Source organism: Danio rerio, chromosome 16 (genome assembly GCF_049306965.1).
Source record: "Danio rerio strain Tuebingen ecotype United States chromosome 16, GRCz12tu, whole genome shotgun sequence".
NCBI classification, from domain to species: Eukaryota; Metazoa; Chordata; class Actinopteri; order Cypriniformes; family Danionidae; genus Danio; species Danio rerio.
Window position 1 is genome coordinate 8,031,939 of NC_133191.1, and position 72,089 is coordinate 8,104,027.

The 72,089-nt window shown below is 37.2% G+C and overlaps 3 protein-coding genes across 11 annotated transcripts in view; 2 read left to right on the top strand and 1 right to left on the bottom strand.

The window, feature by feature from the left end:
• ccr11.1 (chemokine (C-C motif) receptor 11.1) overlaps window positions 1-1,049 on the top strand; it is a 2,115-nt gene extending 1,066 nt beyond the window's left edge. The window contains 1 exon segment of the mRNA XM_073926782.1: window positions 1-1,049. This exon segment is cut by the window's left edge and continues 103 nt beyond it. Coding sequence (XP_073782883.1) covers window positions 1-922 — 922 coding nt within the window. The 3' untranslated portion in view covers window positions 923-1,049.
• A 4,414-nt stretch (window positions 1,050-5,463) lies between these two features.
• On the top strand, window positions 5,464-32,811 carry cnot10 (CCR4-NOT transcription complex, subunit 10). 9 transcript variants are annotated; one of them, XM_068213947.2, is made up of 19 exons: window positions 5,464-5,593; window positions 7,448-7,542; window positions 7,637-7,798; window positions 8,717-8,867; window positions 9,010-9,152; window positions 11,261-11,347; window positions 13,494-13,577; window positions 13,686-13,803; window positions 15,593-15,742; window positions 17,025-17,230; window positions 18,042-18,163; window positions 20,069-20,248; window positions 20,381-20,461; window positions 25,169-25,282; window positions 27,403-27,533; window positions 27,619-27,654; window positions 30,278-30,405; window positions 32,005-32,080; window positions 32,219-32,811. In XM_068213947.2, exons 2-19 carry the CDS (start codon window positions 7,462-7,464, stop codon window positions 32,383-32,385), a joined length of 2,217 nt encoding a protein of 738 aa, XP_068070048.1. In that variant the 5' UTR covers window positions 5,464-5,593; window positions 7,448-7,461; the 3' UTR covers window positions 32,386-32,811.
• An 11,818-nt stretch (window positions 32,812-44,629) lies between these two features.
• Window positions 44,630-72,089, bottom strand: part of trim71 (tripartite motif containing 71, E3 ubiquitin protein ligase) — a 50,896-nt gene continuing 23,436 nt past the window's right edge. The window contains 3 exon segments of the mRNA NM_001301331.1: window positions 44,630-50,541; window positions 50,651-50,785; window positions 60,183-60,350. Coding sequence (NP_001288260.1) covers window positions 49,090-50,541; window positions 50,651-50,785; window positions 60,183-60,350 — 1,755 coding nt within the window. The 3' untranslated portion in view covers window positions 44,630-49,089.

Genomic DNA, 72,089 nt, shown 5'->3' on the forward strand with positions numbered 1-72,089 from the left:
CAGCATAGTGTTCATCATTGGCATCATTGGGAATGGTCTGGTCGTGTGGGTCTTCATAAGATGTCGTCAAAAATCCAACATGACAGACGTGTGCCTCCTCAACCTAGCCCTATCTGACCTACTCTTCCTTGTGTCACTTCCATTTTGGGCTCACAATGCCATGAATCAGCGGACTTTTGGCAAGTTTATGTGTCACACCATCACAGGTCTCTTCATGATTGGTCTCTACGCCAGCATCTTCTTCATGGTTCTCTTGACGCTTGATCGCTATGCCATTATCATTCATCCCAACTGTATGTTCTTCAGAAACCGCTCTGCAAAATTGGGTTTGGCCTTGTTGGTATGGATGCTCAGCCTGTTGGCGTCCTTACCTAACATCATTTTTGCCAACGAGAAATTTGATTTAAACCACATAAAATCCTGCCAACCTGATTTTCCTGACAATACATCCTGGATGTCCTTCACTTACATTAACATGAACCTTCTGAGCTTGATTTTCCCTCTGATTATCCTGATCTTTTGTTATTCCCGGATTATCTCTACTCTGTTCAGAATGAAATCAGAAAAAAAGCCCAAACTGGTCAAACTGATCCTGGCTGTGGTAACGGTTTATTTTCTCTTCTTTACCCCATACAACATTGTCATATTTCTTCTGTTCCTGCAGAGAATGGAGTACTTCTTTTCTTGCGAGTGGCATATTGATTTGAGTCTTGCCATGCAGTGGGTGGAAACCATCGCCTTGAGTCACTGTTGCCTCAACCCAATCATCTATGCATTTGCCAGTCAGCAGTTCAGAGGAGCAGTCAAAGATCAGTTTCCATTGTGTTTCAGGCGATACGCAACTGTCTCTCAACAGGCATCTGAAAGAAGAAGCTCAATCTTCTAAAGATCTTCTGAATATTTGACCACAAAAATTACATAAAGCAAAAATGTTCCTTTAGAGATTTTTATTTTCCAGATTAAATGACCTTACCTTTTTACCAACACCAAGTTCCCCATAGTAATGAATCTATATCGAGTTCACTTTTAAAGTTGTCAATTTAGTTAAGAATAAGCTTGTAGAAAAAAATACACAACTTGATATTTAGCATGTATAATACTCCTACAATAGATTTGATACAAATATGCAAATTATAAAAATAACTTGTCATAAGAAGTTCATGTAGTTTGGTTTTAAACCAACTGTTCAGAGTCAAATATTATAATTGTTTTTTTTTTCAGTTTTGGCTTTTTGAAGTCTTTCATCAAGTATTACATTTTATTCAATATTTCAACATCACTATTAGTGTTTAACTCTCAGGCTCAAATTAAGTTTTAGAAACAGGGAAAATCTGATATTTGGGGAAAATTATCATATGGGGTAGTACAATAGAATCCTGACTTTATTTTTAGAGAGACCTTCACATGCAAGGCGTTCTGGGATGTTGCAGATTTGCAACATTGGCCCAGTGTGGTAATTAGACACTGACGACTGAATATAATATGAACAATAACTTTTTATATACAACTTTTCAAACAATGTAACACATTGCTTTTCTGTGGCAGAACAACAACAAAAACAATATGGGATCCAAATCCAATATCTCAAATCCTCATTGAGTAGGTCATGTTTCCAAGCAGGCCCGGCCCTAAGCAATTTGGCACCCTAGGCAAGATTTCAGGTGGGGCCCCTGTCACATCGCAGTAAATTCCACTGTATAGTCATAAGAAACTAAATAGCTTTTTGATCGACTACTACAAGCTGGGAAAACGTCAGATAAATATGCCAATGCAATTAACATTAATGCTGAAAAGATTTAATATTTACGCATTTGCTTGAGGAAGGAATGATGGGGGTAGATACATTACTACTATTTTCCATAACATCTATGCCCTTCCATAACATTAGCTGACGTCAAAACTAACAGATAGCACTATAGCTGTTTATTGATTAGCAATCTGTCCAACGTTGGATGTAAAAAATATGGGACAACAAATAGCTTCAAATGATAGAATACATAGCAAACATTAGAAAATATTGACAATAAAATAAAAGGTTTAGCTTATTAAAATCGATGGCCTATACAGAAATTAAATAAAGCTATAAAATCTAATTCACTTTTAATTGTATTTGCATATTGATTAAAGTTCCTATAGTTATTTAGTGAAGAGCAGCTAGTGAATCTCTTATTGTGATTTGTTTGATAACATGGGTGTTAATGTAAGAATGCACAGATCCATAATGAAGCATTCGACTACTTTAGTAACTGTTTGTGCTCATTTAAGAGAAAATTAGTTGTGTTTAAAATAAAACACGCAGGACGGAGCCAAAAAAGAAAAAAAAAGCACTTTTCCGACGGTCCCTTACCAAGGCCTCCGCTCGGCGTGAGCTCTTCCGGCTGAACGCATATTGGCGAGGGCTTAAATGGAGCAGTGGTCGTAATGTTGAGCGAAAAAAAAAGAAAAAGACAGCTGTGAAACATAACCAGCTTTTCCTTTTTGTAGGAAACACACTTTAGATCTTTTTAGGGTAAGAGGTATTTGAGAGTAGTTGCCGTCTATCACTGAACGTGTCAGGAAAACCGAAAACAAAACCAACTTAACCGCTCTCATTTGTGGCGCCCCCCTGGATGTACAGCGCCCTTAGCATTGGCCTATACTGCCTATGCCACGGGCCGGCCCTGTTTCCAAGTCACTTTATGGTGTACTCCAAGAAACAGTTTTTGTCTTTTGTGTCATCTGGTGTGCAAGTGGGAATACTGTTTGTTTCTAATGGACAACCAAGTTCTGCAGTGGTACTTCTGAGTAAAAAAACTCATAAAATATGTATCTGGAGTAATAAGGTAGTTAATTTTTATCTGTTGCAAATCTGCAACGCCTGCCTTAAGAGGGTTAATGGCTTCTAATATTTTTTGTAGATTATTAAAAAAAAAAATCCAAAACTTATTTACCGAAGTTATTATTTACCGACTTATAACCACATTTGTGTAACTGTTTATCTTTCTGTGCTCTCTGCAAAATATATGTTGCCACAATCTGTACGCTTTACATCCTAAATGACTTAATTTTTTTTAATACACCATTTTCAGTCTTCATAAGTTTTAGTAGAAGAATTGTTGTGGTTGATTGTTCATTTCGGGTGACATGTTGGCTCGGTGGTAAACACTGTCGCCTCACAGCATAAAGGTTGCTGATTTAAGCCTCGGCTGGGTCAGTTTGTGTTTCTGTATGGAGTTTCCGTATGTTCTTCCCGAGTTAGCGTGGGTTTCCTTTGAGTGTTCCAGTTTCCCCCACAGTTCAAAGTTGTGCGGTGTAAGTGAATTGAACAAACTAAATTGGCCTTAGTTTTTGTGTGTGAATGAGTGTGTATGGATGTTTTCCAGTACTGGGTTGCAGCTGAAAGGGCATCCGCTGCTTGAAACATATGCTGGATATGTTGGCGGTTCATTTCACTGTGGCGACCCCTGATGAATAAAGGGACTAAGCCGAAGCTAAAAATTTGGTGCATCTTTTTATCAATTGAGCAATGTAATTGTTACATTTTCATAACTCTGACAAATGTTTATTAATAATCCTATAGAAATGACCACATAGTCATTAACTTGTGCATAGTGCTTCATAGCAGCATCACCACTGCCACTTATGTTGATTTACATTTATTGTATTAAATTAATTGCATGATTGTGTTAACTTTTTGCATTTTGTATTAATTTTAATTTGTAATTTACATTTTGTATTATTCTACTACAGTACATTTTAAAAGTTGTTTGGGGTGTGGCTGCATTCACCATCTATCATCTATTCTATAATGGTGTCAATAATAATTTTTTGTGTGTGTGTGTGAAAAACAGTATAAATACAGACATTAATTTCCCTAATCCCTACAAAATAAAAAAATGCTATTCTAAAAACATTTTTGTTGTTTTTATTTAGCTAAAAAATGAAAAAAAAACAGGCATCAAAATAAATATATATATAATATTGTTAGACAGAATGAATTACAATATGGAGTTAAATATGAGTTAAAACGAGTACATCCCCTTTAAAAAGTAACATTTTAAAACATTTTAAAACAATATGCCAATGGAAACAGACAATATTCAAAATGTTGTCAAGACTGTTTAATACATCTGATATTTAAAATATATGTTTTACATGTAACATAAAAGTAAGGTTAACAAAATAACTTAATTACTATTTTTTTGTTTTGTTTTACTCAAATTAGGGTGGAGAAAAAATGAGTATACAAAAAAAAAAAAAAAAAAAAAATATATATATATATATATATATATATATATATATATATATATATATATATATATATATATATATATATATGTGTGTGTGTGTGTGTGTGTGTGTGTGTATATATGTATGTACTGTATGTATAAATAAATTTGGAGAAAGAAGCTTTTTAAAAAGAAGGAAAGTCTTTTTTAATAGACAACACTGAAGAAAATACCATGTACTATTATAATATAATGCTCCAACAAAAAGTACTGCTAATCTGTTATCAACATCCCATATTGAAAGTCATGTTAATTTATTTTAACATGTCAGTAGGTAATATGCCAGTCCGAAAACTATTAAAGTAACTTAAAGTAATTTCACCTAAAAGGGACAGTTTCAAGAAAACAAATATGGTTAATTTATTAAACATTCTGTAAAGTAAACTATTAAAAGTGCTGATAATCACCAGTCTATGATTGTAAGTGTTGTATTGTCGTCTTTCAGGTTGTATTTCAGCTTTGTCGGCTTTTTAAATGAATAAATAAAAAACAAAACAGCTGCTTTTCATGAGGCAGCGGCGCAGTAGGTAGTGCTGTCACCTCACAGCAGGAAGGTCGTTGGGTCGCTGGTTCAAGCCTCGAATCAGTTGGCGTTTCTATGTGGAGTTTGCATGTTCTCCCTGCGTTTCCTCCGGGTGCTCCTGTTTCCCCCACAGTCCAAAGACATGCGGTACAGGTGAATTGGGAAAGCTAAATTTTCTGTAGTGAGTGTGTGTGTGAATGTGTGTGTGGATGTTTCCCAGAGATGGGTTGCAGCTGGAAGGGCATCCGCTGCATAAAAACTTGCTGGATAAGCTGGATGGTGAAATGGGCGCTGCTGTTGCATTGGAATGTTCTATTGAGTGTCGCTGCTTGGTCATTCTAAGCTCCTTGAAGATACACATCAAGCTGCAGACCAGAAGTTCAAAGCATCCTTCTTATGGGATATATGGTAGCTGGATATATGGTAGCTGTTTTAGGATATATGGTAGCTGTTCTTAGGATACATGGTAGCTGTTCACAGTTTATTAGTGTCTATTATTTAATTTATCTTGTACTATATTAGTTAAATGTTTAGTTTATGTCTAGTGTGTGTCATATTTTTGTTTTTAAATTGCACATTGGAGTGTGGGAGAAACGCAGTTTCAGTCTGCTGTGTAATGTACTGTTGCATGGTTTGATTGACATTAAAGTTGACTTGACTTGACTCATGCTTACACGCAAAGCATAATGTGCAATTGTGCATTTTATAAAAAAGGTCTAGCACACCTACTTTTCTAACGTACTAGTTTGTAGTAAAGGGGCGAGGCGAATCTGTCATGGTTACAGGTGTTCAACTGTAGAAAGTAAGTCAAACAGGTTGTTAACGATTGTTAAACGATGACAGAATGTTATCGTATTTTGAGTGAACTATAAAAAAAAATAGTTGTAGTTTTTCCTCCAACCCGATAGATGTCAATCGCGAACATAAATTCCGGTTTGAAAAAAACACTCGCGCGGCGGTTGTGGGTAATATTCATGGCGGAATTCTGAAGCTGCTAAGAAGAGACACACCTTCTCCGTTTTCTCTCCGTCGGTTCAAATTGTGGAATTAATTACACCTTTATCTGTTGAAAAAGTGAATTATCGTCCATATAACTGAAGGAATGGCTGAAACAGGCTCAGGTAGGCGGCGTGTTTGACATACAGCGGGTCTTGCAAAACACTGCAGCTGTTCTCCAGCGCAGCCGGGCATGTAAACAGAGGATTTTACCGCAAACAGATTCTTGTTTTGTTTATAAGTTTTACATTTGTAGCTTTATAAAAGTTTGTAGTTTGGTTTACAGTGCATAGTTTGAATAACAACGTCTAAATAGATAGCTAACTGTTAATGAACTTGCCCAGTAATGCTTGTACGTTAAATGAGTTATGTTGTTTATAGTTAGTTTAGAATATAAATAATGCTTTAATGCATATTATTGTGTAACATTTAGGATTTTGAGTTAGCATTTTATTTAAATAGCTGTTTAAATATATGACAAATGCTTTTGTTTTTATTGTTTAGTGCAGTTTGCAGTCATATAATGGCTGTCAGTGCTGTCCGTGGATATTCATTGAGGTAATAGAGGTAAAGTTGGTTTTATATTTGCACATTCAGACTTTTCCTTAATAATATAATTTCATAAAATTATTATTTGCAAACTCTAAATGGCGAAATCATACTAGCAGCCAGTGACTATCAAAGTCAATTAAACAGTGTTGATGTTGTTTTTAAGTCACACTTGCATGCTAATTCCGATCGAATATTCAAAGTACCATGGTAAACAATATAGAGACTTCCAAATAAACAAATGTGCAAATATAAAACCAACTTTGCCTCTAATAGGGAGTGTGTCACAAGTTGACACCGAATTAATGTGTAAATATAAAACCAACTTTACCTCAGTATTGAGGTAAAGTTAGTTTTATATTCATTCACACATTCTGACTTTTTCCTTAACATAATTAAAAAAAAAATATTCTTTGCAAATTCTAAATATTGAAATCATATTAGACTTTTAAAGTACAACATTGTTCACAGTCAAATAAATAGTGCTGATGTTGTTTTCAAGTTATAATTCGGTGTGATTTCAGACTGAATATATTTTAATTACCATGCTAAACTATGTAGTGAGCATGTCACAAGTAGGCTAAAGAATTCTCACAGGATGATAACCTTGGATAAAAATCTCATGGTTTCACATTATTTTGATAATTGCTCTATTATTATTAAAAAAAAACTATTCCCCATTGAACTCAATATATTTTATTTTGAGAAACATTTATAATATTTTGGAGCTCTAAACATGTCAAACTACATAATTTAAATGAGTCATTGACCTCTGCTGTCTTCATTATTTTCAAAAACACTGATTTCATTACAATTTAAAATGGCATCTTTAAATATATTTTCTGTTGGAGATACTGTTATCCTAAAAAACGTAAAAAAAAAAAAAAACATTCTTACACTTATCTTAGGAATGGTACAGTAGAGCATTTTTGCGGGTTTAAAACCTTGACTTTTTCAAACCTGGTATACCTTGTAAACGGTTATTGCCCAATGCCTAGTCACAAGTTGTTTTCACTGAACGAATGTGCGAAAATAAAACAATCTTTACCTCAATTGAATACTGCATGAGTTGAATATGTCCTGTCATTAACTGCATCTGTTTTCTTTTAAGATCAATCTGGTGACATGAAGCATGACATCGCTTCATCCCCTGGGATGTCGGATTTAGAGAAAGAGGTTGCAACCAATGCTTTCGAGGCGTTTAAGGTAAATAGTTATTATATAGATGTCTGTGAAAGACATATTTTTTGTGATTATTTTTTCCAGATCTCTGTGACATTATATTGCGTTTTTCTTCCAGACTGGAAGCTATGACGAGTCTCTGAAATATCTTGACAACCTTCAGGAGCTGAACAAAGAGGACTACAAGATTACAATGAACAAAGCGGTCACTGAGTTTTATAAAAGTGGGCAGACAACAAGCAGCACCTTGAAGCAGACGCTGATGACCTTGAAGAATCAGGTATGGTATCACTGATGTCTCTATTAAGGGATGCTAAAAGTGAAGGCTTTGAGTTGGAGAGGAAAATTAAGGATGCACCAAAATGATATTTATTTTTTAATCATAGGGTTTAATCTTTTTTTAATAAATTATTCAATATTAACATATATAATATATTTTTTGAGATAAATGGCACATTATGGACACTGTTTTATTCATCTCTTTCTATATATTAAACATTGATTTAGCTTTGACATATGACATCAGTATGATTCAAATATTTTAGAAAAAAGTAATTTTTGATCAATTTATTACATTCTTGTAAATAATAGTCATTTTTATTTACCAACATCTTGTGGAATGATTTATACCATGATGCAAGAAATCTAGTCGAGTCCCGCAGCTCCCATTGTACAGCCGCAGGACTCGACTAGATTTCTTGTATCATGGTATAAATTTCTAAATTAAGTGTGGGAGCGGTCGGTAACTGTTGTTATTTGAATTGGAGGGGGCGGTCTAACAATATCGCTCTCGACTCCCGAGCGAGCACGTGTATGTATGTGTGTGAATGTGAGAGTGTGATGCTGTGTGTCGCTTGCTTGGGGCTGTGCATCTATGTGTGTGTGTGCTTATACAGACAGCTTGTTATAGGCTGTCTGGACCCTGTATCATGTAGCTGGGTGGTTTTTGCCTTTGCTCCTCCGTTCGCGAACACATCAACCCCCGGGAGCGGGATTACAAATTTTAGATCTCTACTGCAGCCCACACATCGAAACACTTTTGGGCCCAAACTGATGTTTCAGAAAAAAAAAATAATAATAAATTAACTGAAGTGTTGGTGCATCAATTTGATTTACCAATTTTGTCTAACAAATGACAATAAAATGACTTTAGACTCTTACTTCTACTACTAATAATAGTTGTTGTTGTTGTTTGCAGATGCATACAGCTGTGGAAGATATTGATGGTTTGGATGATGTCGAGAACAGCATCCTGTACTACAATCAAGCAGTGATCCATTACCACATGCGTCAGTATTCAGAAGCCATATGCATTGGGGAGAAGCTCTACCAGTTTCTCGAGCCATTTGGTATGTTTCAGAATGCAAATGAAATTGTTTTTGTACAGAAAAGCAGTGTTATAAAACAATGTATTGCACTTGGACTTGCTAAAGTCTTTTAGCTGGTCAGGTGCAGTAGTATGGCATGGCTTGATGGCTTTCTCTGTCCTAGAAGAAAAGTTTGCTCAGGCCGTTTGTTTCCTGCTGGTGGATCTGTACCTCCTCACTTTCCAGCCTGAGAAGGCACTGCACCTGCTGGCCGTCCTGGAGAAGCTCACCGTGAAGGACGGGACCAGTAAAAATGGCAAAGGAGAGGTGAGAGATGTTTGACTCTTTATACCTAAATTAAAATTGTGGTAGGCAAGTGAAACCATCACACTGCATTGAGATGTGTTTGGACATTTTCTTTTTCAGCCCCAAACGGAAAACTAAACATTTAATGCATCCCTTCTCTTTAAAATTATTAGTTATTGATTGTTTCTTACTCACTAGATCTTTTATTTTTCTAAGGGTTGTTGGCTTTAAGTGTGCTTTCAGTTGTGACATTCAAAAAAATCATGTAATATTTTAAAAATGATAGTAGACTAAAGCACTTTAGATTTCATAGCACTGGTTGTGCTACAAATAATATATTTTTCTTAAGACCTGTGCACTTTATTCTATTTTTTAATCTGTTATTGTTTTCAACTTTTGAATGATACACTTTAAAAAAATAATCATGTTTGACACTTTTTACAACATAGTTCACCCAAAAATGTGTCAATTTAATCGTCTTTGACTATTTTAGTCTTTCTTTTGAACACAAAAGAAGATATCTTTTGTATAACGATGGAAACGGTTACCGTATTCCAACATTCTTCAAAAAATGTTTATCTGTTACTATTTTCATCTCTAGAATGATACGCTTAATTAAAAAAATAGAAATTGTTTTATGATCTCTGTTAGCATCTTTTAAAGTCATCGTTCACCCAAACCTTTTGTCAATTTACACATCCTTGACTAGTTTTGTCCTTCTGTTAAACACAAAAGTAGATATCTTGAAGAATGTTGGAAACTGGTAACCGCTGACTTACATAGCATTTGCTTTTTTTTTTTTTTTTACTATGGATGTCAATGGTTACTGGTTTCCAACATTCTTCAAAGTTTTTTTTATCTGTTATTGTTTTCATCTTTGCTCATCCTTGACTAGTTTTGTTCTTCTGTTGAACACAAAAGAAGATACCTTGAAGAATGTTGATGTTAAACATGTTAAACATTCTTTAAAGTTTTTTTTTGTTATTGTTTTCATCTCTGGATTGATACAATTAATTAAAATAAAATACATACATGACCCGTTTTATGGTCTTTGTTAGCATTTTTAAAGGCATTTTTCACCCCCAAATTTAGTCAGTTTATTCATCTTTCACTTGTTTCATTCTTCTATTAAACACAAAAGAAGCTATGTTGAAGAATGTATGAAACTGGTAACCATTGACATTCATTGTATTTTTTTTTCTACTCTACCAGTTTCAAACATTCTTCAAAATAAATTTTTATTCGAAATAGTTTTCATCTTTGGAATGATACACGTAATTAAACAAATATTTATTGACGCATTTTATGATCTCTGTTAGCATCTTTCAAAGGCATTGTTCACCCAAACAATTTTTGAATTTGCTCATCTTTGACTAGTTTCATCTTTCTGTTGAACACAAAAGAAGATATGTTGAAACCGGTAACCAATGAAATCCATAGTATTTGCTTTTTCTTCTATGGATATCAGTGGTTACTGGTTTCCAACATTCTTCAAAAAATGTTTTATCTCTCATTTTTTTCATCTCTGTAATGATACACATAATTAAAAAATAATAAATGACCAATTTTATTATCTCCGTTAGCATCTTTTAAAGGCATCGTTCACCCCTGAATTTTGTCAGTTGACTTTCATAGTATTTGTTTTTTCGATGGGAGTCAATGGTTACCTGTTTCCAACATTCTTCAAACTGTCTTCTTTTGTGTTTAACACTTAAACTCAAACCAGTTTGGAACAAGTCAAGGATGAGTAAATGATTACAGATTTTAGTTTTTTGGGTCAACTCTATCTCTTAAGTATAAAAAATGTTGTGTAATAAGCCACAGCGACATTAAGTCTTTTATGATTACCAAAGCTAGTTTTATCAAACCCATAAGGACAATTTTCAGCAGTTTTTACTTCAATTTTCAGTGTAACAGAAATGCTTTTATTTAATGCATCGTAATTGAATAAAAGTGTTGTTAAAAAATCTTTTTAATTGCGTCTCTGTAAAATTTAGAACATTCTTGCTACCAGATGACCAATAAGTTAAATATGTCAGACCGTGGAACGCTGGATTGTAAGTTGTTGTTTCAGAATCAGTTTTCTCTATTTTTCCATTAAACTTCTTCTATCACATGTTATATTTCAGAATGCCAGCAGCACAAATAAGGAATCTGCTGCTCTGAAAGCAGAGTTCACAGCTATGATTGAGGCCGCTAAATCAAAGATGCACCAGGTAATGCACTGAGTTTAAAAAAGATTTTAAAAAGTCAACAGTCTGTTATTAGAAGGGGAAACCCCGCCCATGACTGATCTCTCCCTCATTGGCATAAACAGCCCTGACTGAGAAGCCGCCGTCCATCATTAGTTTTCACACCATACCAGCTGAAGATAATGTCTAAGTGGCATGTTAAATGTTAAGTTTTAAAATGCACAAGTGGAAACTGTAGTCTCCATACACTGCCTTCTTCTGAGCCACTTCTTTTTTAACATTTTTAGTTTTTCACACCTTTTTTAAGCTGCCAATTAGGCATGGGCTGGTATAAGATTCTGACGGTATGATAACCTTGCATATAAGTATTAAGGTTTCACTGTATCACGGTATTGAGATTACTGCTCTAAAATATTGTCTTTTTAAATGTCTGGGTAAAAAAAAAAATATTGTGTTCAAAAGGGAAAATTTTTAGTTTATTTTGAGAAACATTTCAAATATTTTGTAACAGTGAACATGTCTGGCTAAATGAGTAGGGTACATGCCGAAGCATGCTAATGGGACTTTTAATTTGCCAGTAACCTGGGTTAAGCGATTCCGGCGAACTGTATGCCAGTGCAAAAACCAGCACGTTTAAGGTCTGTTTTCTTTAAAAATCTGCGATCTCCACTGGCTGAGTGATATCCGATATAAAGTGGCTTTCAGATTGTACAAGAAGCACTGCATTAAATTACATTTCCCCCCGCCATGTCTTTATAACATGTATTTAGAATATGATCATATTTATTTTACCCCAGTATATTCAATGGAACTTCTGCGCTAGCCTGCCAATTCTGACGGGCATGTGCGAGTAAATGGCTTTTTGTCTAGTTTTATGCTCGAGCAACTAAATGAATGCCGGAGTTTATTTAACTAAATGTATTTTAATGACATTACAACATCAATGCTGTAAAATGAACTGTATAAAATGGAAAAAAAGTTCACAATAACAGGTCACCGGACGTTTATCAGTATGGGAAAAACACTAGCTCGGCATATACCCTATTATTCAATTTTGTTGTCTTCATTTGTTTCAAAAACTGATTTTTTTTACAATTTAAAATGGCATCTTTTCTGCTGGAGATATTGTTGTCCTAAACCCCCCCCTAAAAAAACGAAAAAAAAAAACAAAAAACGTACAGATAACTTAGAAGCGGTATTGCAGAAAATTTTGATGGTTTTAAAAAACCTTGACTTTTCTAAACCCCAGTCTACCTTGACAAAGGTTATCGTCCCATACCTACTGCCAATACTCTGACTCTATTTGTATTCGCCATCTTTTGAAAAAAGCATTCGATCGCATTCGAATTTAAAGTGACCGTCACCTAAACAGCACAATTTGTATCAAAGCATAAAAGAGGCAGTTCAAAGAGTTATTAAAACTCTGTGGAATTTGAGTTTACTGTGGAGTATTTTAAGTTGAAACTCGTCCACACACACAATCTAGGCACATCAGAGATTTATTTATTTTTTTGTCTTGTAAAAATGAACATAATAGGTCCCCTTTAAGTAGGGCCAGACAAAAATGTTTATTTCTGCAAAGAATTTTCTGCGGATTTATGCGGAATGATTTTAAGAGGTATCATAATGAAAAAAAAACAAACATTTATAATACATTAATAATGCATATTATTAATAATTTAACTTTTATTCAATGTTTACAATGCAAATCCAATTAGATCCACTTATTTGGTAAACAAAGCAAGTCTCTTATATAATCTATCTACTGAAAATATGACTTAACCGTATGTATTTTTAAATAAATCATATAAACATTTTAATATAACTATTATTATATCACATTAATATTAGTGAAATTAATTTAGAAACTGAATAAATATAAATTTACATGTTTACACAAGTAAACGAACTCAATGATGGGCTAAAAATCTGCGGAAATCTGCGCCCACAGATTTTGTGCGGGCTTACTTATAAGTGGGTTTTGTTTTGATCCTATGCTATATAAATAAAATAAAATACATTTATTTTAATGGGAGTGACGTTGGGGAGTTGGGGTGAACCTCTATCACAATGGTAGGGGAAACATTGAGTCCTTATTAAAAAGACCTTTATATATTTTCAGCTAACAGTCATAAGCAACAGCTGTAGTTTGTTGTGTTTGTACTTGCAGTATAAAGTGCGAGCCTATATCCAGATGAAGTCCCTGAAGGCCTGCAAAAGGGAAATCAAATCTGTGATGAACACATCTGGAAATGTGAGTAAATTCACATGATGTACATGAACTGTAAATGTCCACATGTAATACAGTATATGTGCCATATACATTTAGTTAATTGACTGTATTTACACATTCCTCCCTCAGTCTGCACCATCGCTCTTCCTGAAGAGTAATTTTGAGTATTTGAGGGGAAATTATCGTAAAGCTGTGAAATTACTCAACAGTTCAAATATTGCAGAGCACCCAGGACCACTGAAAACAGGTACACAACCTTTATAATATGCACCTCATTAAAAACAAAAAAACACCTATGGATGTTATATAAGTGTTTGTTTGTTTGACACCGGGTTCTGCCAAAACATGTTTGCTTAATTGGTGTCTAAGAAGCAAGCCACCAGACTTGACTGATTCCCTAAACCTTTTAACCTTGTGTTTCTTTTGTGTTGTACAATCAACTGAAACTGAATGAGCAGGTCAGAGAGTAACAGAGACAAGAAACAAAGTAATGATAATGAAAATGAACATTTGGATGATCTTATTAGCAGTTTTACAGTGCTTAGACTTGATCTGGTCAGCATAGAGATAGCAAGTGTTATTACAAGCGGTCACAAAATCTTCCAATAAAATGTTCGTTGAAATTATATATATGAAGACCAGCATTCTGTGTAAGATCCTTTAATCATATGGTTTAATGATAATGGCAAACATTGCAACAGCAAAGAAAAGAATAAAAAAGTATACTAAAAATGAAAAGCAGTTAAAGTTGCTGTAGGCACATTTTTGACACTTTTAAAACATGAAAATAACACGTTTGCAGATGTTTAAGAAAAATAGCTAGTAAACATATTTGTTTATCTGAAAAAAGAATGCTAAAATCAGCTGTTCTTATTTGAAGATCTTTGATCTGTGTTGGAATGTCTGTCTTCGTTTTGGTTTATATAACCAGCACACTGCCAGTTTAGCCAATTATACTTCAGCACCTCTGGTTGTCTTTGCAGAAAACACAGTGAATTTAATTTAATTTCTAATTTTAATTTTACACCTCAATTCTGCACCTTAAAAATAAATGTTAAATTCTATAAATCATCTAATACAGAATGCTTAAAGGTGCAATATGTAACGTCGACACCCAGTTGCCGAACTAGGAATTGCATTTCTGGATCAAAACAAATGCAAGCGCAGGTTGCCAGATTGGAGACCAACAGGAGTCTGACTGTCGAGCCTAAAGGCTGATTTCAATCGTGTTCTATATAAAAGCAACGGCAGGAAGGAAGGAATATTTTCCATATTAAAAGGAGTTTTTGTTCTAACCAACACCTCCAATTGATATATTAGAAACCGCTTCTATTTCTTGCATCTGAACAACAGAAAACTTAAAATTATTACCTCAGGTACACATCATGTGCTGTATTCAGTGTTAAATGCTTTTTTACCTGACATTTATTGCTATATACTGAAAGCAGCAGCAGATAGTTCACCTCAGATCTTGGAAATAAAATTAATCATTTGAAAATTAACTTTCGTTGGAGTACATTTTTGACGGAGTGCAGTAAGTGCACAATTCTGTGCTTCTGAATTGCTGTATTTAAATTTCTGTCGTGTTTCGGGTTAAAAGAACCAAAACAAAGACACTGTTCCAGCACGTTACACACATTTTCATAGCAGAATATCTGACTTAAGCAATGTTTTTCAGATAAAAAAGAATGTTCACTTAGGATGTTTCTTAAATATCTGCAAACATATCATGGTATTTTTATGCTTTACAAGATTCAAAGACTTGCATACAGCACCTTTAAAGTTACTGTCAATCTCTTTAAGCTAAACAGAGGGAACAACTAAAACAGATTCTTATTGTCTTTATATATGTAAAAATGTAAATATGTTCCATAACGTGATATCTAGCATACATCTTAATAAATACAATTTACAATAAATACAATTTGCATAAATTCTTAGTAACATAGCTTGCTTATTAAAAAAAAAATTCCAGTTAAAACTTCTCTCTCTCTCTGATGTTTGTGCTTGTGCTTTTTTTTCTCCACTTTCCAAAGGTGAATGTGTGAGGTGTATGTTTTGGAATAACCTGGGCTGTATCCATTTTGCCATGGGGAAGCACAACCTTGGTCTGTTTTACTTTAAAAAAGCACTTCAAGAAAATGACCACACATGCGCCCAGATTGGCGACGGCAGTAATGCGCAGGGTAAGATGATCAGGACTTGAGGACAAATTGTGATTTATGGATATCTTGCAAGTTTGTTAGTTAACATTACAGGCGTAGGATATATTGAAAAAATATCAATACTGTGATAATAGTATATGTAATACATCACTTACAATTAAATATATTTTTGTGCCAAGCATTTGTGTGCTGTATACATGGGTTGTTTATTTCCGCTAAAGTTTTCAGTCATTTTTAAAGTCTTTAAGTTTTAAACCTTGACTGTTAAAGTAAAAAAAATTTTACATTTATTTATTTATTTATTTATTTTTTTATTAATTTCCAAAATGATGATTAACAGCAAGGAAATTTTCACAGTATTTCCTATAATATTTTTTTCTTCTGGAGAAAGTCTTATTTGTTTTATTTCGACTAGAATAAAAGCAGTTTTACTTAAAAAAATAAATAAAAAATAAAACATTTTAAGCCTTTAATTGCCTGCTCCACCAAATGGTTGACCATGTTTTGACTGTTTTCAATAATGACTGTTAAAGTCATTTAAAAATGACCATTTTAAATAGTAGTTTACACTACACAGCGTTGTTGATTCACAAAAATAATAAACAAACATAATCCCATTGCACTACTAAACTTGATTTTGCTTTTATTGTAAAAAAAATAACAAAACAGCAACATGTTAAATGAAAATATGAAATATTTTATGGCATACTTAAAAAAATAAAGATGAAATAGCATTCAAAAATGTTTTGGTTTGGTAATTTATTCAAATAAATTGGTCTTACGCTATATTTTCAGATTTTTCTTAGTCTATGTATTAATTACGGTACTTTTACCATTTTTAACAAAGTGACACACTTTAGAATTTTTATCCTATATTAAAATCTTATTTAATTTATGTGCTCGTTTGTTTTTTGTTTGTTTAAAACCCACTACCGCCCATCCCCCTGGTAGACTTCAAAAGATGAATAAAAAAATTATAATAAATAAAATAAAAATAATAAATAAATCAAATAGTTTTACAAAGAAATTCTACAAAAACTTTAAAAAGAATGCATTTTTTGTTGTTTTTAATTGTACATTTATTATTGAAATGTTCTTGCCATGAAAATGGCCTGGGTTGCTGACATGGCATTAAATAAAATAAATACCTTGTATTATTCAATTAGCTCAGAAAAAAATATTAATTACCTGCTTATTTTAGTATGATCATACCATAAATAATTTTTTTTTCAAGTTAGTATTGTAAGAAATATTGCATATTCTCCCAGCCTCGTATTTAACATTGTTTTTTCCTCCCCCATAGCATCTAAGAAGTTCAGTGGTATCCCCATGTGTGCTCTGTTAGCGAATAAGCGCTATGAGCTGCTGTATAACTGCGGGATTCAGCTACTCCATATTGGCCGACCGCTGGCAGCGTTTGAGTGTCTGATGGAGGCTGTACAGGTGTATCACTCCAACCCTCGACTCTGGCTAAGACTGGCAGAGTGCTGCATCACAGCTAATAAAGGGGTACAGACATTAACCCACATCTGTTTTTTGTTTTTGTTTTTACATGAAAGACTCCCCCAACCTCTAAATAGTACACTTCCATTCAAAAGTTTGGGGGTAATAGTTATACCTAGAAAAGTGTCATTAAAGGGATATTTCACTTAAAAATTAAAATTCAATCATTATTTACTCACTCTTTACTTGTTTCAGTTTCTTTCTTCTGTTAAACACAAATGAAGATCCTTTAAAGAATGAATAAAAACCTGTAACGATTGACTTTCATAGTACTTTTTTTCATTCTATGGAAGTCAATGGTTACAGGTTTTCTGCTTTCTTCAGAATATCTTTTGTTTCAAACTTATAAAAGTTTGTAAACTCTTTAGGGTGAGTAAATAGTGAGTAAATAATAATTTTTAGCTGAACTATTTTTTTTTTAAATCTATAAAATAACAACTTTTTTTAGTGTTTACTAATTTTTATTATTTAAATATTGTTATTTTGAACTTAAAATAAAACTTTGAACTTTGAAACAGAAATATAAACATATCAAATAGAAATTGGTGGTTCATTTCGCTGTGGCAAGCCCTGATTAATAAAGGGATTAAGCAGAAAAGAAATTGAATGAAATAGAAATTGAAACATACTTCTTTTGTCGTATTTAAAGTCTGTTCACGTCAAATGCTTAAAACCATTTGCATGTTTTTAAAATTATTTTGGTATGACCAGATTTGTTAAAGTTGGAAACACCTTTTTGTAGTATATTGATGATTTTGAAATATATTTGACATTCATATTTATTTTAATAACCTTTCCTTCATTTGTTTCCTCTTAGAGTTCGGAGCAGGAAACAAAAGGTTTACCCAGTAAAAAGGGCATCGTGCAGGCGGTTGTTGGGCAGGGCTACCATCGCAAGATTGTTCTAGCATCACAGTCCACACAAAACACCATCTACAGGTATTAATAATTTTGGACTAATGAACCATGATTTTGCTAATTATTAATGGAGTTACAAAATGTAGCTGCTTGAGATTGTGTCTGCCTGATTGGAGGGATGCGATTTCCAATTCATGCACTGTATGATGCACTGTAGTGACAGGGTTTCACCAGAAGATGTCATCCTTTTGCACTTATTCTTTTCTCTCTCAGAACAAATAACATTCAAAGACATTAAAGGGATAGTTGGCCTTTTACTCAGCCTTTATTGTTCCAAAACTTTTATGTAATGGGTTTGTATGGGTACTCTTTGAACAAGGCATACATTGAATATGCTTGAATTTTAATCTAGTGTTGTAAAGGTTTGAAAAGTACTTTGATACTTTAATTTTTGGATAAAGTACTTGAAACAACTTGAAATTGCAATTGTGTAAGTTTCATAATAATTTATTGTACCAAATAGTTTCCTATTTAAGCACAATATTAATACATATTTGCTTTTTCATCAAATGAAAGCTATTATTTATTCATATATTATAATTACTGTAATATATTATTACTATAATATTACTATAATATACCATTGAAATCAGAATTATTAATTATTAAATTATTAAACTAATGATTTTGAAGAAAATGTATATATTTTAATGAATTTAAGAAACCAGTATTCATTGACTTCCATTGAAGGAGAAAAAAACACACTATGAAAGTCGATGGTTACAGGTTTTTATTTGCTTAATTACTTATTCTGTCCTCATTTACTCGCGATTCAAAGCCGCATGACTTTCATTCTCTGTTGAATGCAAGAAAATATATGTGTTTAAGAATGTAAGTAACCAGTATTCGTTGACTTTTTTTGCCATAATGTGGCTCTCCAACATTCTTCAAATATATTATTTTGTATTGAGAAAAAACAAAACTTGTAATGAATTTGAAGAAAATATATATTTTTAAAGACCGCAAGTAACCAGTATCCATTGACTTCCATAGTATATTTTTTGCCATAATGTGCCTATCCAACATTCTTCTAATTATCTTATTTTGTATTGAGAAGAAAATAAAATGTCTAATGGATTTGAAGAAAATAATTTATATATATATATATATATATATATATATATATATATATATATATATATATATATATATATATATATATATATATTTTTTTTTTTTTTTTTTTTAAATTTTTTTCAAGAATGTAAGAAACTAGTATCCATTGACTTCCATTGAAGGAAAAGCACAAATACTATGAAAGTCGATGGTTAGTGGTTTTTATGTATTTAATTACTTATTCTGTCCTCATTTACTCGCTTTTCAAACCCTCATGACTTTCTTTCTTTCTTTGTTGTACACAAGAATTTATTTTTTAAGAATGTTAGAAACCAGTATTCATTGACTCTCATATTTTTATTTTTATTTTACTTGGCTGTCCAAACATTCCTCAAAATATCTTATTTCGTATTGAGAAGAAAAATACAACTAATGACTTTGAAGAAAATATATATTTTTAAATAATGTAAGAAACCAGTATCCATTAACTTCCATGGTATTTTTTTGCCTTACTGTGTGGCTATCCAACATTCTTCAAAATATCTTATTTCTTATTGAGAAAAAACAAAACTTTTAATGATTTTGAAGAAAATGTAAATTTTCAAAGAATGTAAGTAACCAGTATCCATTGACTTCCATAGTATTTTTTTGCCATAATGTGACTGTCCAACATTCTTCAAAATATCTTAATTTGTTTTGAGAAGAAAAGCACAACTTGTAGTGGTTTTGAATTATTTGAGGGTGAGACTTTAATTTTAGGTAAACTTTACTCTTTTAAAGCTTCTTACTTTATCAAAGATCAGTAGAAACAATTCTGATCCATTAACCATCCTGAAACCAATGGACCCATCTGCTTGTGTTTGTGTGCAGCGAGGCGCAGTCGGCAGCTATCCCAGTGGCCAGTATGGAATTTGCAGCAATCTGTTTGCGGAATGCTTTACTCCTGCTGCCAGAGCATCAACAGCACGACAGCAAACCAGACAACGGCTCCAAGAGCTACAGTCAGTCAGGCGGCACAGAAAGCGGCAGCGAGACCAGCGACGCCTGCAGGTACCTGTACATCCATGCAACATAAGCACTGAAAATAACTGATCATGAAGTAACCTGAATTGACTGAACACAATGAAGAACTTGTCAGATACATTCTTTTCACCATCATTTTTTTTTTTATTTGCCTGACAGTGGGAAAACCCAGGAAGGGGACAAGTTCATTCCTGCTGCCCCCTCATCGCCCTTGAGAAAGCAGGAAGTGGAGAATCTCAGGTGAGCTTACAGGAGACTTTATATGGACTTGCTATAAAAAAGGCCTGAGGTAAAATGGTCTCTTTTAAACGCATTTGATTTAGCTCCACCAATTGTTTGATAAATTATGTATGTCACTGCTAAAAGAAATTTGCTTATTTTTCCAGTATAATTTCCCAAAATATTCCATAAAATATGTCATATGAAGGGTTTAAAATATACTTTCCCCTTTGAAAATTATTAAGCCTAATTTAGATATTTTTATTTCTTGTTTTAAGCTTAGTTTCACATAATTTACACACACGCACACACATATATAAATATATCTGTCTACATACATACATACATACATGGCTTGCCACTGTGGCTAGTAGTTTTCCACCGTTACCAGCCACTCGCCATTTTCACTGGCCACAATTTTGTAGTTGGATATATTATGCATATGCATATGCATTATAATATATTTTATATGCATAAATTTGACTTTGGCATGAGTTGCGGCGTGCTAAAATGACTTCATTTAGATTTTGTGTTGTTTCCACTTGCCTCCTCATTCATTTAACTTTTTTTCTTTGTAAGCTTACTCAATGAGCATGAGCAAATGAGTTATGCTTTCATAAAAAAGTGTCGCATTGAAATTAGTTTTCTTTCACAGGACTTTTCAGTGCTCAACACAATACGGATTTACTTTTTTTTTCTCTGGCCACACCAAACTAATTATTTCCTTGCCACAAATTTTAAATAATGTGTCAAAACAAGCAAAACACTGCTGTATACATACACTTTTTATTCAACAAAACAGCTGACATTTAAAAATATATATATTCTCACGCATCTAAAACTATGCACAGTTGTGCATAGGCCTGGGTGTGGCCTACTGGAGAAGGGCCTGCTGGGAGCACATGGTCTTTAGACCTTACCTTCAGTGTTTGATGGCCAAATTCGTTTGATTTTGTTTATTTCATATCAGTTTTTTGTTCAACTACCTCTGCAATAAACAGCAACAAATTAAGACTTGATGTTCTATGTTTTATTTGCAAAGGAAGCGTCTAAACGCCTCAGCAGATCCAAGATGTGACAAATTTGAAACATTGAACAAGGATAGTCACAACAGTCTGTTCTGTTAACTATGCATACAACAACATATTAAAGCAATATTATTGTAAAGGATGATTATTAAACTATATTAACAAAAATAACAGCAAGCAAAAGAAAGCTGGTAAAAACATTCTGTGCGCAATAATGAAAAGATCATGCCGCGCACACGGTTATTGGTTGGCCAATTAATAATCTGTACAAAGAATGGTTAAAGCAAAAGCGACAACAACTGCTGCTTACAAAAAATCTCGAGCTCTTGAAGGACTGTGGGTGCACAAGCATCGGACTAGTTTCATTTTCAGGCATAGTTGCTTCGACTGAGGAAACTGCACAGGAGCTATTAAACAGTGGCGCGCATCAAATCACCTGTGCGCACAACACTAGAGCCCTCGTCAGTGAGTGTGAAAAGCCTGTCTCACCATGTGCGTGATCCTCTCATTCACCTGCTTTCTTTTGCTTGTGTGAAAAGCTGTTTTGTCAGTCGTGCTGCTTCTCGATTCTAAGATCACATTTGTACACAAATAGACAAATGGACATAAACTAACAGTGTATTCTGTAGTGACGACGAGCCAGCACTGGCAATTTAAAAATTAGTTTTAGCCAGCCAAAGTGGCTAGTGGGAGTGGCTGTCCAACCCGCCTCAACCAATATCTACCCGCATTTGGCGGGTGTTAATGTAAAGCCCCGTGTATATATATATATATATATATATATATATATATATATATATATATATATATATATATATATATATATATATATATATATATATATGTAATTTATATTTAGATAATTTATATTTATAACTTTTTTTTAATTAGCTATCCATTTTTCTGTAAATCACAATTATTCAATTCAATTTTATTTCTGTAGCGCTTTTACAATGTATATTGTCAGCAACATAACATAGAAGTTACAATTAACAGAGAAGTTCTAGTAAAATGCGCCAGTCCAGTTTTCAGAGTTGTTTTTTTGCTGAAAGTCCAAACCCTGAAGAGCAAATCTCAGCCAGACATTTTTATCTTTTTCTCACTTAATTTAGGCTCATATTTACAGTGCTTTTGATTCATATTTACATTAACATTGTTAAGTAATGTTTGATATTTATATTGTAAAACCAGGCAAAAATACTGAGCAAGCAAAGCATTTTTGTGTTTTATATAAAAAGCAGTCCTCAAGAGGGCACTTGTCAGCACAGAAAGCTAAATTCTCTTTTTTTAAGAGAATAAAAAGCGCATTTAAAATTTTCAGTGTTTTTTTTTTTCAATTTGGTAACTTCAGTAAAGCAATTAACCTCCATTATTTTTACTCTGTTAGTTTCCTCTGACAACAGGTTTTGTTTCCTTGACTAGCTCACAATGCACCTCTCTTTCTTATTGTACACACACACACTTCACTGTTCACCCTTGCAATCTGCTTTTTTTTTTGCCTTGAGAATTGATTAGACTTTCCACCCCACCTCCATCCTGCTCTCGGTCCCCTTCCCCCTCATCTTTGATACAGGGGGACGGTCTGCTCCAGAGGGCTGGCCGGATGTAGGTCCCTGTGAAGGGAAGGGGTGTGGAGTGTGGATTGTGTTGACCCTGCACTGACACCCTGATACACTGACACTTTTACGAGCCCCTGGCAGCATTTACTCAAAGGGCTCTTCCTGGAAACCTATTGTGTCACAGGCAGCCGCTCAGAGCACTGAGTATTTCTCTGTTTTGCACTCTATTCTTTACCTACTCATACCCTCTTACGGAGCATCAGCAACAAAGTTGAGCATTTAGGAAATTAGCCTATCATGTTCAACTTCACCTTGATGCACACACAAGTTCATGTGCATTTACTACTGTCTGTTAATATATAAAACATCTAAATTCATCTAGATTCACCTGCAGGGACATTGAAAAACCAGATTATTTTGAACAATATTACAGTTGTTAAAATGTAAAATAAATATATATATGAATCCTTTCTGAAATATTAGCTCCTTGTATATTTTTTCTCCAATTTTTACTTAAGTTAAGTTTTTTTTTCAACACATTTCTAAATATGATTATTTTAATTACTCATCTCTAATAACTGATTTATTTTATCTTTGTGAAGATGACTGTAAATAATATTTTACTAGATATATTTAAAGATGCTCGTATTCAGCTTAAAGTGACATTTAAAGGCTTAACTAGGTTAATTAGGCAAGTTATTCTATAGCGATGGTTTGATTTTTTAAAATGTTTTTCAAAAATTAAAAACTGCTTTTATTTTAGACAAAATAAAACAAATAAGCCTTTCTCCAGAAGAAAAAATATTATCAGACTTACTGTGAAATAAATCTTGCTCTGTAAAACTTAATTTGGGTTATGTTTGTAAAAGAAACAAAATTCACAAGAAAGCCAATCATTTTGACTCACCGGCCACTTTATAACGTACACCATACTACTACCGGGTTGGACCCCCTTTTGCCTTCAGAACTGCCTTAATCCTTCGTGGCATAGATTCAACAAGGTACTATTTTGCTCCATATTGACATGAAAGCATCACGCAGTTGCTGCAGATTTGTCGGCTGCATTTCCATGAAGCGAATCTCCTGTTCCACCATGTCCCAAAGGTGCTCTATTGGATTGAGATCTGGTGACTGTGGAGGCCATTTGAGTACAGTGAACTCATTGTCATGTTTAAGAAACCTGTCTGAGATGATTCACGCTTTATGACATGGGAATGGAAATGGGGGCACCCGGAGGAAACCAGGGTGTACATGCAAACTTCACAAAAAAATGCCAACTGGCCTAGCCGGGACTCGAACTAGCGACCTTCGTGCTGTGAGGCAATCACTGAATTTTATGTACATAAACTGATATTAGCTTTTTTGCCTATGTGTATTAATTCCTGTAATTACCATATTGTGGATGTTTTGCAAAAAAAAAAAAATAACCTTCCTTAAATTCGATTTTCGAGGCAGCTGGCAATTCTTGTGGTTGGATTTGTTGAAATTGTCCAACACTGAACTTTGCAGAGTGTATACAGGGTGTCCGCGGGGTCTTAAAAAGTAATAAAAGTTAATAAACCAATGTAGAGAAATTTAAGGCCCTAAAAGTTTTAAAGTCTTAAATGCTATTTTGCAAAGTATTACATTTTATATCATTTTCAATTATGCAATGTATGGTTGTATGCTAAAGTTCGCCTGAATTAAATCTTCGAATATCAGGATGCTGCGTAGTTTATGAAATCCTACTAGATTTGACATCATGCTGCTTTGTTTACTGCAGTAATAAAGTCAACACCATTATTTCTGCAGTTTTATATGCGCCAACCTGCTGTATTAGCTAGATTAATTAGATTTCTTTTCAGTATATGAATAATGTTTAGTTTTGTATTAGTCTCTTACATAATATTTAGTAAATATGAAAGCTAAAATCTCGCCAGTGTTTCCGCTTAAAACCTAAAGTGGTTATAAGGTCTTAAAATGTATGGGAAGAATCTTAAAAGAGGTCGCAAAAGGTATTTTACTCTCTGATTCCTGTATATACTCTGGTTACTCTGGTATAACTCTCTTTACCAGAAAGAACTGTGAAAAGTCACTTTAAATTCTGTGAAATTATTTTGTTGGTTGTAAATGGTTTAATCTGCTTGCTTCTCTCTTCAAAGGTGCTCCATTCTAGCCTGCAGTGCGTATGTGGCACTTGCTCTTGGGGACAACTTAATGGCTCTTAACCACGCAGAAAAGCTCTTGCATCAGGCAAAACTGTCAGGATCGCTCAAGTGAGTCCGTCTCTCCATTTCTGGCTGATTTACCTCTTTTATGGGTCCTGCTCTCACAACATTCAGCAAATATTTGCCCTCCTAAAACAGACAACCCTGAGCGACATGGCGTTTGCTATGTGGTTCAACCAGTCAAACAAAAGGTCCCACCTTGCCTGACCACTTCATTTTCACAATTTTGTGTTTTTTTTTTTGGTGGGGTCAGTGTTTGGGATGAACTAAAATCACTAAACGCTTTTTTTGTGAAAACAAACGTTAAGCTTCACCAGTAGTTAAAACTATTCAGAGAATCAGTTGTATTATTACCTCATCATCTTCAGCTTCTCAAAATAATGAATGAATGATGGTGGGATTTTTTTAACATTTGACTTGCGACAACAGTCCCACTCCTACCTGACGGTAGAAACAAGTACCCGACAGAAAAACTGCATTAAGTGCAATGCATGTAATGTATGTGGTAATTTTAAGTACTTGGATAACAAAATAAATGTTATTCAACCTATTTTTTTTTTTAAGTGCAACATATTCCAAAAGATCAGGGGCTTTTGACAATACATCAGGGGCTCAACCCGAAAATGAGTATTCATTCCATTTCTCAGGGAATATAGGTCATATATTTTGGTGCATTTGAACAAAACGCATTTAGTTAAACAGATATATTTATTCAAATAATATTTTAGTCACCAAACATATTTAGAAATAGACAGAAAATATGTTTAAATGCATGCAAAGTATTGGAAAAAAAGATTACTAAGGACATGCTTGACAACTACACATGCTTAAGAAACAATGAAGTAGGAAATTTATGACACTATATGGTACACGTGAAATATTGTGTCGTTACTTTGAAACATTTAGGGCTCTATTTTAATAGGTACAGAATCTAAAGCTCAGGATGCAAAAGCATTAAGGGAGTGTCTGAATCCACTTTTGCTATTTTAAGGATGGAAAAACCCACTTGGCCCATGGTCTAACAGGGTTGTGCTTATTCTCTAATGAGTTCTGGATGTGTTTTGAGAATAGACCAATCAGAGTCTTATCTCCTTTTCCCTTTTAAGAGTTAGTTGCGTCGAGCCATGGCACATTTGCTATTTACAGTTAGGAAAGTAATGCTTTCATTGTAGATCTGTGCATTTTTAAATTGACACTTCTGTTATTTAATGCAATCAAACGGAAAATCTAAGTGAGATATTTATTCGTGGCTCTTTAATCAGAATGTTTAAATTATACAGTGAATAAAGCACATGTTCAACAACCTTAAAGTACACATGAAATCAAAACTAACCATATTGATTTTGTGAGCTCACATTGCTAGGCTTGTGGTGAACAATTCATCTGTGCATGTCATTAAGAAAAAAAAAATGCCCTTGTAATCCGAAATTGAAGACACTATATGTTTGTTTTTAGATAAAGTCTCAGATTACGTCTGTCTGAGGCATTGGGCGTGGCTAACATACTTAACCACGCCCCTCCAACTGTCAGTTTTGACAACAGAAATGGTGAGCAGGGGGTGTCTGTTAGGTTGTAATGACTTTCCCCAAACCCTTTTCCCAAAGTTTTCTTAATTAAATGCCTACTTTTCTACATCCAATGAGCACGCAGTAGAAAAAACAAGCCACACCCACCGTCTTCTCATTTAATTTAGCAATTTCTTTATCACAGAACAAAAAAAAAAAAAAACTAAAAATAGTCTCAGTTTCCGGTTCATGCTGAGTTTAAGTTTGTCCAAAAATAAGCGAATTCAGCAGAATACATACATGTCTGTCAGAGCACTTAATTATTTTCTTTGCAATCCAATTTAAATACAGAATCGATTCTGAACTTTTAGGATTCGATTCAGAATCGCGATTAATCGATTTAATTTCGACCTTCTTCACATCTTTTTCTTCTTAATCATCTTAATATACTAAAATTAGTGTTGTCCATGTACAAGTATTGTTTGTTTGTATTGGTTCGATTTCCCAGGCACAGATGAAGCTTAAACTAACGCTTGAAGTCAGTGCGCATAAAGCAGTCAGTTTAGCTTTAGTCTTTGTCTTAAGAAATGGCTTTAAACAATGTATTCAGCTGATCTATAATCAATTTTTAATGAGTTGTGGTTGTGTGTCTGTGTGTCTCAGGTTCCTGGGTCACCTATATGCTGCTGAAGCCCTGATCTCGCTGGACAGGATTTCTGATGCTATTGCACATCTCAACCCGGAGAACGTTACTGACGTCTCGTTAGGGGTGTCATCCAGCGAACAGGACCAAGGTATTGATACACACAGGCATTATCAAAATCTATAAATGATCATGTACATGGTGTGTGATTTTTTGACGTGTGCTGTTAATGACAGGTTCTGATAAAGGAGATCTGGAGCCTGTGGAGTCCTGTAAGTCACATTTGATTCTTGTGGTTTTAGTTTATTTAAAATGGAAATTGTAACAATGCAGTCAGGTTTTATTTGTCAACATTAGTTAACTACATAATTTAACGTTTACAAATTATGATTTTAGTAGTGTATTTAGTATTTATTATTATAGTATTTATATATAGTAGGTTTATTAATGTTTTATTAATGTTTATTAATATTTATTAATGTTTATTAATGTTTTTTTCTTATTTTATGTGTTTATTAATGTTTTTGTCTTATTAAGGATTTTTTTACTCTTAAAAAGCAGCTTTATGTTTATTAACCAGCATTACAAATGCTGAAAAATACTGCAAATATATTTAATTCATTACTGTCATTATTAAATATTGATAATATTACCTTCATTATAAAATTCATAAACTAAATACATTTTAGATAGCGTTTTTATTATTTGAATTAACAAAAAAACTGTTTATTTTGTTAAAGTTGCCTAACTTTAACCCTTTGGCCATGGTTTAACTGTTTCAAATAAAGAATGTTTAAGTCATTTAAAGAATGACTGTTTTATCATGAAAAGCATGAAATATCATTCACACAGCAATGTTGGTTTACAAAAAATCAAACAAACATCCTGTTGCACTGCTACACTTGATTTTGGTTTAAACAAGAACACATGTTAAATGAGAATCTGCATCTGTTTTATGGCGTACTTCAAAAAATAAAGGTGATTTAGTGTTTAATTTTGTTTTATTTTGAATTTTTATTTTGAATATTATATAAATAATAAATTGGTCTTACATTTTATTATTTTTACAATTTTCATAGTTTATGTATTAATTCCGATACTTTTAACATAAACGAACATATCTACCATTTGTTAGAGGCTGAAATTATGGGATGTGTTGAAAAAAATTCATTGAGTGTGTTACCTAGCAACATTAGGAGTTAAGAAATGCAATCCAAACATTTTTTGGTGGGGTAGTTAAAAGGTTAAATAGTTTTATTCATAGTTTGAACTTGTTTTATTTACATTTAGTTTTGTGTGTGTGTGTGTGTGTGTGTGTGTGTGTGTGTGTGTGTGTGTGTGTGTGTGTGTGTGTGTGTTTGTATGTTTGTAAATATATTGTCAAGTGCGAAATTATCAATACGCCTGGCAAATAAAAAAAGTGGAGAAATATTTTTTCCACAGTGATACCTCTTATACATCATCATCTCATCTTTTGGAAGAAGCCTGTGTCATTTCTGGTACCTTTAAAAGTGCAGTATGTAAGTTTGACACCCAGTGGTTAAATTAGGTATTTCACTCTTGGTACAAAACACATGCAAGCGCAAGTTGCCAGATTGATGACATCAACAGGAGCATGCCTGCCTATCGAGCCTGAAGGCTGATTTAAGTCATTTTCTAAATACAAGCAACATCACGTGATAGATAGATGATATATTTTCCATATTAAAAGAAGTTTTTGCCCTAACCAACACATACAAAGAGTATTTTAGAAACAGCTTTAATTTCTTGCAGCTAAACAACAGGATAAACTGATGATGATTACCTCAGGTACACCTCGTGCTTTATTCAGTGTTAAATGCTAATAATGTGAGTTTGAATGCCATTTTACATGACATTTATTGAAATTTATTGAAAATAAACCGTTTGAAATTGTATTCGAAACTTCAGGACTGTGACTCCAAACCAACACATATCAGTGATTAAGCATCTACATTTAATAATGTTCAAGAGGGTTAATAAGTATTAATTAGATTGTAAACCTTACCATTTTGTTGGAGCGCAGTAAGTGCACTATTCTGTGCTTTCAAAAGGCTGTATTTAAATTTCTGGTGCAAACAGCCAAATTGATTATCACTGCAAACCTTGTCACGCAGCGTATTGTTAGGACATGGGGTTATAATGTAACCTGCTCAGCTAATGTTTACATTCATAATGTTTATATTATTTGCTAATTAATAACCTCCTCGAGTGGAACTCTGAATCTGTGTCTCATTTCCACCGGAGGTCAAATTTTCTGTCGCAGATGCATACTTTAAGCCTTCCTGACTGAATGAATCAAATAAGCTGTTTTCCACCAAGGCACCCAGGGGTGCTGAAATACAATTGGCTAAACTGGCATTGGACCAAAACAAAGACAGATGTTCCAGCACGTAACACACATATTCAAAGCAGAATATCTGACTTCAGCATTGTTTTTCAGATAAGCAAGAATGTTTACTTAGCATGTTTCTTAAATAGCTGCAAACATAGTGTGGTTTTTCTATGCTTTAGAAGAGTTACCTACCTTCAGAATTTGCCAGGGGTATGAATAATTTTGGTCTTGACTGTGTATATTACATATAATTACACAAAATATGTATACATAAATATGATTGTATGTGTTTTAATTCTTTTTTGTTTGTATTTAAAAAAGAAAAGATTTAGTTAATTGTCAACCATGACATTGATAAACATGAGTATTTACCTAAATATGTCTTAAGACTAAATAATATTGTAATGTATGTGTTTTGAAGTACACTTACAAATAGTTTTCACTTGGGAGTAGTGAACTACAGATTTAAACATTATTCTTTGAACATTTGTTAATAAGAATGTTTATTTTGTATGTATTTATTTGTGGTATGCATTCATCAGCAGGGAAGCAGACGCCTCTATGTTACCCCAGCTCTGTAAGCTCTGCCCGTGCCACAATGCTCTTCAACCTGGGCAGTGCATATTGCTTGAGGAGTGAATACGAGAAAGCCCGCAAGTGCCTTCATCAGGTAAACAAGCAGTCGATGCAGTTGAATCAAAATCACAATAATATAAAGTGAGTCCAATATCACATACACATGCGCTATTCCATGCTATTTTATAGTAAAAATAGAGTAAGAAAGCGCACTCTAACTGAAAACACCATGCACTCGATGATCACAGTTTTGCTGATGTAGTAGAAGAGCAGGAGGTAAGTGAAATGACCAAACTTTAATTTCACGGTGTGAGAAAGTCTATTTCACGGTGAAGATATCTTTCACAACATAGTTTTTTATTAAGGTAGTTATTACATAAAATGTACAAACGGGCTTTATATAATTCATAAGCTTAAATATCCAAGCAATGAAAGGGACTGGATCTTGTGATTATTTTTTTATTTTATTTTTAACCTTTATAAAACAAAATATGACTTTAGATGAACAGCTTTATGTGGACAGTCATTATTATAAATATTTCCCAAGTAACATCTTCTCACAGATATAAAATATTCCCCAAGGTACAGGAAAATAAAACTTAATTTGAATATATAAATATGTATACACTTTAAAGAAATATTAAAAAAATCTTTAAACTTATGAAATATAAATGACTACAGTTGTATAAAATATTAAAACTTAAACTATACTTTCTTGCTGAAAATATAACTGGCAACATTGAGTTGGTCATATATATAGTATTACGATGTAATGTCTCGGCTGTGTATTTAAAAATGGCGGTTCGTTTGTTTTCATTCTCCTGCTTGCGCATGCGCTAGTGATGTTTCTCTGTAAACCAATAGCGTTTAGCTCTGCGTCTACTCTAGCTCCACCTTTTGGTACCCTTTTGTCGTTCTAGGTAGCCTTTGCAAAGGAGACCCAAAAAGTTGTATGGTACGGTTCGCTTTTTGGGACCTTTTAACAGTGGAAACGGCCATAAAAGTGTACCGAACTGTACCGTACCACTCAGCGGAAATGGGACATAATATGCATAATACATAATAATGTAACACCTTTTCTGCTTATTTTTTCTGGAGTTCTAAGTTTCAAATGTTCTGCAGTCTTTGTTACTGTTTTTGAAAAATAAAATATAATAAATTACAATCATTTGACAGAGCAAAATTAAAAGTTACATAAACAGTGCTTCATGGTTTGCTGTGGAGTCTAAGAATATTCAAATACAAAAATGTAACAATCAAACATAAAATAACTTGTTCATCATTGTATAAATAATTTTATAGAATATTATAAAAATAAAATCTTTATTTTAATGTTTAATAGATAATCTAATCCTGTGATGTGACTTTTGAGGATGCACACGTTGCGATATCAATGCTCAAATGATTTATTGTGTGGCCCTAGGATGTACTCATGACAGGTATTATTTGTTGGTATGGTCCTTTATTTAAATATTGTTTGGCAACAGTTAAATGTCAACAGAGAAACGGTTCAAATTTCTGTTTAGTTTACAAAAAAAAAAAAAATTAGTGTTCCAATTGGGACAACACTACATGGTTGATTGTATAGTGTGTTTTTTGGGACGCACTGTAGTTATCCTCACTGGGAATTAGATGCAAACACTTTAACATATGTAAAGTATATCTTCAATCTACTTGATTTCTGTCTACATAGGCTGCTTCAATGGTGAACACTAAAGAGATTCCCCCAGAAGCTATATTACTGGGCGTCTACTTAGAGCTGCAGAACGGTGAGTCACACACCCAGATCTCAATTACACCGTGACTTCTGGGAAATGCTGCTGTTTTTTTTGAGAGGGTGAATCATTTGACACTTAATTATTTTCTCCTTGATCAATCGTTTTAAACCGTGATTATCGCTTCCGCAGGAAACACACAGCTAGCTCTACAGATCATCAAACGCAACCAGCTCCTCCCCTCCGTCAAGCCCGGCTCTTCTCCAGACTTCCGGAAGAAACCGCTTTCTTTCCAGTCGACTCAGCCTGTACAGCCCATCCAGACCCCTTCGTCCTTCACACAAGTACAGCGCAAATGATTCCACTCACACTACAGCCCCAAAACACCAAGCGTATCTTTTTAAATTTTATTTATGAGGCTGCAGCAAAACAGATGAGGGATTGCAGGAATTGGGTGGTGCTTTTGTCGCAGTCTGTTAGAAATATGTATGCGTTTTGGGGTCTATGAAATTATAAATAAATTTTTATTTACACTTATTAGTGGTCTGACATTTATGGGATCAGTGTCAAAGATGAAGTTACAGAATATACGATTGAAAATCTGCATGGATCTGCAAAAAGATCACCTGGTTGTCACAAATCAATGGACCAAAGGTCACTGTTAAGATCTAATTAGCATAAATTCATGGACCGCTTGTAGAAGCTTTTAAAAAGATCTCCCTTGTATGACTTTATTCCTTCTCTACTGGTGCATAAGAACTCAAATAAACGTCCTGATTTCTGAAGGCTCGTCCCTGGCGTGGGTGGACAGATGTCGGCTTTCTTTCATGTGTGGTCTCTTTTTTTTCCCTTAGGGTGGCCCATCACCTTTCTCATGCTGGCTCTTTCTTATGCTAAACCCTCCTACCCCCACACCTCTTCCCTTCCACCCACATCCCTCGCCATTGTTGCCCCGATCTGACGTGCTGTCAATGATGCCTCGGAGAAAAAGAGCTCTTCTTTAAGCCTTTGTTTTTCTCTTTAGCCATCTGATGCTAGTGCCTACATGTGGCTCATTAGATTGCTCCCCAAGAGGCTTGTCATTTTAAAAAGAATGAAAGTCTTTTTATAGAGCATAACGGAGGATCAATGCATAACAAATAAAGGCAAATTTCTGTCGGTTTCTTAAAATAATTACAGCTGAGCAAATATTCTGACTCACAGCCATTGTGTTTTATGTATTATCAAAGATTAATTAGAGACTTTAAATGCGAGCGTATTAATGTTAAGTAATTATTTTGGCTAAATGTTTATGTATAGCAACCCATGGTCCTCAAAAACAAACATTAGCTGTGAATTAAATGTAATTAAATGCACAAAACTGGAATATAATGATGATAAAAAGACTTAAACTACACTGTTAATGCCCGTGCACACTGGGACGCTTTATGCTCGCATTTTCAGTCAACGTTTAACGCCTCGTGACTAAATAAACGGCGCCAACGTGATCGTGCATACCAGCGCGCAAAATGGCAGGTGTAAAAGCGTCATTTTTAAAGAAACGCCTCATGCTCGTTTTTTTTTGTTTTGATGCGCCTCGTCAAAACCTTCGCCTCCAATCACATTGGCACTTTTGTTCACGTGCACAGAGCTGCTGAAGTTACAGTAAACCGCACTTGGAGGCGCTCAAGTGCAAAACTGTCAATGCGAGCACACATTGAAGAAGATGCCCAGAGGCGATATGAATGTGGAGCTGCTTATTGCTCTGTTTATTGCTGAACAGTAATCATTTCTTCATCGCTAGAGCTGGAGCTGCTGCTTGAACCATCCATGCTTGTTCGAGTCACCAGTAACTTTAACAACAAGCGTGTGAACTTCCTCCCTTCCCCTTCTTCTGTGTTATAAGCGGGTGTCAGAAGCTTAAAGTTGTGTAGCGCCATCTAACATCAAGGAGTGATTTTGCATACTCTTCTGTTTGACACCAGTGAAAATGGCTTGAATCCGGAAAAACATGTCGTAAAACGCTGACGAAAAGCGTCTCGGTGTGTACAAGCCTTTACATGTAGCGAAATTGGACTCATCTGACCTTAAATGAACATCACACATTTCAGGGGAAGACCAGTCAGACAAGCAGTAGCTTTAGAAAGAGGAAATATGATACATAATGGCCTGTTTGCACTGACTGGTTCAGTAGAGTACGGTATGGGTCACCTTTATCAGGCTTGCGTTTCCACTGCTTAAAAGGTACCAAGGTTACCCTTTTGGTGGGCGTGGTGTACGACAAAATTTTAGTCGTCGTCATTCTCGCTCGAGGAAATGTCAAAGTAAAGCTGTACGGGTCGTTTACATATCATATAAGAAACACTTCTCACAAAACAGATGCTTTATACACAAATACTTGTGTATAAATGTTCATAACTAACTTTTCTATGAACATGTTTTGTTTATAACTACAGATCAATGATAATGTGAAATGGCCTACTGCAACGTTTGCGGTTATATCAAATAAATAAATTCAACATGTATGAACACATACAGACCCTTACAGTCTCTGATATGTTACCAACTACAGAAAAATTACACACAGCATACATTTAGTCCTTATTTAGGTTCAAAAACAACACACAACATATAGCCCAGTCAATGCAAACCTCTCATCTGTGTCTTTAACCTGCAGCAGCACATGTAATCTCTTGTTAAAGAGTGATTCCGTCATTCCGAGTTCATAATAGTCCAACAGGTGATGATAGACATGGCAGTGTGTTCTTGATTCATGTTACTGAAACCATTTGCTCCTTTGTTTTTTTGCGCTTGACCTCACGTTTGTCCGTTTCTGAAAGGGTCGGGTGTTGGAAACACTTCTATAATCACACGCACGTTATTATCATCAGCTCAAGAAGTTCCTTATTTCAAATATAGATGCAATCACGAGCTCCCTGGAGAAAGCGAAACCGCCAGCTCTTTTAGACGGCCTTGTAAAACAAAAACAGGACACGGCAGATTTTGTTCTTCTTGGCTTTGTGTCTGTTCATTAAGATGACGACAAGGTGTGTTTGAGCTCGGGCCCAACATGGCTCGTTATTATATGCATATAGTATTATGATGTAATGTCTCGGCTGTGTATTTAAATCATGGCGGTTTCTTCGTTTTTATTCTGGCTAGCTCCACGAGCGAGTGACGTTTCTCTGTAAACAAATAGCGTTCAGCTGCGCTTCTAGCTCCACCTTTTGTTTCCCTTTGGTCCTGCTAGGTACCCTTTGCAAAGGGTAACAAAAAAGTGGTACAGTACGGTTCGCTTTTAGGTCAATGTAAAGATGAATATAGACATCCTGAGGCGTGATTTGTGCTCAAGTTCGAAAAATCTGAACTTCAGTGGACATTCGCACCTCATTAACTGATCTGGTGTAGGGGTGTGATTCTGAAGTAGCGCCTGTTGTTGGTGCCCCAGGGGAAAATTCTCCAGCCGACACCGGACAACAGCTTATCAAACTGGGCTCGGCTCAGTCGGAAGCACCGCTGAAAGCCTCCATCATCCAGGTTAAAGGGCCATGAAACCCCCTCGTTTCAGCAGGGTGTTTTCACACCTCTACTTTGAAAAAAGTCAGAAAAGTGGGCGTGTAAAGCTCTGTTTAGGGGGGAGTGTCGGAGGAACTAAAGTGGGAGGGTGTGGGAGTGTCTATTTGGGCACGCGCGAGTTTCAGTCAAAATACACACACATGAGAAAGTGATGTTGTTTAACCTACATGGACATCTGTAGTCGAATTATTTGCCAAATTATTAAATGTTGGACTTTAACAGCAGTTTGGCTCTTTCATTCAGGGAATTCATTCATGCCCCTCGCGACAAACGAGATATTTGATTCGAGGATCTGCTCTAAGCGTGTATTTTTCATGCAATGTTTGATACCGCACAGCGAATGAGAGAAAAAAAACTCTGCATTTCCCGGAAACTTACATGCACACGGCAGGTAGCGTCAGAAAGCCGCGTGTGTTATTCCGGTCACAAAATGCGGTGCTATGTTTGCACTCAGTGCAATAGTTAACTTAATTCGATACGAACAAACTGAATAAACAAAGAGCACTGGTCGCTCACTTACCAAATCTGTAGAGACAGGACAATCACCAGCAACTAGAGCCGCGTCTTTATGAAGAGGAGACTAACGTTACAAGCGAATCCGGATTTCAGCGTTTGCAGATGAGAACAGCTCTCAGGTAAACAATGTTCCTCCTTAGACACGTAAGCTTTTGTTATCGAGCGTCGCGTACACTGTTAATCCACACGTGATCCAGATGAGCTCTCACAGAGAGAAAATGAAAACGAAACTTAATGGCAGCAAACTATAAAAGCAACACTTCACGCTTGTTTTGCCAACACAACGTGGCGTCTCTGTGGCGTAAACACGGTGACGCTAATGAATATTAATGAAGTTGCACAATAGAGCGCGCTGATTGGTTTGAACCAAGCCTTACTCATGCATTAATGCATCACACTGTAAGACGTAATAAGACACAGTCTGGCACAGACGTCCAGTCTGCACGCTGGAATACACGCTATTATGTCATGACCGTGACGCAGCTTCAAAAATTTGTTTCAAACAGGAAGTACGAATTTGCTTGAAATAACGCAAAAACAACCAATTTACACTTTTTAGTGAAATATAGGTGTCCTAATAGTGTTTTAAGCAGTGTGGGACACATATACGACTGTCAACAGCTCAAAAAATGTGTTTTGGTGTTTCGTGACCCTTTAAGTGTCTGGAGGAGTTTAGACCGAAGCCCTGCCCATTACGTGAATCCACATCTATTGTTTAGTGAATTTGATGTGCTAATGAAGCGGGTAAACTCAATGTTCATGCGTCTATTTATATGCGTATATTACGATTTAGCCGCACACTCCCCGTCTAGTGTAACCACGGCATAAGAGAACAAAATCGCCACTTGAGCACAGATGCTCAAGACTGTTCTGATTGTTCTCAAAACTTTATTCCTATAGCGCTTTTACAATGTAGATTGTGTCAAAGCAGCTAAACATAGTAGTAAACTGAAACTGCACCAGTCCAGTTTTCAGAGTTCGGATTTGTTCAGTTCAATGTGGTTTCTTTTTTACTGCTAAAAGTCCAAACACTGAAGAGAAAATCTATCGATGCACAGTTCCACAAGTCCCAATCCAAGTAAGCCAGTGGCGAGGAACAAACTTCATTAATTGACGAAAGTGAAGGAAAAAAAACCTCAAGAGAAACCAGGCTCAGTTTGGGCATGACCATTTCTGCTCTGGCGAAACGTCTTGTGCAGAGCTGCAGTCTAGGCACTGGAGAACGCTGGACATTCATCGTTAAAAAGCTGCAGGTGTGAGAAGGTCACAAGCAGGTGTTCAGGCTGACCCACGGGATCAATTCGAGGACTCGTCTGTCACTGGGGTCTTTCTGGAATCAGTCTCATGCTCTCCACTCCTCCACGACCACTACAGCATCTGCTCAGGATACGACCAGGTCCAGGATTATGGAGACTTTGTGATGATGAAAAACAGACTAACATAAGCGAAGATGCCGCTCAAATAATAATCTCTTTTGGGAAGTGTTACTGGCTACGGTTGACCTAATGAATGCAGCTTAACAATTCTTGGGGACTTTGATAAAAGGTAAACAAATAAAAACAATCCAGTCTACAATTACTTTTTATATTGAAAATACGTCATTTTGTGTGCGTTTTTTTTTTTTTTTTCACAAAATCAGTGACCTCATTTATGAATTTGCCAATTAAAGAGTTCAGATTCTGCAATTTTCTAAACAATTTGGTAGTTTTGATCAGGACTAAGGTTAATTAACAGATTTATGCAAAAAAAGAAAAGAAAAATATGTAGTCACCTTGGAATTATAAGGTTCTATTTGACATTTTTGTCAAAACTGAGTTATTGACATATTTATTAATTGACAACTTATTTACATTATGGGATGTTTTTTATAAGTTGTTTAAATTTTAAGAGTTTTTATTTAAAAACAAATGTAAAACATATACAGTTTAATATCTGCTTGTTAAGTGTGACGTCACGCAAAGTGGCTTCCGGGTCCAAGCGCTCTATTCAACTGAATGGGGAGACTCATGAAATGGTAATAATAAACGTTCACAAAGCGATTTAATACTTTCGAAAATCACGATCGCAATATATATATGTCCATGCCTAATATCCGATGGCCAGAAAGTGATTATTTTTTTATAAACTGTTAAAATTTTGGTATTTGCTAGGCTGCAAGCCCAGAGATTGTTGTTTACACTTTGGTTTTATATAAAATTAACTTTAATGTGTGATAGGAATAAAACGTGATCATAAACTAATGATTTCTCCACTCAAATGAATGGCGACTTGGACCCGGAAACAGTATTACATACGTCACCACTTAACAAGCGGATGGAATGCAAAATCTTTGAAGGTCACTATCTCAAAATCATTCAGAATGCAGATAGAACCTTATAATTCTAAGGTGACGATGTATCTGATGCATTTTTACAGCAGTTTAATTTAGTGGATGTTTTCAAATCTAACGTAACAAAAGGGGTAGTAAATTTGCCCAGAGTGTAGTTGTTGGTTTTTTTCAAAGCATTTGCTCAAAATTTATCACCAAAAATTATTCTGCTAGCTGAAAAACAGAAAAAGGTATGGCGAAATTGAGACTCAAAATCAACCCATAGTGGATGAAAACATCCCCAACAGCACATAAGGGTTAATCTTGTGCTGAAGAAAACACTTCTTGGAATAAATTAAGAAAACAAACAGAAAAAAAATTAAAATAAGTAGCATTTAGTGTAAATTATCCCATTAAAATTTTAAAGGCCGGATGTTATGAATCAAAATAAGAGACTTGATTATAGATACTGGAATTGACTAACAAACAAACTACAAATCCATATTATCTTTTTAAAAATGTGAACATTCCAGTTCTCTTTAACACCCTTTCTTATCATTATATACACCAGAGTCTGTCCCATCTGCTAGACAACAAACATTTTCCTGCAGGCTTAAACTGACCTTCTGGGCTACGCCCCGCCCCACTCTGACCTTTGACCTGCTGGTATGCAGAGACGCCCATTCCTCAAACAGCATTGGTGGCCTTAAGAGGCTTTTGTTAAGTAATTTAGCCAAAACAAAGACTCCTTGTGATAGTACTCTTTAAACAGGACGACAAATATTTCAGTGAGTGATTTAAGGTGCAGTTACCGTAACCTTGTCTTTAAACGCTATCGTAGCGAAGATCGTTTTTCTGCAGCCTCTTTCATTGGGGTGAACAAATAAAAGCTTCTGAGATCTGAGAGACGGGCTCAAATACTCCCCTCCAGTCATCAGATGTCAGTTTACAGCATCCTGAGGTTGCTTCCATCAATCATGAGCAGGAGGCGTCTTCCTTTGCTGTCAGTGAGAAGTTCCACAGTCGTTCACAACAAAGAAAGCTCATCGGATTACACAGATTCTACACTACAGAGCTGAAGGTTTATGTTCGAGTCGTCCTTGTAGATTGCAGTGAAATTACTGTCCTAATTTCAAATATAGAAACTTCCAGAACCTTTTATTTCAATGTTCCTCACTGGTGGAATGATCTTCCCAACAGGGCTGTACAATTAATAATAATAAAAAAAAAGATTTCGATCTCGATTCTACCCTACACACGATCTTATATTCAGCTTTTCTACGATTCAGCCAATTATATTTTTAAGATCAGGAGAGAAGCGTAAATGCGGACGCACAAGTCTTCTCATTGTTTTACATTCGCTGCTCAGCAATATGTACCCCTCCAAATCAGGGGCGCCTCCACCCCTGTGTAAACTCTGGCCACCCCAATATAATTTCGTTGTTTATGTTATTAATTTAAATGTAGTTACGGAGATTTACAATATTTCAATTAATAAATTAATAATTTGCAACCACTAAGTTATTGTGAATTGATTGACGCCACCGACGTAGCTGATTTACTGACCCTCCCCAATCATTGTTGACAGCACGAAAACGCCTTCGACAGACACTTATGGCAATTATTATAGGAAACAACAACGGGTATGTTTGTCATACATCTTCACTTAAGTAATTATTCCGTACTCTCTGTTAACCTTTCTAGTGTTAACGTTACTTAGCACGGCTCAGAATTAGGATTGGAATTTACTTTGAGAACTGGAATTTACAACATTAGAATTAACTTTGATTTTCATTGTTTAATGTTTTCGCTTTTTTACAGAACATTCGCTTTTGCTGATTAGGCTACTACACGTTTAAAAATAAAATTAAGGGTAAAGTTCTTAGACGTTTTTTAGTATTGTTTGTGGGGTTTCTGCACAATTTTGGGTTCATGAGATGGACACTTTTTATAAAAACAAATCTAGCTTATTTAGCACCTCTTATTTAGGCCTAATCCCAATTCTATTTTTGTACCCCTAATCCTTCCCCGAGGGACAAGGGAAAGGGCTTCAAAATTTACCCCTGAAGCCTGGTTTATACTTCTGCGTCAAGTGACCGGCGTAACCCACGGCGCATGCAACGCACGTAGCTGTGCATTTATACCTCTGCGCGCTGTCTCTGTTGGTCTGCATTAACACTTCCAAAACGCTAGTTGGCAGTGAGGTGTAAATGTTCCTCTGTGTCGAGTTTCTTCGCTGATGTTTTGCTTTTCCTGAACACTTCCTGAATGAAGTGGCTCAAACTCGCTCATTTTGAGGCAGGAACCAGCGGACGTGCAACAACTTTAACTATGAGGTAAACACAAAACAAAACTTTCCATTCGGAGCTCCTTCACAGGACTCCACACTTGTAAACAATCGCTGCATCGGGCTTGCGCCATTCGCGCAGCTCTCGGTCCCGCCCAGACTCGTCAGCGCTACCAAGCCAACCAATCACAGAGCTTGCGCTACGCGTTGTTGCGACGTGGTTACATTTTTTGAGAGGTGCACGTCAGTGACGGCGACAGCCACGGCGTAGGGCTATGCGTCAGTGCCGTAGCATACACCGGTGTTTGTCGCAGAAGTATAAATCAGCCTTGAGAAATGGGACAGCACTACAGCACCTGCACACGTCATCATATGTCATCGCGATCTCTTGCTTCATATGAGATCAGACGATGGCGACTGCTGTAGTGATTCCAGTTGTGTTATTTTTTGGTATTTATCTTCAGGAAATTACTGAAGGCATATATCATGTTATCATAACGATCTGATGTGGCAATAAGATCCATACACAGTGGCCATATTCATCTGTGAACACACCAAAAACAACATTAAGATTATAGCAGACACTGTAAAAAGCTCATTCCCAGCCACTAGACTTTTCTGACAGGATATTCGAGTGTCAGAAAGTTATGGGACTGCTGTACAAAAGCTAATATTAGGGATTATAGATCGCGGAATGTAGCGGTTTTTATTTTAGCGTTTTTTTTTAACACGAACGCGGTTATGAATATATTAAAACGTGTTTGTTTGTTGTAAAAATTTGTAATAATGACAAAAAATACTAAATTGTGAATCTCCTTCCGGGTACAGCTGTGGCTGGTGTATTCTGGGAAAGTTTTCTTACCTCTTGGTTTTGAGTGTGGTCCTGAAAAATCTTCATTTGAAGGGTTGTGTATACCCCTTGCCCTTAGCCTTCAAACTAAAGAGAATTGGGACAAGGGGGTAAGGAGAAGGGCTAAGGGGTAGAATTGGGATTGGGCCTAAGCGAGGTCTGGAGAACAGACCCGATAGCACTCACTTCCACAGTTAGTCAAAATGGCTTTCTTGTTCCTCCATGAGTGGGTGTGCTGCTGAATAAAGCTGTTCCGTTAGCATAACAATGGTAAGAGAAACCATGGCTGCTTATGCTGCCGACTTGTTCCAGTGACCCCGGAGGCAGTGTTTCTGCACAATAGACCTTTTTAAATGGATTTCAGAAAGACTTCTGAGACAAATTAACGGATTTAATCAGATAGAGAGTGCTTTGGTGATAATTGAGGGGATATTTGCTAACTACAAAAGTATCTTCTCACTAGAAATCCCATCAGAAGTTGGTCAAAAACTTACATTTACACCTACATTGCGAGCCAAGCAACGCTTTGAGGTTCCATCCTTTATTTTTTAGCTCAACTGTCAGTAATGGAGTGCACAGGCTTGTCGGATATCGAAGGGCTGTGACTAATACATCAATGCTGGCTTAAAAATTTAGATTAAATAACGAACCTCCCAAGACAGGAAGTTACAATTTGGACACGTCTTGAAGTCTTCTTACCTTAGAGAAGTGTTTCTCAACCACGTTCCTGGAGGACTACCAACACGGCATGTTTTGGATGTCTCAGTCTGTTTTTATCATTCTCTGCTAATAGGCCTTTTCACAGGTAAAGTCTATATCGGGTACACGGCCGACTGGAAGTGCGATATGTACTTCAAATATAGTAGCATTTTTTATAACTGTGTATAACAATAATTAATATTTTATGATACTGTGACGGTTGGGGTGGAGGTAGGCATTAAAAATACATTTTATTGGGTAATTTAATAGATAGCATAAATTATACTCGTACAACTACTGTTTTTACGTTACTGTGACGGTTGAGTTTAGGGTTGGGTTGGGGTGGGGGTAGACGCTAATAAAATACAATAAATGGGAAATTTTGCAATTAATTAAATTATTCTCATTAACTTCCGGCCGCAACCATATCAGATCTAGCTACAACCTTTTTCACGTGTATGAAATTGGAATGCAGAAGAACCGTTAGCGTAAAGCGGTTTCCGGTCTAAACAATAATGGCTGAAGCAATAACAATATGTGCATTGCAAAGGATTTCATTGTGGATGTAAACTTGTAAAAACAATAGGCCCAGCTGTTGTCATGTAAAATCAAAACATAAAAACGCTTTTAAGTGACAAAAAACTGAAACAGGCAGAAAAATCTGCTTAAAATGGGTAGAAAAACTGTTAGAATGGCAACGGTCCTGCAAATCAAACCTCTAGACTGTAAAGACCGTGCAGTATGGTGTTGTTAAAATCATCAAATGGGCCACCAAATAAATCATTCATTTATCATGGATCAGTTTAGGTAAATTAGAATTAAAGAGGAATCTGAAGAGGAAATTCCCCTGAAATTAGAGTTTCAATAAGACAATGACCACAAAACTCAAGTAATCGAGCTAGATCTTGATTGCAGGCAAAAAGAACTGTTAATGGAGTGGCCAGCTCAATCCCCTGAACTCAACATAATTGAAAACTCGTGGGGTGATCAGCGAAATCCAAAATTTACAGGAACTGTGTGATGTAGTTAATTCTTCCTTGCATGGCCAAAATACCCATTTACTAGTTTGATGCAATGCAGATGCACAGCCGTTATCATAACACATATTACGCTGCACAAAAATTAAATGTATGTAACGGAGGCCAGCTAGAGATGGATGAGGTTTTTAATACTTGCCGCGTTCGCTGTTGTGATATTCTTTAAAATGACAGGGGTCAAAAAAACCCACCGTAAAGTCAGGCGGATAAACAGTGAAGAAGTTTACCAAACATTTCTTTCCAGTTATCAAAGAAATAATTTTTTCCTTAATTATAGTTTTGTAACTATTATGTTGTTTTAAATTAAAATTAAACATACAGTGTAAAACCCATGACTGGTGCAGAAACCTATTTCTGTAATTGTGCACCTGGGTCTCCACTTGGCCTCTTTTGGCTTTAACAAACGTATCCCTCAGGTTTTTCCAAACCTTTTAACAAAAACATTCTAGCCAACAATTATTAATAATCACGGATTATAGAGATGTGTGCACCAGTTTCAGACAAAATCTCTTAAGAGCGGTTCATATTCAACTCCAATCAGTTGCGGCGCTGAAATCATGTCGCACGCACCCAAAGCGAACCTCTGCGAACACAATGACGTCACATTCGCCGTGCGCACTCAAGTGAATGCGCAGAGTAAAAACCAGGCTTAAACCTCACTCCTCTGTCCTCTAAAGGTGCTCGAGCAGCCATGGTCTTTAGCCTCCTTGTTATAGTAACCGACACCTACACAAAGAATCAGCGGTTTAATCCCAGCTCAGAGTGGGTTGGGTGCAGTAGGACCAGCAGGTTACACGTGGGGGCTCGTCCGGGATGGGAGTAAGGTTTAGGGGGAGATTGTAACAAAGGCCAGCTAGCAAAGTGCTATGCAGGAAAACCTCACTCCTCTGACCTCTAAAGGTGCTCTAGCAACAGACACTAGAGGCCTTGCTCCTTGATAGAGCAACCGACTCGCATAGAAAGAATTCCCAGTTCAATCCGAGCTCAGAGCGGGTTGGGTGCAATGGGACCAGTGGGTTACATATATTTATCTGGTTTTTATCATTTTGGTGTTCATCTTTGTAGAGTTTTGACAACCGACATTGTATATAATGCATTTACAAATAAAGGTGACTTGACTAATCTCTCCAAACAGCCCAAAATCATATACTTTTAAAAGGTGTGTCCCTTTAAACCAACTTAATAGTGTACATCCAATTCAAACAACTGTCAACATGCATCTTAGTTTCCCAGTAAACCCCTATAAACCTGTACACACACAGACTTTAACAGTTATACAACAGACTTCAATGTTTAAAAGCTTAAATATTCATAGTTTAATAATAATAATAAAAAACACTCAAATACAGAATCCAAAGAGGTACAACTTTATTTAATTGTAAACAACCAAACATTAAAAAAAATAAACTGCATAGGAAATGTTTAAAGTCCACAAAGACGATAAAACAAGACCGCAGACCACTTCATATTTTATATAGTCTCGTCAGCCTTATTCAGAGTAATAAATGACCGTTCTGTTGCTTTGGTTGAGGGGGTGACTCTGATCTGATGTAAAGTTACACACACACACGCGCGCACGCGCACACACACACACACACACACACACACACACACACACACACACACACACGCACACGCGCACGCACACGCGCACGCACACGCGCACACACACGCGCACACACACGCGCACACACACGCGCACACACACGCGCACACACACGCGCACACACACACGCACACACACACGCACACACACAAAAACCGAGAGAGATGTCAGGCCTCTTGGAGGGCTCCTCAGCCAATATAATCCACCTGAGAAGACAACTGACCTGGAATCAGCATTTGCTACTTTGATTCTACCCTAATCGTTGTATTTTAAAAGGCAAAATTGATTCCAGGTCAGAGCTTTGGGGCAGAATCTCCCCAAAGCCATCGCTTAGCCAGTCTCACAGCCAAGCCTCTTTAAAAAAAAGCACTGAGACTTTAAGGGTTTTGGAAAGTATTGATGTACATATGCCAGTGCCTGAAAAACAGGTCTAAACATCTATCCGAGAAACACAGTTGCCCAAAACTAGCGTCTTATCAAGCTTGAAGGCATTTCTGATCATCTCAAGGCAAATGAAGTTTGTAGCAGCCTTTGAATGCAAACATTCCATTCATCTGGTAATTATTTCTTGTGATGGTAGTTTAAAACAAAACAGAGAGACGCATGCTGGTTTAAAGGTTATGGATTGTTCACCCCCTCACTGTGACATGGATGAAAATGATCCCATGGTATTCAATAACAGCATTATTTTACCATCAAAACAACACACAAAAAGCTCATGAGGTACTAAACAAAAGGATTCACTATCAAACTGTAGGAAACAAATATTGAATTTTAATCAAATCTCTACAAAGCTACCTGAGTTGTTTTAATGTGTGTATACACATCTCTTTTTTTTTTCCTTAAGATAATACAATCAATAAAAGGGTCTACGACCACACAATTCTGAACTTACATTTTCTGTTATTCCCCAGTAAGGAAGAAGTCATAAGCTGGAATACACCAGAAATGGTGACAAAACCCGTACAATTAGAGACCAGAGGTCCAAAACAAAACGAAAACAAACGGCTATGATCTGAAATTCAAAGACACGGACTGAGTTCGACTAAATATCTAGATCACAGTTTCAGTCCTTGAATTGTCTCTCAAATGTACACTTGTAACGTGTCCAAATCACCGCTAAAGGGGTTTTACATACTTTTATCTACACTGATCTCTCTCGGGTCGTCAAATCCCACATAAAACGGCCGCCTGATTCTATAGCCAAAATCAACACTACCACCACCACACAGTCGGAGATCAGTTTTCGATGATAACCGTGGGAGCTGGATTCAAACGTTTACTTTAATATTCTCTCCATCTTTGGTCCTGCAGGGCACCTGCTCAAAACCTCGTGTTTCACACAAACTCCGACGTCCTCGGTTAAAACAGACAGCGTGTTCAAATATTAGAATGATCGACGCCAAAATGATTGGACAAACTAAAGCAAATAAAATAAAAGGTTTTCATAAATAACATCCACACGCGGAGGCTTCACTTGAACGAGGTCTTTGGCAGTTTTCCAGTTCTGATTCGATTCCAAAAAAAGCTAAAGCTAAGCTGTGGTAAGGCATCTGAACGGATGAGGTTACCTTACTCTGAAAAGCTATCTAGGAATAGTACAATCATATAGTCAACCACTCACCACAACTTAAATGATAATTCACTTTTTTTTTGTTTGTTTGTTTTTGGTACAGTATAAAGTCCTTCCTCCATTTTACATCCACCAGCCTACAAGGACTTTAACAGCATGCAAAAATAATAATATAATATGAATAAAAGTACATTTAAAGTTGCCTCTTAAAGAGAGCAGGGGTGAAAACTTTACCGCTAAATAGTCAACAGATCAAACGTGATATTAATACTGTAAGACAGGGAAGATCTGTGTTGGTGGAAGCAGCAAATCTTTCTTTATTGCATAAACTCTTTACATCCATCAAACGGGGGTCTTCCGATACCCACACTAGTCCTATCGATTTTCGAAATCTAACTGTCTACTCTTAAAAAGTAACATCATCATATAATAATAATAATAATAATTCACATCTCTCCTTTAAATCGCAACATAAATATGCCTGAGGATCCACATTGAAGATCTTGTTTAGAATGAGGTAATACGCAAAGAAACGAAAAAGATCCACTTTACAAATACTCAAAAACCGTGACTTTCGGAATCCTTTTTTGGCACATGCCTACTTCCTATAGTCACCCTTTGGCAAAGACATTCAAATTTCGATTTATCTAGCATCACGAAAGGCACAGGTAACTACATGCAAGCACGTTAATACTCATGACAGGACACAAGCTGACTGCAGCCTACAGGAAAACGCGAGCACTTTCCGAATTAGGCCTCCCACGATTTCCCGATTTCCAATTTTACCTCGAACGCAAAACATCATGCTAGTTAACCCCAAAGGTTAAGGTTCTGGAAGTGGGCCTGCCACACATATGTACAGACTAGTCGGTGGTGCGGCACGCATTCAGAAAGCAATTCCTATAAACGCTCATATGTTAAGACGAGAAGAACGGGGAAACATACAAAAACGAACAAGGACCTGTTAATCCCAGAACGACTTTAGTGATTAATTCTCATTCGCAAAACTTCACACAACAAGAAACGTTTTGAGGTATGACGTAATCTTAGTGACCTACACGTTTTCCTTCCGAGAGAAGTTTATATTGGGAGACTCGTGTGCTTTTGTTCCGCTGAATACCAGTGCTATATATTTCTACTCCTCTTTCTTCTTCTAATCAATTGAACGCAGAAGCAAACAACACTTTAAAGTGGTTACCCACAAGTCAGGCACAAACTATCCGATTTCAAACTGGGCTCGATTGATTCTAAGTGTTTTCAAATGATGTTACGCTGACGGAGTGGATGGTCTCCCTTGAGATCCTGCTTTAAATGGGCACAGGAAACACTGTAGGCTATGCTGTAATCAATAGAACAACAAAAACCAACTTGTGATCTGATGCAGCTGTTCATAATGAGACTCCTACAAGCTCGGCCTCAAAATAAAACAAAAATGAAAAAAAGTCCTGGATTATATCCTTGTTTGTCAGTCATTCATTCATGTGCCTATATTTTAACGTTCTTTATAAATACCTTGCCTGAATCGTGCATTTGAAAAAGAAAAAAAAAGATAAGGGCTAGGCCATTTTTACACTTCGATATTCTATTTAGTGTCTACATTCTGTCAATATGTCCCACCGCGAAACTAAAAGACCTGAAGATCTTCTTTGAAGAAGATCCACTACTTTTTTCATAATTTCTAAAATAGTCATGGTGTTTGTTCTGCTGCTGCGTTTCTCACAGTCAGAGCAAAACTCTTGATTATATTATGAAGGTCTTAAGGTCTTTAAATTATTAGTCTAGCTTTGCAGTCTCTTTCATCAGTTACACAACATTCATTTTTGGTAACTGCTTGCATAATTTTTCAAATGGAAAAGACCATAAAGTGAGGTAAATGGTGTAATGAGGCTCATGGACCCAGAGGTATAATACGGTAAATGAGGTAATAAGTTTAGATGAGGTACGAGATAAAGATGATGTCCGATTTAAAATGTACACAAAAAAAAGAACACATAGCAGTAGATATATCAAAACGTTATCCTAATGTTTCTGCCAAAACATGCAGCTCTGTTTTCGTCCATAGTTATGAGAAACATTCAGGGATATAACTTGCGTTCTGTGCACAGTAACAATCAAGGAAAAATTGTGCGAACTGTGCAAATATCCAAACATTGCTTCATTTAAGTTTTTTTTTTTTCGTTTGTCTTTTTTTCTTTTATCTGTCATGTCCCTCACATTCTACGAGAAAAAAAAAACACTGAGGTAGACAATTTTTTTTTAACAAAACTTCACCGACTAGGTCTCTGCACAAACGCGAGTACATTCATACATAAGCTAGATGAGGTAGGTGTAATGCAGAGAGAAAATATTTCAAGAATGCAAGAAATTCCCTGAGAAAAAAAAGGAAAATAATAATAAAAAAAAAAGATTTGAAGACACATACCAAAAGCGAAATGCTCTCAGCTTGCAGCAGTCAAAACTGTGCTGTAACGGCAAGCATTTTGGTGTTACGTGATCATTGAGAATCGTACAAAACTATAAAGTCCTACAACTGCTGTCACCTCGCTAAGATCAAACTGCATTTGCTCCTGATAGATGTGCAAAATCTCCTTTTCTATTTGTCCACAGTTTTGGATTTCAAATCTTAAAAAGGTCAGAACATGAGGATTCGGTTGTTTCCGAAATCCACGGCCACAATCACTCCATCTGGGGTCACTGCTATACCAGAGGGGCGATCCATTTGCCCGAAGCCATTACCGTGAGTCCCAAACTTGCATAAAAAGTTGCCGTTGGGTTCGAACACCTGAATGCGATGGTTGCGGGAGTCCGCCACGATAATACGATCCTCCTGGTCCACGGCTACACCTTGTGGCCGCAAGAACTGGCCATTCCCAGTTCCCTCGGATCCAAGGAAGCGTGCAGACTGGCAGTCAGGCCTGATGACGAGCAGTCGATGATTGTTGAAGTCAGTCACAACAAGGTGACCTTCCTGATTGAAGGCCACGCCACGAGGGGAGTCGAAATGTTTCCATAGGGCACCTTCGAATCCATACTTGTTGAGGAAAGTTCCGTCAGGCCCAAAGAGTTGCACGCGGTGGTTGCGTGTATCTGAAACCAAGATCTTCCCCTCGAAGTTGACGGCCACATCCCATGGGTAGTTGAACTGACCATTTTTGGTTCCCTTCTCACCGAACTTGAGAAGAAACTGCCCATCGAAGGTGAAGATCTGGATGCGGTGATTGTCCTTATCTGCCACAATGATTCTCCTCTGGCTGTCACAGGCGACCCCGGCAGGGCGGTCAAACTGGCCCGGTCGTGAGCCCAAAGTGCCAAACTTGTGGTGGAATGTGCCACAAGGCTTGAAGATCTGCACACGGTTGTTGCTTCGGTCAGCGACCACCACATAGCCCTCCTTATCCACGCAGATCCCCCAAGGTCGACACAGTTGCCCGTCCCCATCCCCTTCTCCACCGAAAGACGCCATGGGCAAACCGACACCACCGTAACTGCGACCCGACTTCACCATCACCTTGAAAGGACTTCCCTCAATGTGCTGATTGCATATAAGCACAGACAGCAAATGCTCCCCCTCGCCTTTAGGCAGATAGCTGACCGTGTACGTTCCATCTTGGTGGTCGGAAACCTCTGCACTGGACAGATTACCATCCGGACTCATAAGCACGACCGAGACACTGTCACCACCGGACAATCTAGGCTCTCCATCATGATCGTATCCTACAACGGTAAAGGATGCTGGCTTTCCTTGCAGCGCTCTCTTGATGCCTTCTCCGTGAGCTTTGGATGCTGTGGCGAAAGCTCCACTGCTGATGAGGCCCAAGGACTTGATGGCAATAAGAAGAGCCTGGTCTGGAGGGGTGAACATGATGCGATCGTCTTCTTGGGGCTGAAGAATGCAACGGAGGGATTTGAGCTCCTGTAGTTGATTTAACATGTGCTCGCGGGCTAGCAGGACGTCTATGCTACGGCCCTCTTCAAGAACCTGTGTCACTGTGGCAATAGTACTATCCAGCTTCGTGAGATTCTGATGTAGTTTCTCAACCTGCAGGTAGAGTGACTTTGCCTTCACCTGGCGGATCTTCTCCACCTGTGCGGAACACAAAAATGGTACCTGATGTTTCAGAAAGTATTTCAATCCAAAGGAATGACTATCATACCAGAATTTACAGACAGACTTTCAAAAGAATTTCATTTACCTTCCAAAGCAGCTCGCATTCCCGTTCTTCCAGGGCTTTCTTATGACGGAGAGTGATTGTTTTTACTTCTGACTGCACAACCTTAGCCTTCAGCTCCACCTGTTCAGCAATGGCCTGGGCTTTCTCGATGCTCAGCTGAAAGAAAATTCAAAGAAAGGGCTGAGAGTTAAATCCATTTAGTAATTTTCAGTCACAGTTCCCGCATATCGTAATAACTAATAATATATAATAACTAATAGATAGACCTTCCTAAAACAAAAGAGCCATGCCTTGATTTCAAATAATGCCACACAATGGAGCGCAGGTGTCAAAGCCAGTTCCTGGAGAGCCGCAGCTCTTCACAGTTTAGATTTTAACCCTGCTTCAACACACTTACCTGTAGGTTTGAAACAAGCCTGAGGGACTTGTTTGATCAAGTGTGTTTAATTAGGCTTAAAACTAAACTGTGCAGAGCTGCGGCCCTGCAGGAACTGGCTTTGACACCTGTCTAATAGAGGGATAATGTGCAGTCCCTGTGTATGCATGCCAACAAACATCTAAACTGCCCACCAATCTAACATATAAAGATTCAGTTACATCAGACTGCTGGGAGGTTTAGCTTGAAGTTAAGTTTTACTTTAGGAAAATAACAATGTCGTTTTTAAATTTATGGCAAAAATGATTTGGGTGAAGTTCTGGATCACCATGGACCAGGGATATTATGGAGCAAGTCAGAAGTTATGCTTCCATCATCTCTAATTCCAAATAGGCATCATATAGTTTTACTCTACAATTTCCACTGTGTGCGCACATTTGTCCTCAAGGTGTGATCTGTGTCGCCAAGAAGTTGTGTTTTACCAAGAAGATTCAACCACTCTTAACACATCTCAGGAAAACTGGTTAAGATCATTTGGAGAACCATCAAGTTAATCTGGTCTTTACCAAGGATTGTTGGGAGGAGAGAATTAAACCCACAATCGGCCTGATTACGACCTGATCAAAACTCTGACCTAGGTTAAGGGTTAAAAAGATTAAGAGGAAGAAAGTGTGGGAAAGATGTGGGAAGATTGAGTGTGAAGGAAAATACAAGATCACCTAATCGGAATGCAAGGATAGAAGAGGGTAAGTGGGTCTAATACAGAGCCTGAACATCACAAATCAAATCAATATTCCAAGCTCAAATGTAAATGTGCCCTGAACAAAAACGAAGAGTCACTGATTCATTTGAGTGTCTAAGCTGTTTCCATACACATTTTGGATGTGCGCTTGTGCACATGCATTTTTTATGGGATAACAAAAATGAGAGTGATGGGATGGAATTAATGGACAAACCAGCAAACAGGCCACATTGCACAGCATTAGAAATGTTCTTCTGGTATTTTAAAATCTTTCAGCCAAAGTCCATCAAAGTGGTTCAGTATTATTACAAAACTTTTTAGACGTGAGGTGTCCAAACTCAGTCCAGGAGGACCGGTGTCCTGCTGAGTTTAGCTCCAACACACCAGCGAGTATATGATATTTAGTAAGAGGTTGATTAACTGGTTCAGGTGGGTGTGATTAGGGTTGGAGCTAAACTCTCCAGGACACCGGCCCCTCAGGAGCAAGTTTGTACACCCTGTTCTACAGCATCTGTACCCCCAAATAGTGGTCAAGTGCCTTCAAATCCACAGTATGTTCATTGGGTTTCATCTTCTGAAGTACAGGTAATTTATTATATTAAAAAAAAAGCCCACAGTTGCTTCTAGTCTAGCAAATTCTTTTTTTTCTGTTTGAGATTTGATGCCAGTTTATTAAGAAGTGACAATTTTGTTCTCTTTGACTCATTGGATGGAAACTGTGACTTATTAGGCAAATGTTTTATGCAATATTTCAGTTTCGCACATAAATCAAATGTGCATCTTCGAATGGAAACGGCATCTGAAATATCTGGCACTACACCTCTTTTCTCTGTGTTCCCCTTTGAATAGTTACTTGTTGTGGTATAGCCAACAGTTTTTTCTAAAATGGAATATTACTTGATAAAGATCGAAATTGTCGGCACAATGGCTCAGTGGTTAGCACTGTCACTTCACAGCAGGAAGGTCACTGGTTCGGGTGTCTGCTGGGTCAGATGGCATTTATGTCTTTTTCGATAAAAATCTATTATCAAAAGTGTTGGCGACAAATTTCATAATCGATACGTTGTGTGTCACGTGACGCTTGATTATTTAAAAAAAAAAAAAAAAAACACTTTAGTTCAGCACGGAGCGAAGTAAACACGGTCTATCTCATGAACTGATACAGAGTTCGGCACCTCATAGAAAAGGATGAGGAGGAAGGAAGTTTAGCAGCAGGGTAAATCACTACAGAATTCTAATTTTGTTCCATTTTGAAGTTAGGAATGTAAAGTCCCTGGTGCTGGTCTTTGCTCTTTATCTAGCTTGACAAGCATGACAAGTTTGCGTCCGCTCGTTAACCCTTAGCGGCGACTGAAAGTTTCAAACTGAGCTTTGGTGAGTTGGCTGGCGCTGAGCCAGAGAAAGACTTGTCATATTATCACAGTTATGCAGCATTTAAACCACCTAATGCTTATTTTATGTTTTATGTTTATGCTTATTTTATGTAAATTTACACAAGCACTGGTAAAACAATACATTTAGAGTTTGTAAAACACACAAGACTGTCTATGGAAATCTAACAATCCATTCAAATACAATTTGCCGATGTGTTTAATTCATATCAGATACACATAGTGAAACTAAAGTTAAATCTATTCTACTCTAAGTTCACCAGCCACTCATTTGCATGTATTTGTGGAGTAACTGATGAATTTATGTGCTGAATCCTGCATTTTCCGCTTTTATGAATGAGGCAAACACGCGGCCGCGAGTAAACGCCCATCTCAAATTATAATCAGGATCAAGATCATTTATACAGGTAGCTGATGACATGATGAGCAAGTGTGTGATTATGTTAAATTAAACTGGAAAAAACTAAATAAAGAGATACATCTGTCATACAGTGATATTGTGGCTGCAGTGTCACATAACAAACATAACAAACGTCATTGAAACATTAAGCGGACGTGCAACAACTTTAATCATAAGGTAAACACAAAACAAAAGGGTCCATCTGGAGCTCCTTCACGGGACTCCAAACATGCACACACTTGCTCCATCGGGCTCGTGCAGCTCTCATCTCCCCCCACACTTGTCAGCGCTACCAAGCCCACAGAGCTTGCGCTATGCAACAGATTAATCGATTATTAAAATAAGCGTTAGTTGCAGTCCTATAATTATTTTTTTTAAGGTTTTCACCATTTATGGGTAGGACAGTAGAGAGTATTGACGGGAAAGCATGGGGAGCAGAGAGAGGGGAGGGATCAGCATAGGACCTTGAGGCGGGAATCGAACTTGGGTCGCCGTGAGCACCGGAGTGTCGACGCACTACCACTACGCCATTGGTGCCACCGTTAGTTGGCATTTTTGTGTGGAGTATGCATGCTCTCCCTATGTTGGGTTTCCTCCGGTTGCTCCCCCAAAGTCCAAAGACATGCATTATAGGGGAACTGAATAAACAAAATTGGCTAGTGTAGGTGTGTGAATGCGAGAGTGTATAAATGTTTACCAGTACTGGGTTGCACTGGGTGTAAAACATATTGGATAAGTTGGCCACTGTCATTCTGCTGTGGTGACCCCTGACGATTAAAGGGACTAAGCCAAAAGAAAATGAATGAATGAAGAAGGAAATTAATTCTTTATTATACAAACGTCACACTGTTTGATGCTCTCCGCTTGTAAATATTTACAACTGTCCCTTAAGATTGAGCCATCAATCACTGAACACAAACCAGTTAAGAGCCACATATGGGAACTGGGCGGACGTAGTAAGCAGCTGCAAAATGACAGGTTCAAATCCAGTAAATGAGATTATGCAGTGCTAAGGAAGACTAAGCTGTCAGGGGTCGGTTATGGAACGGGCCCTTCATGGCCAGCGTGCCTCTAGAATGGAGATTAGGTCCCTGAGCTGAGGTTATTGTTAAAACCTTGCATGCGCTTTCAAACCTATAACCGTTGGGAGACTTCCCTTTTAACACCATCTAGTAACAGGATTAGAGACACACTAGAACAAGCAGCCAATCAAGCACATGAAAACACAGGTCAGGCTCTTTCAGTGTTACAGGGCTGAGCCTGATCAACCTTTAGGAGAGGTTTATGTAATGGCAGTGTAAAGCGGTCAGTATGTTTGTAAATAATGTCTGGTGCAACAGAAGTTATCCATAAAAAGCAGCACACACGAAACATCAGTATTCTACATTTAGGGCAGGGTGATGAGATAATAATAATTATCGTAATTTTAAAAACCCCTCGATGAAATTGACACTTTCAATAAAATTCAACATAAAGCAGGGCTCGAAATTGCGACCATTTTGGTCGCATATGCGCCCGAAATTTTATCTATGCGACCTTAAAAAATATTTGGGAGCATTTCTGCGAGTGCTTAAAATTGTTATGTGCGACCAGTTTTTACTGTAAAATGTTCACCACATGCGCGGATTCGGGAGAAATTTACGCAGAATGCATCTCTGCACTTGCAACGCGAAACGCAGCGCTCGGGAATGGTTTAAAACAGTTGTCATGTCAACTTGCTTCAGTAAACAAATCCAAGTCCGTAACGCGTGCCCCGCCTTCACGCTCTTCTTGTTGGCCCACTGCTCTAGCACTGAACGCGAATGATTGGTTAATATCAGCTGTCAATCACTCAGTCAGCGCTTCTGGCTAGGGATGACAGAGAGAGAGCTGTTACCGCGAAAAATTGTAAAGCGCTGAAGAGGAGAATGAAGATAACACTGACAGATTTTGTTTTAGAAACCATGACATCTAAAGTTATAAATACTGAAACATCTTAGTAGTGATCATGTGCTAAATGTTAATCCACTATCTACACTTTTCCAAGAGTAGAAGACTTCCATTGGCTTCAAGTCCGCTATAAAAAGTCTGTGGGATGGAGTTTTCAGGTAACTGTTTGCCACATCTAGCACGAGAGCTTCTGTTTAATCTCTTATATAATCGCCAGATGCTGTCTGCCATGCAAGGGACAGCTATATGTCAAATTGAACACCACGTACACTATCGCGAACGGGCTTGCATTGAGTAAACTAATATCGCTACTTATAAAAATAAACCGGTATTGCTATTAACATGTATGCATATAATAAGCTACAATCTGTGTCAAAAGCATTAGTGCAATATCAGACAGTACTTGTGAGAACAGCACAGTTATACCGTTAACAGATTCATTTAAGTGCGTGCAGGGCAGGTGAGCGCTCCGTGTATGCTTTTGCTCACTCAGTTCTATTATAAAAATCTATTTTCTTGTGATAACGGGATTTCGTTGAGACATATTTTCCTCACGCTTGCATTTATATATATATAATTTTTTTTGCTTGTTAGTTTGATAAGTGTTGATTTTAAATACAATAAATATGTTTGTATAAAACGTGTAGTAACGGTGCTCATAAATGGTGGGTGCGACTAAATTTTGTCTGATGCGCCTAAATGTTTAAAGTTAGGAGCACCGGTGCTACCAAGCAAAAAGGTTAATTTCGAGCCCTGTAAAGGTTATGTTCCTTGGTGCCAGACGGGCAGGTCTGAGTATTTCAGAAACTGCTGATCTTCTGGGATTTTCATGCAAAACCATCTCTAGGGTTTACAGAGAATGGGCCGAAAAAGAGAAAATATCCTGTGAGCGGCAGTTCTGTGAGCGCAAATGTTGATGCCAGAGGTCAGAGGAGAATGGCCAGACTGGTTCCAGCTGATAGAAAGGCAACAGTAACTCAAATAACCACTCGTTACAACCGAGGTGTGCAGAAGAGCATCTCTAAACACACACCACGTCCAACCTTGAGGCAGATGGGCTACAGCAGCAGAAGACCACACAGGGTGCCACTCCTGACAGCTAAGAACAGGAACCTGAGGCTACAATTTGCACAGGCTCACCAAAATTGGACAATAGAAGATTGGAAAGACTCTGCCCGGTTTGATGAGTTTCGTTTTCTGTTGCGACATTTGCATGGTAGAGTCAGATTTTGGCATCAACAACATCAAAGCTTACATCTATCCTGTCAACGGTTCAGGCTGGTGGTGGTGGTAAGCCGGTGGGACTGATTTTTTCTTGGCACACTTTGGGTCCATTAGTACCAATTGACAATCGTGTCAACGCCACAGCCCACCTGAGTACTGTTGCTGCTGACCATGCCCATCCCTTTATGACAGGGGTGTCCAAACTCGGTCACGGAGGGCCGGTGTCAACACACCTGCCTGGAAGTGTCTAGTATATCTAGTAAGAGCTTGATTAGCTGGTTCAGGTGTGTTTGATTAGGGTTGGAGCTAAACTCTCCAGGACACCGGCCCTCCAGGACTGAGTTTGGACACCCCTGCTTTATGACCACAGTGTACCCATCTTCTGATGGCTACTTCCAGCAGGGTAATGCGCCATGTCATAAAGTGTGAATCATCTCAGACTGGTTTCTTGAACATGACAAGGAGTTCACTGTACTTAAACGGCCTCCACAGTCACCAGATCTCAATTCAATAGAGCACATTCGAGATGTGGTGGAACGGGAGATTCACATCATGGATGTGCAGCCTATAGCAGATGCTATTGTCAAAATGGAAAAAAATCTGAGGAATATTTCCAGTACCTTGTTGAATCAATGCCATGCTGGATTAAGGCAGTTCTAAAGGCAAAATGGGGTCCAACCCAGTACTGGTAAGGTGTACCTAATAAAGTGGCCAGTGAGTATTTTACAATGAATGAGAACAAATTATTTCCATTATTCTCTTAGCAAATCACAGTACTGACATTTTTATGTACATTTAAAAGTATTTATGTTTTGTCCATTTGTATAATAGTGTTTTATAATGTTGGTAGTAGAGGTGGAATGGTTCACACAGCATAAAATACATAGCCTTATACAGTATTTTTTTAAAAATATTGTCAAGGTCATGTAATAAATTTTAACTTTAATTTTGGGGGGAATTATCCCGTTAAGAAGATAATATTGAGAAATGTCTCTGAAACTGGGTTAACAAGATTTTTAGAAAGGCGACATGACATGTTTGGGTTTAATAATCTAATTAAATTGCTTGTATTTGGCAAGTGTAATTCCGCACCAGTGATATTTATAATCACATCACATTAAGTTCAATAGGAAAAGTCAAGCACAATTCTGTATCATGAAAAATCCCATGTGTGGGAAGCCCATTGGGGGTGTATTCAAATGTTCCCGGCATGTTTGAAAAGCCGAAGCACATAAACTGCAATTGGAATTCCTTCCCTTTAACAGAAACCTCTTCTGCTTTTCACTTTCAAATTCACTTCGAGGTTTCCATGCCAACCAACTCTGCGTCAGTGGAAAAGGACGGATCTAAACAGCCCTAATGGGTGCTGTTTTCTCCCCCCACCGAGCCTCTTTGAAGAGCGTCAGAGAAATAGAAACATTTCCTCTGTGAGCGGCTAATGATACGCCCAGCGAGGGCCATCAGGGCGCTGAATAGAGGCAGTAAGCGAGCGCTGGCCTGGTGTTCTCCCTCTCTTCTGTTCTCTTCATTGAGGTTGAGTGGGGGGTGAAAAGCACAGTGATGCTAATGGAAAGTCAGCTTGATTCTACAGGCCCCCTTTTTAAAAACTCGCTTTGCTTCCACAAAGCTAAGGGTCATGCAGTTACAATGTGCGTTAATGTACAAAAATCAAGTATTTAAATCAATTTACAACAGACATCTATGGAGCGAGTACACTGGAGAGTGCTGAAATTATTTTCCAAAACATTTTTATTATTATTAGTCATTCAATATCTAATGCTTCATTTATTTAGATATTGGAACTACTTTTGTATTTGAACAAGTTTTAGATCTTTATTTATTTGACAATTCTTTAATTGTATGCAATTGCAGAGTTCTACCATGTATTTTGGTGATTTCCTATTAAAATTGAGGTCAGAAGCAGCGACCTTAAAACAGGGTTTCTGCAGATATCATAATGTCAAATTTAAGACTTTTAAAGACCTTTTCATGACCATTAAGTATTAAATTTAGGACCTACATCGCAATATCAAAAACACGCGAGAGAAAATGTAAAATCACTAAATTAGGGGTAAAATAAATGTATTTAAAGACAGGGTAAATGCACCATTGACCTACAGATAAAAACAAACAAACATCTTAACGCTGATTTATACTTTCACCTGGCGCCGCATCTCGCACATCACGAAACGGATAAGGCTTTTACACTTGACGCGTTCGCCATTGAGATATTCTTTTAAATGACACGGGAGGTCAAAAGAAACAGACAGTAAAATCAGACAAATAAAAAGATAATCATTAGCCTCTTTCACACAGTGATACAGATAAATATATGGAAAATTTCCGGAGCGACTTTACCAGTAAAAAAAAAAAAAAAAAAAAAAAAAAAAAAAGCGCTGTTCACACAGGCGAGGACGTTACTGATTTTTTCCGGAAAAGAGCATTCACACATCAATTCTAAAATACCTGTAAATTCTGACATCATTAACCAGAAATGACCTCTAAACGGCTGCGCTTGTATTTGTAAACATTTGACAACATTACAAACTCTGTGGATGGATCAGTATTGTGAACAACTTCGATGAAAACATATAGAGAAACGCTTTCACATGTCGAGTTGTACATGATATGTGTGTGTGCTGGCGCTCACCGGCTGTTTCACGGGCACAGGCAAAGCTTGAAGGTAAACAAACAACGGCTTTTCATAAGCATCTCATCGATAATTATTCACACGGTTGGCATTAAGATGAACATATAAACGTTATTTGAATTATTTCTAGCAGCCAAATGTGTCTGGAAAAATATTCAAAGGCTTTTATTCTCATAAACCGCGCGGATGTGAACGCGTCTGACTGTTCTATTTGGCAAAAGCAGACGTCTCACGTCAGCACGTTCTAGAACTGCATACGCTCTTCCTGGCAATCTTCCTTCTGCGTTCACACAGCGCAGCATTCCAGTAAATAACTGGTAATGTTAAAACTTCTCTTTCCGGAAAATAGCCAGAACGAATTTACCGATATTTTTAAAAAGGGCCTGTTCACAAATACAGACCTTTCCGGAAAATTACCGGCAAGGTCTGTATGGTCTGTATTACCAGGTCTGTATGTGTGAAAGGGGCTATTATCATTACTATCATACTACATATAGGTATCATTACTACCTTTTACAACCCCGCGGACACCCTGACATTTGAGCTACATTTATAGCAATAGCCAAAAATAGTGTCATATAGCAGATTTTTCTATTATGTCAAAAATAGTTAGTAATAGATATGTAGTATATCAAGTAAAGATCCTGTTTGATGAAGATAATTCCCACTGTCACAACCACAAATAAAACTAGTTTGCTACTTGTTTTTTTTTTACTGATATTCAGATTTTAAACAAGGAATCTCAAGTGTTGCTGCATACAAAGTAAAAAGAACAATTATTCAAATCCCCCCGGCAGGTGTTTGCATGTCTGTTTTAGAGAGGTTATAGGTGTTGTCTAACCTGTATGGCCTGTCTGCCCTGCTGCGCGTCTGCGAGGAGCTGGATGGTCAGCGCTCTGGAATCCTGCAATGCGTCCTGTAGGTATGTGAAGCTGTGACCCGCGTGTCTGCCCAAACTGCACTCTCTACAGATCGGCACGGTGCAGCTGTCGCAGAAGAACCGCAGGACCTGTGAACCAAAACAAGAAAAGCAAGGTCAAATTAACTGAATCAGTGATCAACTGTGGAGGACATCACAGGCACTTTAACACACATAAACCCCTTTCACACATGCAGACCTTTCCGGAAAATTACCGGCAATTTTCCGGAAAGCTTGTATGTGTGAACAGGTCCTTTTTGAAACTACCGGTAAATTCGTTCTGGCTATTTTCCGGAAAGAGAAGTTGTAACATTACCGGCAATTTGCCGGAATGCTGCGCTGTGTGAATGCAGAAGGAAGATTCCTGTAATAAGCGCGTGCACGTCTAGAACGTGCTGACGTGAGACGTCTGCTTTAGCCAATCACAACAGTCAGATGCATTTGCATCCGTGCGGTTTGTGAGAATAAACGCCTTTGAATATTTTTCCAGACACATTTAGCTGCTAGAAGTTAGTCAGAACATGTTTATATGTTCTTCTTAATGCCAACTGTGTAAATAATCATCGATGAGATGCTTATGATAAGCTGTTGTTTGTTTACCTTCAAGCTTTGCGTGTGCCTGTGAGCGCCAGCACACGCACATATTATGAACATCTCGACATGCGAAAGTGATCCTGCGAAAGTTGTTCACAATATTGATCATCCACAGAGTTTGTAATTTAGTCAAATGTTTACAAATACAAGCGCAGCCGTTTAAAGCTCATTTGTGGTGAATGATGTCAGAATTTACCGGTATTTTGGAATGGATGTGTGAATGCTCTTTTCCGGAAAATTTCCGTAACGTCCTCACCTGTGTGAACAGCGCTTTTTTGAATATACCGGTAAAGTCGTTACGGAAATTTTCTGGATATTTACCGGTATCACTGTGTGAAAGGGGCTATAGACTCAAGCACTGGAGACAGTAAAGGTCTTTGCACACTGAAGTATAACATTTTCGTATGTGTTTTTTTGTGTTCACATCTGAAAAGTTCGTCATGTAAATAAACCTTACACGGAGTGCAATGTGTATACAATTTCAGAAAAGTAGAACAAGAAAGAGGAATAGACGACATATTGTGTTCATCCAATACTGCATAGAAGGAGAGGAGAGAGTTCTGCTCATCAAAAGTGTATTAATCAGTGGAAATCAAGAAATTGGTGGAATTTTGATACATTGCTTGTGATGCTTTACATTTTTGTACGTAAAAACAACTAAAACAAATCTGGAACGGAGACGGGTAGTATGCCAAAACATTTGGACGGACAGACACACACCAATCAGCAACTGTCCATCACATTCAATCTACATTCAAGCACTGTGATCTTACTATGAGTGAGGCAGAGAAAGTTCAAAACAAGGTCCGCTTGTACGCTTCAGCGCAAGTTTACAAGTTGAATAACCAATCAGTGTGCTCTCTTCAGCCGACGGCCAATTCTACGCGTTGAATTTGGCCAACAAGCTCCACCACTAACCCAACTAGCCAGCCAACAAAGCCCAAAAGCTACCCATCAGCTTGGTGTGTCCCGGCCTTTATATAGCATTTTAGTACGACATCCTGAGCCATCTTGTTAAAAAAAAAATAATAAGAAAAAAAAAAGAAAAAAAAAACATAAATATTTAGAAATGATTTTGATAATTTGACTAAAAATAAAGTCATTAAGTTGCCACCTCGACAGGCATCCGACTGTAAATGTGTTTTCCCAGTTACCCCCCATTTAGATCAAACTGAACACAAATGTAAATGTTAATTCAACATGTGAAAAGAAAACAGATTAAGCTAAAACCACTCTATAACTCTGAGCTCATAAGCAGTTGCACATTGGTCAGCAGCCAGGAACCTAAGTGGTAACAGTAACATGCAATAAGAAGATGTGTTTATACATCTTAAACATTCTTATAGGAGCCAACAGTAAATAAGCACACTCAAACCCAGTACTTTTAATTCTAAAATAAAACCAAAGCCAGAATATTTCGTCACCTCTGACACCCACACTTTAACCGAGGTTAGGGACAATGCATTAAATGTAATTATAGCTACAAGGAATGAGTTACAATCATCCAACAACTAGCCAAACTAGCCAATTACTTGACTACTTTATATAGGTTTTTTTAAAGAGTGGATCCATGATCTAAAAATAGCCTACTGAGCTTTTACCATCTAAATTGTGTTTAGTCACAGGGATTAAATGGCAAAACTAAGTCAATCCACCACTTAAAAATGATCAAAATTGATTTAATTGGACGACGATGACATTGAGAAAACCGTTCTGTGATAATGACAGCCGTTTGCATAGTCATTTAATGAACTACTGCTCATGTGAAAATACCACTATAACGTGATTTTACTCCAAACTCACTTCATAACTGCTAAATTATTCTGTAAGTGGATACCATCTTCATGTGATTATTAGTCACGCTAAACCAATGAAAGCAGTTAAGCATGTTTATAATGCATCTCTTGTGTTGGGACAACATGAAGGAATCAAATGAACTTCTTTGTTTTTATAAATCTAAGTGGATCGAACATAAAACTATTAAGTTGTCCCAAATAAAACCCTCAAGAATTGTGCCGTTTCAATTCATTTTAAATAAGTAGCTTCAACAAACAGCAAACATCCTATTTTGAGTGTATGAGGATTTCCTGGGTTTCTTCTCGGTGGGTGTTTAGAGTTTCCATGTGAGAAAGCGACAGACTTACTACTGATTACACAACCATTGACAAGATGTGCATGACAATCGCAGCTTTGTTAAACTGAGTTTTTGAGAGCGCATCTCAAACCTTACTTCCAATGCAGTGTTGTGACAACCCAAATAGTTTAAAGGGCACCTTTTTTTTACCTCTTTTTCAAGATTTAAGATGTGTCTTTTGTGTCTCCAGAATGAGTCTGTAAAGCTTTCAGCTCAAAACACCCATCAGATTATTGACTACACCTTTCTAAATCTGAGACATTTGAGCTGTTATGACATTGTAGCTGTTTTTTGTTGCCTGTGTCTTTAATGCCATAGAGCTCTCTCTGTATTGCTCTGATGTGTGTTTCCTTCACTTAAATAAACAGCACAGTGACAGACAAGAAAAAAAGCAGATCTCCCTTACTACAGTTATTTGATGTATTTGTGGAGTAAATTCAAGCCTTTCTGCAAGGATGAGTCACACACAATGCCATTATAAATGTTCACGCAAACACACAAACGTTTAGCTTTACACGGTTTTTGCACGGCAAATGTGACAGGATACACAATAATATCCACTGCTGTATGGACATCAGTTGTGTTAATGTCCAAATTAAACCTAATTTAAGTCCTAAAACCAGGATTGAACCGTCTTCTTTTATAATTGTACTGATACCCGGCTGTGGTGATGAATTACAGCAATTTTACAGTATTTATTACAAACATGCACTGCTTTTGAAACATTTTCAACTTGTAAAACTCATTCTTGAGGTGCAGATGATCACAGAGATCTGAACAGAGCTTTTAATTCCAGTTGCTTTGCGCATGTTTTGTCTTGTCTGTCAATCAATTCAGTGGTGGGCCTCAGAATCGCAGGGATTTGGCTCCTATTTTAACATCAGGAATTAAAAAAAAGAGATTTATTATGTTTCTATCACTCCAATATGAACGTGGACACTATACCTATAAACTCTTTGAAATGAACGCAAAGTAGAAGAATTTCCCCCTTCAGCTTGGGTTTGGGTTTCCTGTGATCTGACAGACTAATGATGGCTTGTTCAAAGTCTATTGTCATGTCACTCCAGGTCAATTCATTGTGTTTTCAAAATGCATTCATAAAGCTTTTCTGTAGCTTTAAGAGTTGAGTTAAAGAGAGGAAAAACTAAATGATTTGAGAAAAAACCCTTAAAATTATAAAAATGTAAAATGACAACAAAATATAATTAAAAACAAAGTAAAACTATTTATTCATTACTGCAACATTAAGATAAATTCACTGCTTAAAACCAAACCGGAGCCATTCAGGCTTTGCTTTCTTGAGTTTACAATGACAAGCTTCAAGTGTATAATTGGGCTGAACTCTCTCTCAACCAAACCAAAGCTCCACCTTCCTCAAAGTCAAACTCAGTGTCAGGTACAGTAACCCAGAAGAGTTTTCCTGCAACTTAATGACTTTACCAAAAGACCAGATCAAACGCTAATTATATCTCACTTGGCAATCCAGCAGCAGCAACTGCGTGTAAATCTAGAGTCGTGATTCCACTCGAGTTACCTGCTCATAAAAGCCGGTCCCCTCTCTGTGGACCAGATGCTACAACTTCACTAGTGTGTACAGAGGTCACATGGCAGCACGTTTTGGGAAGCAATGTTTGGGACTGACGGGAATTGGCAGGAAGGATCATGGAAGGGTTGGGAGGATAGCAACCACCCAGGGTTCCCATGTTCCAACTGAAACATTGGTGCAGTGGTTGCCTGGTTCAGTTAACTCAAATTTCACTCGCACTATGTGTGGAATAAATGTATTTCCAACAGCTGGTAGGATTCAGAGCGTTTCCTGTTAATGTCCCAAACTATCCACATGATGTAACTGTTAAGACCAAAGTATTGTTCCATTCTGTTGGTTTGTACTTTGTGCTATTTCTGGGAAATTTGTCTTGGACATCTATGACAGAGTCAGAAAACATTACAATACAAATTGTTTATGTACAATTATCAAATTACCCATAGGCAGTGTTGGGTAAGTTACTTCTAAAGTCATTACTTATGAATTACATCAGTAAATTTGTATTTAAATGACATTTTTAAAAAAGTAATTTAGTTACTCAATAAGATGATAATTAATGGTGCAGCTTACACTAAATGCATTAACGCAGGCAAAACAAGTAGTGACAGAAAACACCTTTAATAACCTAAAAAACTCGGCACATACTGAATAACCTACCACAACTTCTTCCGTCATCATTATATTTTACAGAAAAGCCTAAATGCTTCATACATGTAATTGAATGATACAAGAGGCGATCTCTCGGCGATCTTTACAAATTTACGATTAATGTAAAATAAAAGAGTATTAATCATCGGGTCATGTGTTCCGAACCATGGGTTGTGATCCATTAGAATCACAGATCAACTATGATCCGTTACACCACTACTTAAAATTCAACGCTTAAATGTACTACATAAAAATAGTCAATGCCAACAGAAATATTTCTGTAATGATCATACTAAAATAAACATCTGAGCCGATCAAATAAAAACAGCAACAACAACATTGTGGAGTTTAAACACCACAAATGACTGAAAAACTTGGCCGAAATTCTGAATTTTTATTGGTTGTTGTCATTTTACTTGAATACCGGTGATTGGCTATTGTTCACATGCTCAACAGATATGATTGGCTCCAATGATCATTCTTCTTACTCTCCTTGCTGAGCGATAACACAAATACATGCACATTGGAGCATGCCAACACAATGACCAATGAGTATTGACTTCTCACTGGTCTTGTTTAAATTGAACTTAAGTTCGTTTCCAAATTTGGTGTGGAAAAACTTGTTTGTGCAGGTTTGAATACAGCAATCACACTATGGTGTCCACCAAACAACTGGACTGAGACCCAGTTGAAAAGAATATACCTGTAATGTTTAAGATGCAATTATGTGACCTCGATCCGACACTTTTGCAAAAAGCCCTGCCTGTTTTAATTTATCGGGATGCCATAATTTGAGTTCTGCAGCCATCAGATGTTGCCAAGCATCCATCAGCCATGCTCTCCAATGAACCACCATAAAAAAAACATCTCGACATCTGATACAAGTTTTATCGATGAATAAAAGAAAAAGGCACTGTAGTCTTTGGTTGTTTTGCAATTGTATAATAAACACCACAAGCATTTCTGCTTAAAAAAAAAACTGAATTTAGTACGAAGCATAACAATAACCGTTTTCAAGATATACCGCAGTTTGAAAAGGTCAACGTTTTAAAACTGTCAACATTTTCTACAATACCGTTCCTATGGTATGTGTAAAATTTATTTACGTTTTTTTTTTGTGTTGTTTTTTTAGGACAACAGAATAAGAAACAGCAGAAAAATAAATCTAAAGATGCCGTTTTAAATTGCAAAAAAAAAAAAAGTTTTAGAAACAAATGTAGACAGTAGAAGTCAATTCATTCAGCCTGACATGTTTACTGTTCCAAAATATTTTAAATGTTCCTCGAAATAAAATATAGGAGGCGAGAGATCTGAAGAGTGGACGGCAACTTCAACAGCCTTGGGTATCAAGACATTTGTGCAGCCCATTACATTACAAACTACAGGAGATGGCAAATTCTTCCGCAGGATAGTGCTCCTTGCCATACTTCAGCCTCCACAATGTTCCTAAAAGCAAAGAAGCTCCAGGATTGGATCTTGTCACCAGACAAGAACATTGAGTTTGTCTGGGGTAAGATGAAGGAGGAGGCATGAAGATGAATCCAAAGAATCATGATTAACTCGGAGTCCTGCAAGGCTTTCTAACCAGTCAGAGCTCTCTCTTCAGCTGACTGCCTAAGCCGTTTCAACTTGTTTGAATCGGGCCAACGAGCTCCGTTGTTATCCCAACTAGAGGTACTTTCGGCATCCCTAGGCACATTAGTTCAGCACAGTAAGGCCGTACTCACACTAGGTACAGTTGCCTCGAACCAGGCCAAAGCATGCTTGCCCCCCCCCCCCCCTCCCGTCTCCCCCAACGGTCCTCACTCACACCACAATCGGGCCTGGGCATGCTTACGTCATCGCTGCTGCGCTGTTCAGTAGAGATGCGCTCTTAATCAGCAGCACAGTGGAGATTTCTCTAGGTATATTGTTTCAGTCGTTTGATATGCAGTGACATGCAGTCAAGTATTTCGCCAAACAGTCCTTAGGGATGCGGTGACACACAGGCAGATATTTCGCCAAACAGATCTGCCACTTTTGGCGCTCATAAACAGTCATAAAGCTCTCGTGCTGCAGGAATGAGGAGGTTTGCTGAAGGCGCGCAGCTGTCGTGCAGTGAGGAGTTTGCGTCTGTAATAAACTACGGCAGTTTGCGATCACCGAACAGTAAGACTGCTTAATTAATCCATATGAAACAGTCCCTTAAAAATCACGTCTCGCTATCAGTTTCGGGCTTTGGCGCGATTTGCACTCACACTACAAACGCAAAGCCCAAGTGAACCGCGCTCAGGCCCATCTCTTCCAACCAGGCCAGGCCAAGTAAACTGAGCCCGATTCAGCACACTCACACTTCTCAAACGATGCGGGAAACGGGCCTGGGCACAGCATGGCATAGTGCGAGTAGGCCCTAAAAGACCTCGTTAAGTATCTCAATACTTAACGTATCACACGAGAAGTTGACTACATCATAGCGATCACCACAATTACCCTTAGCATTCCCTGACTGCAAAGATGCTTTAAAGCAATAAACACATCTTTTCCAAATTCTTCACCATAAGTCAGGCTAAGGTATAGGTTTCTTTTATAGAATATATTTGACTGAACATCAAACATCCTGCAAAGTATCTAATGCTAAAATAATAATAAAAAAGATCCATATGCTTCAAAGAGACTTTCAAGAGCAAAGGTTTTATGATCTAGCATTTTCAATTTAAATCTAGAACGACTGCTTATTGAAATCCGTTTTAAATAAATTACTTGCATCAGCATTAAATTGTGAATGACAGGCAAAACTTTGTTTAAAGACTACAAAGGCTACTACGCTAATTTAAGCACCATGAGGTAACCGCCAGGCAAACTTAAACTGCCCACTGCTCTCTAATCTTTTTTTTCTGGGAAGTCACACATCCCCTTTGAGGTTTTTTCTTTTCCCAAAACACACATGGACGAAATTTCTCTCTCTCTACACACAGAACCACATGGCCCTCCACCCGTGGTGGGAGGTGTCTGCCCATTTAAATGACCTTATTGGCTGCCCATGAGAAGCAAAAACAAAATCAGCTGGGCCTCTGGCACATTGGATTCCGGAGCGCACACGTGTGTGTTTTAGTGAAGCGTGAATGAGTCTGTACAGACACGCCATGCAGACAGCTGAAGTCCAATCTGCTGCGCTTTCATTGAATGAAGAGAGATTCTGCACCTTTACATGCCCACCAAAGAGAAGCTAACTCTAGATTACATTCGACATTAGTATGGGCTGGCTAATCGTACAATTAAGCTAAATAATAATGGCATCAGACCAGGAATAAGGGATGAGCTGTAGCTGCATTTGCGATTGGATTATATCAATGAGTTCAAGCTTTCCGTTAAGCTTCAATCCTCTGTTGATGTTGGCCTTTCTACTTGTTTAGGTTTTACAGGTAAAAGCATTAAACTGATCTCTGAATAAAACCCAACTAAACAGCCGATCTCATTCACTGAAAAAGTAAACAATTTTGTAAATTAAACCAGCACATGAACATTAATGACAGAACCGTACACGTTCACGTTTTTGTAAAAAAAAAACAAATAAACACCAAAACATAGTGGGAATAAATAAAGTATTTAGGTTGTAGCAATTAAAGTGAAAGACCGGTCAATCAACGGTTCTACTCTCACCTATGGTCATGACCTTTTGGACCTGACCGAAAGGACAAGATCTCGGATACGAGTTTCCTTCGAAGGGTGGCAGGGCACAGTCTTTAGATAGGGTGAGGAGCTCTGTCACCTGGGAGGAGCTCAGAGTAAAGCTGCTGCTCCTCCACATCGAGTGAAGTCAGCTGAGGTGGCTTAGGCATCTGTTTGGGATGCCTCCTGGACGCCTACCTTGGGAGGTGTTCCAGGCATGTCCCACCAGGAGGAGGCCTTGGGGAAGACCCAGGACACACTGGTGGGTCTATGTCTCTCGGCTGGCCTGGGAACGCCTTGGGATCCCCCCAGAGGAGTTGGATGAAGTGTCTGGGAAGAGGGAGGTCTGGGGTTCTCTCCTAAGACTGCTGCCCCCAAAACCCGGCCTCGGAAAAGCGGTTAAAAATGAACGAATGAATAAATGAATGAATTCGCAGCATTGCACTTGGATCTACACTACAAGAATATTTTTTTTAGCCTTCAGAATCAAATGCCCACTGAAAACACTGGAATTTTGTTGATTGTATGCTTATTGAATAGTCAGTCCTTGCAAATTCTCCCATCCTGGGGTACTTTTTGAAAAGCATCGTTAGCCAAATAACGTCGTAAGTTCTGTTGTTACAAACATAATTCACTGATTTGTTGTTTCCCAAATCCATCATTCCAACAAACATTCGTAAATTGTGTCAAACTTTGATTCTAACTACAACTCTACAGGTGTAGTTGCAAGCATACTAGGTCCTGATTGTGTTCTATTCCTAGTTATGCCTTATTCCAGTGGTTCTCAAACTGTGGTACGTGTACCAATAGTGGTACGCAGGCTTCCTTCTCGTGGTACGCGGAGGAATGAAATATGTCATGAACAGGTTACACACGTCAAAATTTATCAAAAATGATGTATAAAATATGCCATATATGACATATAGCCTATATTTCTGAGGTAATATGCCATGTTTTTTAACTGTGCAGAGTTGTAGCTGCTTTACTGGGCCTACTACGCTACTGTATCTCAATACTGCTCATTTTGGTGATACTTGGAGAGACAAACTTGATCAAGTACCACCTCAGAAAAAAATTGAGAACCACTGCCTTATTCCTTTCCAACGTTCCAACATTTAAACTTGAAATTATTTTAAAACGTAATTTGCTTTTAAAGTATTTGGTCACTTTATTTTGATGATCCGTTTGTTGAAACTAAGTTACAAATAATTCTCATTAGATTATATGTTGTGTGGTTGGTGCACCTAACTTGTATAATAACTATATATAAAAAAGCCCATCTATGGAGGGGGGTATGTGCATGTTTTACTTTAATGAGGCTGCTCGTTAACAAAACACAATATTGTAACATTACAATGAGGTTAAGAAAATAAAATCAGGTTTGTATACGTGTAGTCAGGGTGCGAATTATACATGGATTAGGGGGTCAACTTTTTGGCAATGTAAGTTTGTGTAATACACGCTTTAGTTAATCGAATACATGCATTTACTAATCTAATTCATTGATAAAACGTATTTAAGTTTTGAGTGTTTTGAGGGATGTTTAGTGGACTCTGACCTACAGTATCCTCTTATTAGCTATTTTAGAAGTTACTGTAGGTCAAACTATATAAACTATGCATCTAATTCTATTTTATTTTTAGGGCATATGTTGATGCAAATATATTTTTTTACAAAAAAAAAAAAAAAGAGAGAGACTTACAGCTCTGTAGATCAGGTGTCCCGACCCCCAAGAGAATCGCTGGGCAATGACAGGGGGTTGCTTGGTGCTTTCCAAAAGTCATAAATTTGATTAAATTATTAAAATTTCCCATATTTTAGTCTCAACAGAACATTGAGGCTGATTTAAGAGTGGCGGTCACCAAAGATAAGCCTCAAGACAAAGACTTGTGCTGTGAACATTGTGCCTATCAGTCTCATTAGGTGAGGTTATTATAACAAATTATACTACAGAAATTATAGCCCATGACTGTAAGACTGTTGCACTTTTTTGTGCTGTCAATATGCTTGTGTTTATCTAGACATATTGCTTTGTGCGCAACATTTGTATATTTATAACCACCTCTAAGGAATGTGGAGGTCGTGAATCACTGCATTGTTATTTTGAGGGTCACGGGCTGAAAGGTTTGTGAACCCCTGTGCTAGGTCTGCCGGTTTCAGAGTGTTGAATGAATATTGTCTGGTTTTGACTGATTGTTGTGATTATGCATTCGCAATGGTATGAACTGTTAAAGGGGTGGTCAAATGTATATTTATATTATATATTGTTTTAATGAATAATAATATTTTTTAAGACACAGATTAGAAAAGCCATTTCTCACTATTAAAGAGTTTAGACATCCTTTAGGGGGAGAGATCAAGTGTTGAGGGAATCAATCCCCACCAAACCCATCAGTAATTTGCACCCTGTATGTAGTCAATTGAGAGGAAAATATCTTTTATGCAGTCCCCCTGCTTACAAACATGAATACACATAATTAATAGTGAATAGAGGTGTGAACCTACACTAGTCTCACGGTTCGATTACGATAATCATGCCATCAATTCGGTTCAATTCGATATTTCGGTGCATCACGGTGCATTGACGGTGCTTTCCATACACAGTTTTATATTTTCTTCACAGCAGCATTTCTTGTATTAAAATGTATGAATATATTTATATTTATATACTATTTGTAATACAATTTTGTAATTTAATACAAACAGTCAGATATAGAAACTGTAACATTAAACAAAATGAGCATTTAGCAAATAATATAAACAAATATAAATATCCAGCTCAATTTCTGATCCTTGTCTAGTTCTCTTACACCCCTTTGATTGGTCACACCCTCAAAAAAAAAAAATGGTTGCGATTGGCTCTTGCGCGCTGCGTTCTTCACAGATGTGTGATACTGATAAGCGGCAGCGGCGATCTCACAGCTGATGTATGATAGACACGGTGGAGAAAACTCTGCAGACACGCGCTCGTTTCTGGATGCAAAAGTAACGCTGTAAAACAGCCGAGAAGAGAAGAAAAACCACGCCAGCAGGTCAAATGGGCCACTGTGTCTGTGTGAGAAAGAGAGAGAGAGAGAGAGAGAGAGAGAGAGAGAGAGAGAGAGAGAGAGAGAGAGAGAGAGAGAGAGAGAGAGAGAGAGAGAGAGAGAGAGAGAGAGAGAGAGAGAGAGAGAGAGAGAGAGAGAGAGAGAGAGAGAGAGAGAGAGAGAGAGAGAAATGGAGTAGGCTACTTTCATACTCTCGATCTCAGTGAAATAGG

Coding starts and splice junctions, on each gene's coding strand:
- cnot10 (XM_005157863.6), top strand. Junction 7,543..7,636: donor ATGCTTTCGAGGCGTTTAAG/GTAAATAGTTAT, acceptor TTTTTCTTCCAG/ACTGGAAGCTATGACGAGTC. Junction 17,231..18,041: donor GCATCACAGCTAATAAAGGG/GTACAGACATTA, acceptor GTTTCCTCTTAG/AGTTCGGAGCAGGAAACAAA.